The 72,089-nt window shown below is 37.4% G+C and overlaps 1 long non-coding RNA gene across 2 annotated transcripts; it reads left to right on the top strand.

The window, feature by feature from the left end:
- The first annotated feature begins 32,952 nt into the window (after nt 1-32,952).
- On the top strand, nt 32,953-41,686 carry LOC306663630. 2 transcript variants are annotated; one of them, XR_013764493.1, is made up of 4 exons: nt 32,953-33,090; nt 33,133-39,641; nt 40,705-40,801; nt 40,898-41,686. It is a non-coding gene; the product is annotated as an uncharacterized lncRNA (long non-coding RNA). The 2 variants fall into 2 exon arrangements; XR_013764494.1 differs by having other exon boundaries at nt 32,953-39,641.
- Nucleotides 41,687-72,089: the final 30,403 nt, after the last annotated feature.

Below are 72,089 nucleotides of genomic sequence, written 5' to 3'. Positions count from 1 at the left end.
TGTGATGTGTAGGCATTGGGCCCTGTGGTTATGAAAACACAATTCTTAATTCTCAAAGATGGTATAGTCCATGGTGAGGAAGAAGAGTACAAGGGTAATAGTAAAATAGAGAGGAAACACGGTGGTTAAAAATAAAGGACAAGGAGATCAACTCTGCCTGGGAGAATTAGGCAAGGTTTCAAAGAGAAGGATACTTTATTGCTTGAAGGACAAGTAGCAATTTTCCAGATGGGTGAGTGTGTGGGGAGGGCACTTGGGCAGAATGAATAGCATGCACGAAGGCACTGAGGCATGAGTCAGAAGACTGTTTAGAAAACTATAAGCAGTTCAGGCTGGGCGAGAAGCAGGAAGGATGTGGGAGAGTGGGAAGAGAGAAGGTGGACAGACAGGTAGAGTCCACCCACAGAGGACCTGCTCTGACCAGCCCTCCTGAGGAGTCTGACTCCCTTCCTGTAGTGCAGGGGTCATGACTCTTTCAAGATCTATGGAGCTATGAACACCTTTTTTTTAAAAAAAGGAAAAAGAAATGCCCTAAATACCATGTGTGGTGTCGACATTCTGAAGTTCAGAAATTTCTTGGACCTCAAGTTTAAAAATTCTGCTATAGGCAAAGTGACTACTTTTAGTTTTCAGAAATAGCTGGAAGTATATTCAACAAGAAGGGAAGTGATATGATCTAACTCATTAGAACAATAACTAAACAAACCCTGATGCAAATGTATTAGACGCAAGTAGGACCAGTGGGAGAAGGTGACGATCATTCAAGTAAGGAGATAAAGAAATTGCCTAGAAATCTTTGAGAAAGATAAGAGCGGTCCGAGGTATCAAATTCTTCACTGCACTACCATGTCGAACAATATAATGCTGACCAAAAGAAAATAAAGGTAGAGAAATCAATTAAAAAATTTGAAAATCTAAACACAGAATTGTGTATTATTTTTCCAAGGTAATATTTGTAAAGCAAAGGATAGATTATTCAGCAAAACACGGTTCGGGCCAGTGGAAAACTATCTAGAAAAAAAAATGTGAAGTTAAATTCTTGCACTCTTATACACCAAAATAAATTCCAGATGGGTTAAGTTTTAAATGTGAAATAAAGAAATGAGAAAAAAGCACTGGAAGAAAATGTAGGAAAAATATGTGTCATCTTGGGATAGTGAGGGAGGTTCCTTCCAAATTAACACCAAAAGCAGAAACCTTAAAAGGGAAACATGAAAGACGGAACCACCGCCAGGGACTAAGGGAAGGAGAAAAATGGTGACCTGCTCCTCAGGAGGTATCAAGTTTCAATTACACAGACTCCTTAAGTCCTGGGGAATCTGCTGTGCGGCATGGTGTCCACAGTTAATAAAACCATATTTTAGACTAAAATCATTGTGAAAAGGGTATCTCTCATGTTAAATATTCTTAGTACAACTCATTAAAAAAAAAAAAACAACTAAGACTCAACTACATGCACAAACACTTCTCAAGAACAAAATATACCAAAGGAGAAAAGTCAAAAGGTAACTAAGAAACTGGAGAAAATATTGACATTATACACAACCCATAGACACACAGATTACTATCTATACTATCCAAAAAATGTCAATAAAAGTAAATGGAAAATAAGCATTCCAAAAGAAAAAGAAAAACAAACAAGGAACATTAATAGACAATTTGCAAAGGGAAAAAATAATGTCCAACCTCCCTAGTAATTTAAGAAATGCAAACAAAATCATAGTGAGATACCATTCTCCCATATCAGATTGGCAAAGTTCTTTTAAAAAAATAATACTAAAGATATGAGAAAATATGCCCTCTCATGCACCAGTGGTAGCAGAATAAATTGAAGGCAAACAAAAAAATTTTCTAGAGAACAATTTCACAAAAAACATCAAAACTTAATAAATAAGTATACTCTTTAACTAAAAGCTCTGCTTCTAAAAGTGAAATTGAATCCCTATCTCTCACCCTGAACAAAACTCAACTCCAAGTGGACCAAGGACAGACATTAGGGCCGGTGTAGCTCAGTGGTAGAGCGCTTACCTAGCACAAGTGTGGCACTGGTTTCGATCCTCAGCACCACATAAAAATAAATGAATAAAATAAAGTCACTGTGTCCACCTACAAGTAAAAATAATTTCTTTTTAAAAGAGGACCTAGACATTAGACCAGAGACCCTGTACCTACTAGAAGAAAAAGTAGGCCCAAATCTCCCTCGTGTCAGCTCAGGAACCAAATTCCTCAACAAGACTCCTAAAGCACAAGAAGTAAAATCAAAAATCAATAAATGGAATGATATCAAACTAAAAAACTTCTTCACAGCAAAGGAAACAATCAAGAACATAAAGAGAGAACCTACAGAATGGGAGAAAATCTTTGCCACCTGCACCTCAAATACAGCATTAATCTCCAGGATATACAAAGAACTCAAAAAACTTAACACCAAAAAACAAATAACCCAATCAACAATTGGCAAAGTAACTGAACAAACACTTCACAGAAGAAGAATTATAACCAGTCAACAAATATATGAAAAATGTTCAACATCTCTAGTAATTAAATAAATACAAATTAAAACTACAACAAAATTCCATCTCACTCCAGTCAGAATGGCAATTATCAAGAAAATAAGCAACAATAAATGTTGGCAAGGATGTAGGATATATTACTAGTGGGACAGCAAATTGGTGTAACCACTGTGAAAAGCAGTATGGAGTTTCCTCAGAAAACTTGGAATAGAACCACCATTTAACCCAGTTATCCTGCCCCTCAGTTTATACCCAAAGGACTTATAATCAGCATATTACAGTGATGCAGCCACATCAATGTTTATAGCTGCTCAATTCATAATAACCAAGCTATAGTACCAAACAGGTGCCATTCAACAGAATAATGGATAAAGAAAATGTGGTATAAATGCACAATGGAATATTACTCAGCCATAAAGAAGAATGAAAGTATGGCATTTGCTAGTAAATGGATAGAACTGGAGACTATCATGCAAGTGAAAAAAAACATCCCAAAAAAGCAAAGGCCAATGTTCTTTCTGATATGCAGACAGTAACACACAGTAAAGGGGGTGGGGAAGAAAGAATAGAAGTTCACTGGATTAGACCAAGAGAAATGAAGGGAAGGGAGGGGGGGACAGAAATAGGAAAGACAGTAGAATAAATCAGAAATAACCTTTCTATGTTCTATGTTCATATATGAATACACGCCCAGTGTAATCCCACATCACATACAACCAGAGAATGGAAAGTTTTGCTCCATGTGTGTATATTATGTCAAAATACCTTCTACTTTCATGTATAACTAAAAAGAACAAATTTTTAAAAAATAAAATAAAAGCTCTGCTTCTAGAAATGTATCTTAAGGAAACCATATTTATTTACCCACCAGGGAATACAAGTAATTGTAAATGAAAGTTGTCTAAGCATAAAATATCTAACTATAAAACAAAATTTTAACTGATGTGATCCTACAACATGTACAATGAGAAAAATAGGAAATTATACTCCATTTATGTATGATTTATCAAAATGCATTCTACTGTCATGAATAACTAGTTAGAATTTAAAAATTTAAAAATTTTGTAGAAGAGTATCTAATGGCATGTATTTCATTAAAAGGGGAGAAATAGGCTTTAAAAGGATATTATTGTATACTAACCTAGCACAAGCCCACTACCAACCCACACTATCATACCTAGACAAGAGAATATAGATTGGTTGGGATGTTAATTTAAATATAATTCAGTTGCACTGATATAGTCAATGATAGCTATATCTTGCTCTATTAGTAGTATGCATAATAATTACAGAAATAACAATAGAAAAAATACATGACAATAAGCGAGCAAAGGCTGACCCATGGTGGTGTTTTAATAAAAAAATTCTGGTGGAGAACCAGATTCCTATAACCCTCTCACTGGTCTGTTAGCAGCCCCTGGAATGAATGTCTCCTCAGAGCAGTCTCTTAACCTAGTCCTGCCCCAACCCCAACCCACCAATTTTAGGCCCAGAAATCAGAGAGAAGAACACAGGAAAATTACATGCGGTAAGATGTGGAAATGATGAGTGAACAAAAAAGAGGTTTGGGGCTGCAGTCACACTCTCCTCAAGGCCTCCCCAAGTTCTCTATGAGAGATAAGGATTCAAACAAGCAGGAAAGCGCTGCCCCAGATCAACAGGCCGTCAGCTCTGTGGTGGTGGCCCTGGTGTAACCCAGCACAGGAGCACGTGGACACCCCTCTGTGGCCTCCAGCTCTCTAACGCCTGCTGGTTCCTATGGAGCAGGGCAACTGACACATTCTGATCCATTTCCAATGTTTCATTTCAAAAGTCCAATTTATAAATATCATACAAGTTTAGCAATCAATAAAACCACATCACATGATTCAAAACACCTTCTCAATTGACTTATGTTCTATTCTGAGATATAGCTACACAGGGTTACAACCTGTAACACTTACACATCGTCTGCAATGGAAAAAGCATATTTCTATTTAGTTCCCATTTGAAGGCTTATCTTTGTGGTTGCTAATTTCTTTGCTTCTGATTCTTTCCTCTCAAAACTACAGGCATGAGATTCATTAGAAGACTTACTCCATGCCAAAAGCAACGATTATGAAGCAGAACAAAGAAGTATCTCTTTGCTTATGTTTGGAATTTTAATTATAATTATTAACACATATGAATTGTACAAAATAATGAGTTTCTTTGTGACATTTTCATACATGCCTATATCGTACTTTGAGGAGTAGCTTTTGAAACAGAAAAAAAGAAAACAAACACCCACACAAATGAATATGTTTAACAAGGGAAGTTATCTCAAAGGTCACAGATTGGCAGAGGAAATATGCTATTTACCAATGGTGGGGAAGGAAAAATCCCAAAGACACATAAAACTCACTCTAAATATTTGCCACTTTGTTTTATTTAAGACCGGTGTGCATTAGCAGAGGTGAGTTGAGTACACACTCAGGGCCTGACAAGGACACCAAGCCACAGGGGACAGTTTCCTTAGTCTAAGGCAAAAAGTCACTCTCACTGGTGCCGACTTGGTTTCAGCAGAATTACTGTTACTAACTACCTGGGTGGGTAACCACAAAGATATCTATTTTACTATCCACAGTTCTTTGGGGACATATATTTTTAACTTATTTTAGTATATTCTAGCTCAATTATTTTGCTTGGTTTCCATCATGATCTTGCTTATTAACATTTGTTTGTAGGCTCACTCATAAAACTTAGTTGAATCTATTTTGTTGACATTTACAGTCATTCCAAATAGGCAAAGATAATGAATGATATTTTGTTAAGAGAAAATGCAACTATTAGTCAATTCTGAAAGTTTGCATTAATGAAAAGGCATCATCCTCACAAATTAAATTACATGTGACTTTTCCTTTATATTTGGAAATTCCAAGAGTGATTATTTAAAAGAAAAACCATCCATTTACCAGAATAACCCAGAACAAAACTGTGGTGTTATGAGACCTGACAGCATTTCTTGGAACAGAATGTTATTAGTTCATAAATTTAAGGCAGGCACACAGACGCCTGTTCCACATAACATAGAGCATTTTGCTACAGAAAAACCTTCAATCCTATTTTGACCATAAACACTTCTTGATAATCACACCACTGGGAGATTTAGGCTATGTGAAAGGTTTTCCTGTCTCTCACACAAGCATGCAGTCAAAGATGCACACTTTCATTCTGAAGATGCTCATTTGGTTTCCTCCACCCTCTTTCCACAGATTCACACCTCACTCCTGAAATTCCTTTTCTGACTTACCTTGAGCAGAAATTTCTGGAACGGGAGAGTTGCTTTTGTGGAGCCAGTCTCAGAATGCAGCCAAGGGAAATGAAATCTCAGTTCCTGCCAACAATACAAATCTCCGACATTCGATAGCAGGAAAAAAAGGAGATCCCATCTAATCTCAGTGCTTTCATAGCAGATATTTTAATGAAAACAATTCAAGCCCTTGACGCAACAGAAGGTGGCCTTTGCATAATGTTTAGTTTCTAAATATCTGCAAAAGTAGCTGATATTTATTTATGATCCAACTATATAAAGCCTGAAATGGAAAAGCTTCAATAATTCCAAAGAGCCTACATAAAACTGTCTGAATAATTATTAGCAAACAAGTTAGCAGAAAACACTTTTAATTCCCACTTAAGAGCATCCCAGTTATTGCTCCTTCCCCACCACCCACATGCTGCATCATAAAAACATGTTTTAAAATATTTTCACCCAGAAACCATTGATTTGTTTGTTAAAATCTCTCTGGAGCCCATTTTTAAAGATAACTGGAAAAGTCCTAGGCTTTGTAAAAAGTCCCAAATTCAAAAACCAGAGACTGAAGGAAAGATCTTATGAGCTGGCCAGTGAGCAGGATTCATTTGATGTTCTGAAAGAAACAAGTGTCTGATAAATGGAACCGAAAAGTAAGAAACAATTACTTTCACTAATCATAATAAATGATGCTAAAATAGGATCTTGTTCAACTGGAATATAAACAATCAGAAGTTCACATACCATAATTTTATTGAGTCACCATTTATGAGAAAGAGACAAATGAAACATAAACAAACTGACTCAAAGACTTATTTTTTTAAAGTGACTAGGATAGAATCAATGGCAATTTGATCCAATATTAAGGTAATAGACATTAAAAGGATTCTAAAGTTGTGGTGAATGTTCACATGATAATGTTATTATTAATTGCATTGTATTATTTTCTAATTCTTTGTAAAGTATTTTGTCCCTATTTTCTATAAGATCTAACCCTCAGTTAATCATAATATAATTAATTAACCCATCCTGAACTTGTTTTGTACAAATTGAATCTACAAGAAAATAAAGAATGAGGGTCATTTATTTTACATGGCAGAGGGAGGAACAGGAAAGCTGAGTGAGCCATTAAAGGTAACTTTAAGGTGCAGCATTTCTTTGTAGAACAACTAAATGAGAACACAAGTTTAGGGACTGAAAGATCTGTATCTGTAATGTGTATCAAAATAAATCTTAGGGGGAAAATAAATAAATCTTGGAAAATCAACTTGATTTTACCAAACATAATTTAGGAGTACTATTACTCTTCCTACATTCCCCACAATGTAAAATTGTCAGTACAAAATTCGTTGACCTTGTCCAATTGAGCTGCATAGAGATAACTGGTCATATACATGGTGATCCCTCTCTCCATAGAAAATAGATTTTACCATTGGTTTGATGTCAATATACAAACACCATCTTTATATAAGATTTTTAAAATAAGATACCCACCAACTAATCAACCTGCAGTTTCATGTGAGATTGCCAAATCATTATAATTTCTTTCTCCTACTTATAAATAAGGAAGTGAAAGCAGAAATCATAAAAAGAAGTTGCCCAACAAATGAAACTTAGAATTTTAAAAGTATGGAAGACAGTGCTCTGCATTCAGTAAGCACTTAACACATATTCCTGGGGTAAACAAAACAATACTCCACAGTGCAGCAGATCACCAGGATCCAAAGACCCTGTGCTGAGAAAAAACACATGGCTAGATAAGTTCTAGCCTAGATGTTTGAAGACAATGAAAATTACATGAGTAACATATTTCTGTACTTCCTTTGACCATCTCCTTTCTTCCCTGTCTCTTGTTGTTCTCTCTGCTACCTCTAAGACTACATGAGTTTGCTCCAAGTAAATTCACAGCAAGGAATGTATTCAGGATAGGGGAGACCCAATTTCCCAGCTCTGCCAATCACTAGAGGCCTTTGGGAAGTCATAATAAATATCTTTATTTTCCCATCCACAGAAGATATCAAAGGCTAAATTTGGTCAACAGTCTGTTGATGTTAAGGATTTTAGTACCACCCATTCCTACCAGAGGAAAACTTTCAGAAAAATGGAGTTGAGTCTCAGAAGTCCAAGAAAGAATTCCCTTTCCTCCCTAATTCCACTGGACCTTCTTCTGGGACTGGTGGGCTCTCTACAGAGTCAAAAAGGGAAAACTGGACCAAATGTGACATAGCTCTATATTGTTTTGTAGCATGACTGATAACCACATCTTTACTGGCCAGGAGGCTGGATGATGTTTTGTTAGACTTGTTGAAAAATTAGTGGTATGTAAAAGTGAAATAAGATTGATATTATTATTCTCAAGCATTTAATGACAATAATAAGAAATTTTCTAACTGGTCTCAAAAGCTCAGTAAAAATGAGTAAATACTTTTTCTCAGTGAGCCAAAAGTAGGTTCAATTTCATGCAAAAGTTTAATTAACAGCAAAACAGACATATTTCTTATTCCTTCTCTTAGGAAGGATTAATAAGCAGTCAAGTGAGAAATAAAAAGAAAAGCCTCAGGACATGGGTATTCTATTATGAAGAATACTCAGCTGATGAAAACTGGTAAATATTTGAGGAAACACTAAAAGATTGCTTGTTGAAAAAAACCAAGGGAAAAATCCAGAATTCTCTTCAATTAATCTAAGTGTCATTTCATTTCCTATTTATTTTCAATATAATCAATCACACTGAATTACGTTTACAACTGCGCTGAAAAAAATTAGACCACAGATTCATGTTTTCACCGCATTCTTGCTCAAATAACTAATATAATCTATAGGACATTGTGAGCACCATCTCTCTACATCACTGCACATGTGTGATCTGGCCAGCTGGTTATCTAGCAACAAGTTGTGTGACGACATACTCTCAGAGAGCAATGTATGTCTTATCTTCATTCACTGAGTCCAAAATATTTCACCAAACAAATGAAAGTTATATAGATCCTGCCCTTGAGGGGTATAATCTTAGTATGAAGAAATACTTGCAAGCCAAATTTCTATAACATAAAGTAAAATGTAATGCTTGCCATAAATGAGGTGAAAAGAAAATCAATTATCAGTGGCATTTCAGAGTCAACAGCTATATGAAAGAAAGACAATTTTTCAGCATTTAAAAACCACTTCTGATAATATTCCAGATTATTAAACAGATCTGAGAAAACAAAGTATCATAGCTGGAGGAGGGGGAAAAAAAAAACACTAAAAAAACTATTTCAGAGTACCATCTTGATATTTTCCTAAGAAAGCAGAAAAACATAAAGTGAGGTCAAATTTGTCCAATCAAACTTTGTCCATTCCCTGAGAAAGTTTCCATTATAACAACAACCTCAAGATTAAAATGGAAGTAAAGGAATTTCACATCATTATACATATGCATTGAGCAAATTACCCTTAGGATTAAAAGTCACATTTTATTTTTTTCAATTAACACTGTAAACAAGCACAGTCAGATGCCTCTTACCTTTGCTGTTTAATTATTCATCTGATTACAGTTCAGATAAGCCTTTTATGATCCAATTTTGAGGACATGATGCATCAATTTAAAACCTCATATATAGCTTCTTTGCTGAAGTAGAAAGTTGACTGAATTCTCCTAGACTAGGAAGAGACTGGCATGTTTGCTTGTGCATATCAGAGTATTTAATTGTAAAACTGGGAATTATTCCACAGATGTGAATGGATATCTAATTTATGTCACAAAGGAGAGATTATACTCCTAGGAGCCGTTATTTACTTACTCATTTTCCTAACTAGATTTCCACACACAGGAGAATTTCAAGTCAGGAAAGCATTGCCAAAAATGCTTCACCAGAGACAACCAAAAAGAGATCATAAATGTCTTGTTAGCTGTAAATAATGATAAAAGGAAGATCTTTGGGGATATAATTATAGCTGGTCTAGCCTGAAGAGTTTTAAATGTATATTAGCCCAAGTAAATGATAGTATACTCATCTTAATTTATGCATTAAAATAGGTTTGCTGTACATATCATCATGAATTTCAAAATTTTAAAAATTAAGGAAAAGGATCAACTTCTTTATTTTTTTGCTAAACCATTTTTCAATTGAAAAGCTCATAGCACCTCCCTCTCTGCCTATGTTGACGTGTAGCCCTCTACTCTCTAACTTAAATACACTCCTCTGCAGTACTTATCTGAACTCGTCTATTTCTAAGCAGCCATTTCTAAGCTATCTTTTTGTGATCTTTGGAGGAAATGACTACTTATCAGAACATCTAACTTCACTTATATTCATATCCCCCTTTTAATCTTTCCTTGGCATGATAGGAGTTGATCCATGATGACTTATTATTTTCACCTGCACATACTCAGGATATTTTGATGAAAGAGAGGGTTGACCTGGAAATGAGAAATATGGAGCAGGTCATCTGTGTCGTTGGGCAATTTATATACTTTTCTAAGTCTGTCTTCTCAGACAAAAATAAGGAGGGCCCTTCTAAATGATGGAATTCCAAGGTTCTGATAACCCTGAAACCATATGAATCTCTAGGTCTTTGACTTGAGACCTCATACTTGGCTGTCATTGCTATCTTAATAGATATTTGGCCCTTCCCTTTGTGGATATAAACACAGTCAAAGACAAGAGGACACAGACATGGGGAGAGAAGGAGAGGGACAGGGTATGGAGATATGGGAGAGGAAAAGAGAATGACGAAGAGAGAAATCCCAGAGGCATAGAAGAGTGGGGTAAGAGCAGGGGCCCAGGGTTGTAGCTCAGAGATGGAGTGCTTGCCTAGCATGTGTGAGGCACTGGCTTTGATTCTCAGCACCATAAAAATATAAATAAATGAAATAAAGATATCGTGTTCATCTACAACAAAAAAATTTTTTTAATTAAAAAAAAAAGAGTGGAGAGCAGAATAAAGAATCAAGGGAAAGAGAAAACAACACTACAATTTAGGAAAAGACCAATGACCACTCCTTTGGTTGATGCCCTTGCAGAATTGCTTCCCCCTACCCCTTTGCCCAGCATTCTAAATTCTAAAGGAAAGCTACACCTAAATGATTAAGATGTTAGCTACTAATTAATCTTTCTTTAGATTCACGGAACCCAAAATATCTGATGACCTTCAGATATCATCAGAATATGTAACACCCTTTATTCTTTAATCCTATATATCAACTGACACAAAGCATGTAAATTGCTGATGTTGAATTTTCAGAAAAGTAATATATTTGTAACTGTCCCCAAGAGGTCCAGATTTATTTCAGTTTTCTGATCAGAGGGGAAAAATGAGCTATATGTCCTGAATGACAAGACCCTGCTAAGCCCACAGTCCTCCTGCCCATTGCCCCATGCACCTTCTTTCTCTCTCTATAAAACTCCTTTTGTGTACCTGGGTTCCCCAAGATGGAGCCTTGAGAACAAGAGCCCCTACTCCTTTTCAGGGCCAGCCCTTGAATAACCTGATTTCCTTCCAACCAACTCTCTTCTCCCAAGCTTTGACTTTTGAGTGGCAAGCAGCTGGACCTAGGTTTGATAACAAGTAAGAGAGTTGAAGATATCTAAATAACACTGTACAGCTCTAATTATAGAGTATGATTTTCAAATTTTATGTGTACTTTTTGCATAGCAATAAGTACAGGTATTTGCCTACAAGTATCTGTTTCTCTCCAAAAAAAAAAAAAAAAAAAGCACGATGTTTGAATTTTAATAACTTTAAATCTTATGTAAAGATTTGTGAAGGAACAAAGTTATTCATATTATAGGTTTCCTAAACACTAGATGATGAAATTTTAAACCATCATATGTTATGATTGGAAAAAATAGCACAGAGTCTAGGACATAGTAGGCAATATAACATGGAAAGAGCAAGGAAGGAAAGATACAGAACAGAAAAGACATATATATATCATCTTCTGAAACTCAAAGAGGTAAAAATAAAATAAAAAGAGGTAAAAAGGATAAAATATGCCCATCTGAAATCACTTGGACTCTGAATATGCAAGAACTAATTACAAGAAGAAGAAGAACTCAACTAGAATTCTCAATTTACTAGAATACATACACTACCTTAAAGATAAGTATTAAAAGAGATACACTTCAAGAAAATTTAAAAATTCAGAGTTCATGAAATAATAATAGCAACCACCAATGCCACCATTAGCAACTCCCTAAGAATGTCTTTGGAGAACAGCCTACCTAGTTCCCCTGCCATTCACCTCTACAGAATAATAACCACTCTTGCTACACGTGCAGACCAGAAAGCCATTCAAGGATCTCAGCTTAAAATCTATCTAGTACAAAGACAGCCTTTGTGAGCTATTAATGATCAAGCAGAAAGCATACATTTTATCTCAACTTCTCCTTCATCACTCAGTTTACAAAAAATCATGAAAACAGTTGACCCAAGGCAAGAAGTCATATTTAATGGTAACCTTCCCTCTCATCCCCGCTTCTTGTAACCCCCTCAACCTGACATATATGAATGGTTGGATTGCCATCTGTAGGAAGGTAAGATCCACTTTCTCAAGAACATGTTCTAGACCTCTATTTTTCCCTCTCTAACCACCATGGGGCAGAGGGTGGAATTTATCTAGCGGTGGTCAACTAACAATATAATACCTACCATTTGTTGATGGGCTAGTGCGTGTTATCAGATCATCTGCCCACATTAACACTGTAAACAGGACCTTGAGAATACATCATTCCTTGATTTGTAGGAAAGACTGCAATAGAAAGCATATGTTGGGGGCAAAAAAAAAATCAGGGGACTAAGTCCAATGGGGCACACAGCTTCTTGGAACACCTCTGGTATACCACATAGGCAGCTGCCTGCTTCTCTGAGAGGCTCTGCATATGGACAGAGTATAGGTGCTATGGTTTGGATCTTAAATGTCCCCCAAAGGCCAGTGTTCAAAGGGTTGGTCACCAGCCTGTGGTGCTATTGGAAGGTGGTGGGACTTTTAAGACATGGGGCCTAATGGAAGGAAATTAGGTCATTGGGGTCATGACTCTGAAGGGGACTTAGGGGCCCCAGTCTTTCTTCTTTTTCGATTTCCTGGATGCTATGAGGTGAGAAACCTCCTCTGCAGCACTCTCCCACCATGATGTAACGTGCCACCATAGAGCCAAAATAGCAGGACCAACAGACCATGGACTGAAAGCTCTAAAACTGTGAACCAAACTAAATCTTTCCTCCCCTTACAATGTTTATCTCAAGTTTTTGTCACAGTGATGGAAAGCTGATTAATGTAACAAGAAACACATGAGAGGTAGTTTGTCCTAAGAGGTTTGCAATGCAGGTGAAGAGACAGACAATACAAAATGGCAGGGAGGAAGTTTTTGTAATATTATAAAGTGACACAAGGTTGCAAATGGATGAGATATAAGGTCCTTCCCACCTAGTTTATACTACACTTTTAAAAGTCTTGTCTGCAATAAGCCTTCCTTGGAATTTTGATTGAATGACAGAAAATATGGCGTGAACACCACAAGAAAGAGCTTTAAAGAACTTATCCCTTCTTTGCTCCTGCGTTTTCCTAGTTTCCAGAACCTGAACCTTTAAAGAATGTTCAGAAGTGCATCAAGTTCCTTGATGGGTAGCTATTCTTCTCTGTATAAGAATGAATATTGATCCCACCTCTGTTTTTCCAGCTCATTTTTAACATTGCTCTGGCCCAGGACTTTAAAAGGTAGGCAATCCTTGAAGTCCTAAAAAGAATCAAAAAGAATCAAAATCTAGGCTCAGAGTCAAAAGCACACATTTAGTTCCACTTCTAATGCTTAGTTGCCATGAAAAAATAGCTTAACTTTTTGAGTCAATGTCATCTGTAAAATGGGATTTATTTCAGAAAATACAAAATTAAAATATGGGCAGTGCTCATGCCTGTAATCCCAGTGGCTTAGGAGGCTGAGGCAGGAGGATTGCAAACTTGAAGCCAGCGTCAGCAATTTAACAAGGCCCCAAGCAACCCAGTGAGAATCTGTCTCTAAATAAAAGATAGAAAAAGGCCAGGGATATGGCTCTGTGGTTAAGTACCCTTGGGTTCAATCCCTGGTACCAAAAAAAAAAAAAAAGAGAGAGAGAAAAGAAAGAGAAAAACATAATGCAATAGTGCTCTATAATTGTGGTTGATGTTAAGATTCATGACAGGTATTCTTTGCTCTGGAATATCTCAGAATAAAATCAGATCTATTTGTTTATTTAGTTAATAAATATTTTATTGAGCATCTAATTTGGGTCAGACTCTCCACTGAGCACTTAGGAGAACCACTGGGACTAAGTACCATTCAGTCACTACTAGATAGCTTTTCTCTTTTCAAATTACTCTCTTTTACTGTTTTTTTTTTTTTTTTTTTTTCCTTTTTGGAAAATATTTAAGAATGTGTGTCATGTTTGCTTGCTTAAATTGTATCTATTTGCAGTATTTTGGAATGAAGTCCATCTTTCCCTGGGCCTCATTATACATCAAGTCCCATGGTTGATGTTTTTTCGGGCACATAAGTCAGCACAGTCTTTAAGAAATTCTCTCTTGGACTTATGAAAGAGAATTAAAATATATCTGGACTTCATCAAGTCTGGTTTTCAGGCTGTTGTGGGAGGCTGGAGTTGGTAGGGATAAATTAAATTATTAAGAATGGAAGTTTCCAATAGTCAAAGGAGAGATGTGGTAATGAGCAGCACATAAAGAAAAAGAGTAAGCATTCATGTGACATACCAGGTCCCATCTGATACTTATTCTGCAATGCAAATGTTTTCCTCCTCATTCTGCAGCTGTTGAAAACCTAATATCTGAATAGGAATCCCTGCTCAGTTGAGTCTCCTGTTATAACCAATAAAGGCAGATCGGCTTCCCTAATGCTTGAATACAAAGAGCACCTTTCCACTGAACAATGAACTACCCCAAGCAGTATGACTTGGCACAAGTTTTGTTGGTTACAAGTGGACAGTAACCTGTGGTCATTTTAGGAATTCCTTAAAACTATTAATTCCAGGAAAATCACATATAAAACTACCTGTTAAAATGGAAAAGCCAAGATGTTAAGACTCCCAGGACTCACCATAGGAGTTTGTAAACAAGTTTTTGGTGAAATTGTTAGAAAATCATTAGTTATAGTATGCTAGAATAGTATGTATAGTAATACAGTTGTAGTATGTCATTAGTTAGAAAATAATTAGTTATTAGTATTCCTTAGTGGCTTCTCTTTTCCCTCATCTACAGGGAAAAGAAGAATGAGCACTCTTAAGATAAAACAGGAGGAAAATGTAGAAAATAACATGATTTCAACTCTCTTGTCAAATACCAATTTTTTTCCATATCAAAATTAGGGAAAAGAAAATAAACTGGACCTGTTAGGGGATATACAGTTTGGGGAAAATCTGGCCAATGCATGCATAGGCCAGGCTGCCATTTTGTAAGATCCCAATCATATGCTTTATGAAATTTAACTCCAGGGTTGTACAGTACACAGTCAGTAGTCTGTACATAGTGATCCTTATTCACAAGATACCTGCACGGAAAAGGAAAGTGGGTAAATAGCTTGTTGCCCTATAAACTAATTCAATTCTTTTTTTTTTCTAATTTTCCTTGACTTTATTAGTAAAAGCAGATCTATTGAAGCAAGGTGAAATATTTGATGCATGACAAATGAATTTGTATACCTCAAGGAGATGTTAGCATCTAAAATACCTCTAGAGTTAAGAAATAAGGCAACCAAACTTAAGTTGATTTTTTTGTGTTTTTTTTTTAATCTTGTAATCATTTATTAGCAATATAAAAAATCCTATTTTGAGTTTAGTATTGGTATACCATGTTTGTTCCATAAGATATTTGAGCTAACACAATTTTACATTTACATAATGTTTACATTATATGCCAGGCACTGTTCTAGTATAGGCAATTTACATCTATAAAGGCATTTAAACTTCATATTAACAGATGAGAAACTAAGACTTAAGAACATGTAGGTAGTAAGTGGCAGATTTTAATCCAGGTAATTTGTTTCTTTTCTTTTTTTTCAAGACTAAATTTTTAAATTTTTTTTATTTATTCTAATTTGTTGTACATACCAGTAGAATGCATTTATACAGTTTGATAGATCATACATAAATGGAGTGTAATCTCTCATTTTTCTGATTATATGTGTTGTCAGATCATATTAGTCATGCAGTCATATATGTACATGAGGTAATAATGTCTGTTTCACTCAGCTATCCTTCCTACCCCCATACCCCTTCCCCTCCTTCACTCTCCTCTACCTATATAAAATATCCCTATTCTTCCCTATTCCCCCAGCCCCACCTTATTGTGAATTAGCATCCACATATCAGAGAAGATATATGGCCTTTGGTTTTTTTGGGTTTGGCAAAAATTTGGAAGCAATCTATTTGCCCTTCAGTAGATGAATGGATAAAGAAAATGAGGTATATATATATATATATATATATAAGATGGAATATTACTAGCTTTAAATAAGAATGAAATCCTGGCACTTGTTGGTAAATGAATGAAATTAGACACTAGTTCAATTCTAAGGAGACAGGAAAAAACAAAAGAAAGTATTGCTAATTTTAATGATTATTCGAGAAGTTCCAAAAAGAGACAAAACAGAATCAGAGAATTGTAAAAGATTTGATTCTGTAATCAAAAGAAAGGAAAGTCTTTCCATTTGGCTGATCTTCAGATAACAAAGCCATAGTGGGAATGGCTGAGCAAAGGTTTCTCTATCTTCACACCCACATATCTGATGGAACGCATAAGCAAACAAAGAGAACATTCACCAATTCAATAATGTGTCCATTATTGAAACACACCTGTGAGTGGTACTTTACCTTTGGTTGACTTTGAAAACGTTAAGTTCACATATTGCTTTTTTTTTTCCCCCCAACTTAAAAAAGGGAGTTTTTACCTTAAAACATGGCAGTTAAGGACAAGACAGCTGGAGGGTAGACCAAGGGATTTCCATCAGACCAGAGGAAGTTTACCCTTGGACCTCAGTCAGCTGATGAAGCACAAGTGTGAAGTTTTCATAATGCAAACAATTTAGGATGGCATGGTGAGCCCGCTGTACTGGGATGCAGGAGGATATGTCTTAAAAGCAGGATCTCTGCAAATCAAGAATGAAAAGGGAGGGACTTCTCTTGGGTCAAGTAACCCTCATTTGGGGCTGGTGCTTGAGAGCCTCCATCTCTTGTCCTCCTGGAGCCTTGCCTCTCATGCAGCCAGCAATCTGTTGGGTTGTGGGACATAGCCGCAGCGACAACTTCCCTTTTAGGCCACTCTTGGGCATTCATGACTCTGGAACTCCCTACCCCAAATGGCCCAAAGTCAGCTTCCCAGGTCTATGAGAGGGCAGGTCACCTCACAGCCAGTGGGCACACCCCAGGCCTGCTGGGTGGCCATGGGCAGCTGTTGGCCTATGGGTGTGGATACAGACTGAATGAGCAAGATTGTCCACATATTCCCATGAGATTCCTCCAGTTGTATATTGGATCCAGGTCAAGAAGAGAAAGTATAAGACTGTGGGGTAGGAAGGTCTCTTTTCTTGGGCCCACAGCATTAGGGATGGGCCTGGATTAGGATAGATCAGATTGAAATGAGTATTGTTCAGTGACCCCAAACAACATCTTTCTCTCTCCTACATTCACAAGGACCAAATAACATACTATGAACCAGGACATAGTTGAGCATGAAAGGTACCTAACTAGATGGACACCAGCTCAACACATGAAGACAATACTGCTCTACGAATTGGGACATAAGGTCAATATCACTACACCAAACTGCAGATGGTTGTCCCTTATAATAATCCCCCAGCAGCAATGAGCCTACGCGCTATGCAAGCTACCCTCCTTTGGCAGTCAGCAGTTTCCTTCCCCATCAGAATCCCCCTCATTGGAGAGTGTTTATGCCTAGTGCACCCAAGAGGTAAATAAAGCCTCGTTCTTGTCATTTACAACAGATTCTGGGCATGTAACAGAAAGCATCACACATAGTTTGCTTCTGTGGTTTTCTGCAAAGACTATTCAATCTGCTAGATTTGTAGGTTGGCATCCTGAATAAAGGGAATGGAAAATGTGAACCATCAGAAAACCATCAGAAATTGTCGTAAATACACCAAAGAAGGTTGGATAAGAGGATTCCTGTAGGAAGTAGAAAATCAAAAACAAATAGTAAGCAGAACTTTAAAAGGCAACATAGTGGCCTTTTTCGGAGCCAAGCCTGCACTGAGTCTAAAAATGCAGGATTTAATCAGAAGCAACCAGTGCTTTCCAGAAGCTCATGCCCCCAAGGAGGGAGTTTCTGGGAAGGCCTAAGGCCACATCCTTGGCACCTGGTTAATATGTCTCCTGTGCTGCTTCTTGGCAAATTCCAGTAGCCTGATTTCATCTCACAGTTGTTGCATAACACATTCAGACACACACACACACACACACACACACACACACACACACACATACATACACACACACACAGTTTCTACAATGTTTACAATTTTAACATGCATTGATTTAAAAATTACTCAGCATCATAAATGTCCCCACTATCCATCATTATTTATATAAATAATTCTAAAACATGACCACACATCACAGTTATCCTGGGAGCTTCTCTAGCAGGCACATTCCCAAGAAGCACCCAACAGAGCCTGAATCAGGAGGTCTCCAGTGAGGCTGGGACATTTCTACCATTAGTAAACAATCCAGAAGACTTTGAATATAAAGCCTTCTAACCCCTGGAGAAGCTAGCTAGAGCAACACAGGACTGAGGGACCCTCTCTGACCAGGAGTCAGTCACACCCTCATGCTCTGTTTTCCTCAGTCTATTTCTACACTGGGGTCTTCCCAGAGCCTTCTGAAGATGCCCAGCCTAGTACCATGGCAACAAGGCACCACAACAAACAACTGTCCTTTTCTTTCATGGCCAAGTTCCAACTAACTGCCATTTCCGACATGTCCAGAAATGTTTATCCATTTTCTTTCATGAGAAATTATTTGAGCTTTATTAAGAAATAAAAGTACATACATGAAGCAAGTTTATGAAAACTTTAGAATGATCCATTTCTTTTCATTGATAACCTTAAGTTCCCAATGCAATGGCCAAACCATTACTTGGAGTGAAATTTTAATCCATTTCTCTCAACCTTTCCCCCTTCCTCCCCATGCCACACACTTGCATATTATGATCTCTGGGCTTTTTGTGAAACTAAGAATTCTCAGTGAACAGAGATCTCACCCTTCTAGAAGAAAACATCAATGTCTCCAGGAAACCGGGTAATTTTTCTATTTGTGAAAATGAACCAAATGTTTTCAAAGGGTTAGAAACACTGTTAGCTGCATCTTTGATTCATATGGAATAAAGATAGGAAGAAATTTTAGTAATCAATTAACCTGAATTTTGTGTTTCACAAATGGCATAGTATAATCAGAAATAAGTCTGAATTGCTAAGCAATTGCATAAGAGAATTAATGAAATAAGTAAAATTAGAGAAATGCAATCAGGTAGAAATCCCTCCTTGTTGGTGGAAGGACAGACCAGGGGAATTCAGTCATCACTCTGGATGTTATCTTGCTAGCCAACCTGCAGATAAGTCAGCTGTTGACAGAGCAGAGAGTGAAAAGAGCCCTACCCTCTAGCACAGCTCTGAGGTCCAGTGACACCCAACTCAGTAAGTCATCAGCTCACTGTTTGCTGCTTTGACTGGGAGCCGCCACTGCCTGTCTCCAGGGATGTTCCCACAGATCTTGGGAATGGAGCCTTTCGAGGAAAGCCCTCTGATCTTGACAGGCTGAAATCTCAACATCCTGTTATCTTAGGTCTTCCTTTCTGAGGGAACAATTCAATCCTAAACGTCATATACATATTTCCACTCCTCATACTGACATGGCTTTGGATGGATGGAGCTGTAAAAGTTAAAAATAAAAAGACTGGACCCAAATGTGGGAAATGCACCCACCTACTTCCTGACCTGCTGCTAAGCTGAAGAAACACCTTCTCAATATACTAGTTCTTTGCGAACAGTTATTTTGTTAACTTATGCCTCCATTCTCTTGCTTTATTGTTTATTTTTTCACTATGTTTAATATAATTTTCCTAAGGTAGTTCAAAAGTGAGGCTAAATGTTCACCTTTCATTCATGAGAAATAATGTATAATTCCATTTATATAAACATAAATTTGTTATGAAATAGCTGAAAATAAAGAACACGGTGACATTCGCCTTGGTCACATTCATTTGGGATGATCCAATATTTTTGTTCATGCTACTTAACTCTTTTCTATTATAAACATTTATCATTTGCATGCTTTTTAGGCTAAAAGGGGGGTAGAAATATTGAAGTTATTTACCAATTGAAGCTATCAACATCAGACGTTATAAATTATTTTGAAATTTTAGGAGCAAGTAGCTAACAATGGACTTTTGATCATATTTTCTCCTTTGTGGTTATTATCTGCAGTTCATGTGCTATGTCATTGCCAAAAGGCATCCACTAGGTTGAGTGGGAGCATTTTCAACTTTATTTTAAAACATAGAAATAAGACGGGCACAGCTGACAGCTCACTTCCTCTCCCAAAATAGCCACTCTCTCCACAAATGATCTGCTTATTGTTTAGGACAGACACCTTCATAGATAAAATAAATAAGAATTTCTCCCACCAATGAATAGAAACATGCATTGATTTAAAAATTACTGAGCATCACAAATGACATTTCAATTGTATCAGTCTTCTCGCTTCTACATTTGATGGAGACTTTACAGCAAGAGGCAGATATCAAATATGTCCCCTAAAAAGATTTAAATTGGTTCTATTAATCCGTCTCTGACTTTAAGACAATGTTTAAAAAATAAATGTCTGGCTTAACATTTTACAAATGCTTCCCTTTAAATATTCATTTTTTCTTCTGTTCACCACAAGAGAGAAATTTTGCACTGAGAATCTAAGTCAGGAGTAACTCAATGACACAGATCACCCAAGGCAGCCCCATCTCTCCATCTCCACCATTTGGTGGACTACTTGATCACACATTAGAGCCTATCGTCACCTAGAATGGCCTCATTTTCAGGATCTGACACTTTGAAATCCCTTCTTTACCTACCACCTCAATTTATTCAACTTTCTATTCTGTCCCCTCTGTTTAATCTCTCCTGTCCCTTTACTGTCCACGCCCACTGATTTTGCGCTTTCCTTTTATTCTCCTGTGTGGTTTAAACTGGGATAGACACCCCATCCCCACTTCACTCAGGACACGTCTTCAACATGGAAAAACACAACATATTGTAGGTGTCTATAAATAGCCTAATCCTTTAAGTTAAAACAAATATAGATTCATAATGGAATTGTAAATATCTTAAAGATAAAATTTAAGCCTTTGGAATTTTCATACTTCTAACATGCTGCTTTGAGCCAGGACCCCAAGCCTCAGGGCTGAGCTTTCCGCTTCTCTGTCACTCTGGGTATTTCACAGGAAACATTCAGGCAGTGTTAACCTAGCCTAGATGGCTTCCTCTTACTGTCACAGCCTCAAGTCAAGCACTTCTAACCAAAGTCTCCATGGCCTCTGAGGTTTCTTAGTACTCTTGACCTTCCACTAAAGCCCTTAATTGGACCGACTCAATTCACTTCTTTGTCAATTCCACGGTGTCACTAGAAAGTCCCATAATGCAATCTTGTGGAACTGCCATGCAACCGGTTCTAAGCGCAGGCCATGGCGAGACCATCCCCTTTTTGTCTTGATACCCACCCTCACTTCCTCGCTTCTTTCACATTCTCAAATCTACTGCTGACTTTCTCAGCAAATTGTTGCACTGAACACTCCACAAAGAGGGAGGTATTTTAAGAGAAGTACTTCAACTTTCCCTCGGGCACATTAAATGACTGAGTCATGACACACTGTCTCTCTCTTCCCTCCAGTCTTATACAGTGTCCCTGTTCTTCTCTGAGCCCACCCACTGTGGCCAAACTCCACATCCCGTCCCTACCAGCCTGCTCTCTCCAGCCTCCCTGCTCCTTCCTGCATCTCCAGACTCCCCTATCAACAAAACACATGTTCACGACAATTGCTTCTGTCAAATAAAGATCCTTTCTTCATCCTGCCTCTTCTAAAGTTCTCCTTCTTTCATTGCTAAACATCTTAAGAGAATAGTTGAGATTTCCGGAAGACATTCCTTTTCTTCCTATTCTCTTCCTATTCTCTTGAGCTCCCACAAATGGGCTTCAGCCTCACCAAGCCAATGAAACCTTTCTCGCAGAGGTCCTGAAGGAACCCACTCATCAATATCAGAATGGGGTTGGGAATCCTACCTCAGTGTAAACAGAATAGGAGAGAAAAGGAAAGAAAGAGCAGAATCAGTGGGAGTAAACAATGAAGGGAAAGAACCTGCTCTGAATTTGTCCTCCTTTAATTTCCTAAAACGGGCCAGTCCTCCTTAAGTTCTCACATCTCTTTCTTTCCATATCTTCACACCCTCCTGTGCCCTCTCCCCGCTCTCTTGCTGCTCTTCCTCAGTCTGATTTACTGCAGACCCAGCTCCCCTTCGTGTGCCCACCCCACCACCAGCATTTTCCAACGTTGGTCTTCCACAGTTTCTCTCTCAGGGACAGCAGACACCCTGTGTTTTGAACAATCATGTCTGCATGAGAGATTTTTGATTCCAGAATCTCTGGCCTCTATCCCAACACTAAGTCGCTAGCTCATCTCATCCTGACATAGAGAGCCTGAGGAACAGGCAGTCACATGACATACCAAGAGTCTCAATTGGTAATAATAATAATAATAATAATAATAATAATAATAATACTAGGACTTAGCTCATGGAGTTGGTGGCACTGATTCAGCGACATAAAAATAAGAAAATCGGTTTATGTTGATTCAAAAAATACCTATAATACTATATATCAGGCAGGTTTATAATAGAGCACTTTGCCAACAACAACTCATTTAATCCTCAGAAGGATCCTGTGAGGCAAACAGTATTACTACCCTCTTTTCACAGATGAGAAAAGTAAGGCAGACGTCACTTCTCCAGGTCACGGAGCTAATAAATGGCAAAGCCTAATTCAATTCAAGGTAGTCTAGCACCAGTTGTATTCTTCACCATTATACTAAAGTGCATCTAATTACACTCCTTTCTGCCTTTGAAAGCATTTTAAAAATCCAATTACTGTTTTTAAATGAAAAATCCAGAATGTAAGAGCACCCTGCACTTGAACTCTCTCCCAAGATACATGTTGGTTAACATCAATGCTATAAACTACAAACTCATTATCAGCTATATTTCCTCTTGCACCCTCAGAACTATGATTGTTCAATTCAGTCCTATTGCATTGATCTCTGAAAAGGTTGTCTTATTTCCATTGTCACTACTTCAATTTTAGCCTGTTTAACAATTCAGCCTGTGTTCACAATTGCTAAGTCTACTAAGGAACACTCCACAGTTCTTTGACATTTCTTGTAACTTTTGTCTAAACTAAAATCATTTCAAAATAATAAAAAAGAAAAAAAAAGAAAGAAAGAAAAAGCTAGTCACTCTCCTTGCTGCTTTTGGTACATGCAAACTTGAATGTGACCTCTCCTGCTATTCCACTCTCCCAGAGCTTTTACCAAGTCTCAAAATGCAGACCTAACAAAGTCCATACTGTACAGGTGGCATGCACTATAATCCGTAAGCTCCTTGCCTACACCTTCTAATCCAATTTATTCTCATCATGCAGACCCACACTGCACAGGTGGCATGCAAGGTAATTCACAAGCGCCTCTTCCACCCTTGCCTTCCAATGTTATGGTACCCTTTCCCAGGCAACATACATGGTGCTTTCCTCGCTTCTGCTCAGTTTGCTATGCCTTGACCTCACTACAACATTTTCTTACTTCTACACCTTCAAAGAGGCTATTTCTATTACCTATACCAGAACTCCTTTCTTCCTAAACATGAACATCAAAATCACAACCTATCACAATCCAGGCCTAATTTGAGTCCTGTTTCTTCCCAATGCTGTCCTAGGTCTACCCACTTCTACCCTGTTTTAGTCAGCTTTCTCATCACTGTGACTAAAGGAAGACCGGACCAACACAGCTATAGGGGAGGAAAAGTTTATTTGGGGGCTCACAGTTTCAGAGGTCTCAATCCACAGACAGCAGACTCCATTCCTCAGGGTTCATGGCACAGAAGGGTGTAGCAGAGGGAAGCAACTCACATATTGACCAGGGAGCAGAGACAGAGAGACTCCACTTGCCAGGTACAAATATACACCCTCAAACACACCTCCAATTCCCACCTCCTCCAGCCACGCTCTACCTGCCTTCATTTGCCACTCAGTTAATCCCTATCAGGGGATTAGTTCACTGATTGGGTGAAGACTCTCACAACCCAATCATTTCTCCTCTGAACATTCTTGCGTTGTCTCAAACGTGAGCTTTTGGGGGACACCTCACATCCAAACCTTAACATACACTGACAAAGAAAGCGATGATTGCTGTATTTAACTCACTGAGTCTTTTGAGCTGCTACAATGAAATACCTTAGACTGGGCAGTTGATTAATAACAAGTTTTATTGTTCACAGTTCTGGAGACTGGAAGTCTGTGCAAGATCAAGGCACTACTAGATTCAGTGTCTCGTAAGGGCTTATTCCTCATAGATGGGCCTTCTATGAATCCTCACGTGGAGGAAGGACAATAAGGGCTAACAGGCTCCCTCAAGCCTCTTTTATTAGAATGTTAATCCCAATCATAAGGGAAGATCCCTCCCAATCTTGTCACCTCCCAAGGCTCATGTTAACACCACTGGGACTAAGTTTAAACATGAATTTGCCAGGTAGAGGACACAGACCTTCAGATCATATTTATTTCCATTCAGGCTTCTATTGGAAATTTTTTTATGTGTCTTCTACCCACCAGATTAAACGTTTGTAGAGGTTGGTAGTATTATCCTTAAATTCTTGTCTCCTCTTACATAAATTTTGCAGGAATTATATATTTTATAATGCAAACAATGCGTACCACCAGCACTGATCAGAGATCCAGGACAGCAGACAGCAAGGGCTGGAAGAGAAGATGGCAGCACTTTCTGTGAGTCAGACGATGTGGAGTTACGTAGGCACGTTCCGCCCTCCCCACAAGGCCTACCTCTGCAAGGAAAGGCAGAGCGGGGAACATTCTCTCCAGGTTCCCTTTCCCTAGAGCAATGCTTCCTTAGGAAGCTCCTGCCTCTTTCAGGGGGGCGCTTGTCTCAGTCAGTTCAGTCTGCCTCACCCTGCCTGCCTCCCTGGGCACTGTGTGCTCTGCGAGCCTGTGAAGCTTCCCTCATGGCATGTTAGAGCCTCACCCAGAAGACTAATGGTTTTGCTTGAATGACATTGTTTCCAACAGTTTGTCTTTCAATTTGTTTGGGGAGGGCGGGGTACTAGGGATTGAACTCAGAATCACTGAGCTATACCTCCAGTCTCTAATTCATTTAAAGGGAAAAAATTAAACCTTTCAGAGAAACTTACCAAAAAGGGTGTTTTTTTTGTTTTGTTTTGTTTTGTTTTGTTTTGTTTTGTTTAACTCCTTAAAAAGTTCTAGGTAAAAAGCAAACCATCAGGGCTCAAAAGAAATGGAAATTCTATTCCATTTGCTTTCGGGTCCTCTTTCCTCTAAAGCCCCTCTCCCTAAGTATTATGTCCCTCTTGCTCTAGTGCACATGGAATTGTGTCAGATCAAGGCTCCAATTCTTCTTTGATCTCCCCCTAATACTTATGGAGACTGAGGCCTGAGGGAGGTTTTGTCACTTGTCTAAGATTGAATTGCCCTCAAGTGGCTCCAAGTTTGTTAGTGGGTTTTTTTGTTCTACAACTGGTGCTTAAGATTCAACACTGAGATTTATGAGTTGCACACATAATTGTAGCCAGAATAGAGGCTAAGAATCTTAAGGAAGAACAAGAAGAAATGTACGAGGCCAAAGTCTAGACACTGGGAAAGCCTGCATTTAGAGACAGCAAGTCACTCTAGGGTCCCCAAATATGGATTTTCTGTAAATCTCCAGGTGACTACTTTCCAAAACTTATTCTATTGTGAGGAAAATGAACATTCACCATTCTTGAGTAGTACCTAAATAAAAGATCCATTATTTTTCCATTCATACATTCAGCAAGTACTAATTAATGTCCATCATATACCAGAAACTATTTTAGTTCTGAGGACACATTATTGTGTATTATTGTACAAAACAGACTAAGTCCCTATTGTAGAGGATTTACCAGAACTATACATCACTTTTGTTATCTTGCAATATGTGAAACTCAGAGGCTTCTTAGAGCAAGGATTTTTTTCTCTAGGAACCTTACTTTTTTCCATCTTTTAAGAGAAAATACCCAACTTTACTACCCACATCTCACAGGGCTACAGTAATTGAGTGAAATATCACCCACAAAGTTACCTAATGTAGAACTTCAACTCAGTGAGTAACCAATAATTGGTAACATCTAATGATCAGTCAATGCTACCCTAAAATCACCTAAGTATTAACACTGTCCTTCAGAACCACACCTGAAGAATAACCCATCAGCAGGTCTTGAATCTAGTCATTCAGACACAACCTTCACAATTTTTGATATTTCCACATTCAACTCTGCCCTATAATCATGGTTTATTGATTATAGGTAACAAAGGTAATGACTGTAATGCCACAGGTTTTGTTTCCTAATACACATCAAAATCATAACTATTAAAAGTTAAAAATCCATTCGCATGACATAGCACCTAAAATTAACTCAGATGTCACCAGAAGTATGCTGGGTCTGCTTTGGGAAACACTGCTCCATATGCTCAGCTTTGCAGAGCTGATCGCAATGTCTAAATTTGGTTTATTTAAATGAAACACATGTTGGATTGCTCCAGGGTCTGCCCTCCTCTCACAGCCTCCTCTGCTACTCTGCCACACAGCCCCTCTCCAACACCACCATCACCGTCTCCCAACTCCCATGCTTGCCTCCCTGCAGCCTCTTCACAGGGAAGCCAGAAATCAGGCCACGTCTCTGCCCTGCCCCAAATGCACCAACAGATTGCCACTGCACTTAGAATAAGTGCAAAGACTTTACCTTGGTCTACAACAGCCCTGTGTGCTTTGGCCCCTGTCTGTCTTCCCCACCTCATTCCCTACCTTTCTTCCCATTGGAAGTCGCAGCCGTGTTGAATGCCACTCAGGCAGCCCTGGCATCTGCTCAGCCCTCTGCTGGCAGCACACTGCCCAGATGGTCACAGCCCACTCCCTCACTTCAGAGGCCTTCCCTGCACACCCAATCGGAAAGCATCTCTGCTGTCACTCCATTTCTGCTCACCTGTTTTTATTTTCTCCATAACACTTATCACTCCCCAAAATTGAAATGACCACATTCATGTATTTGTCTCACGTAAATAGTGTGGAAGTCACTCAACAAACACTTGTCAATGGAAGGCGTGAATGAATGGGCAAAGGACAATGAGTATTCTTTAAATTGTGCTTCTTTGAGGTTTCTCCAGAACCTATAGAGTGCACAGTAAGAAAGGCAAACCTGGAGTTTTGGACAGAGAAAAGCAAAAAATCAAGAACATCTGAAAACAAAACTAAAAATTCAGATTTTCCCCTAAATGCTGCTGAAATATTGGCCCCCAAAATATGGAAAGTGATTGGAGACTGAATGAAATTCAGGGATGGTCATGAATAGAGGTGAAAAAGAACCAACTTCATTATTCGAGAACTTGTAGCATTTAATTCAGTTTAAAAAGTGGGCAGTAGGGCTGCATGCAGGTAAGCATTAAGATTTTCATTTAATGACAACTTACTCCTTCGCCAAGCTTTTAAACCAAGTACACAAAATATAGAGTCCAATTTTTTTCCCCAGTCTGCAGAAGTTCTAAAAAACAATATAACGGCCAAAAGGGAGAATACTGCTATGGGGAAGAGAGTGAGATGACTTTTAGTAGATTGAGTATATTAATGATCCCAATTTATGATTTTCTTATATACTCACCATTTTTTCATAACTTTGTAGTCCTCCACTGTGACTCTGAGCTTCACCATGACCTGCTTTGGCCAGTGGGGTGTTAGCAAATGTGACACACAGAAACTTGAAAAACACATGTGTACCGCCACCTAGCATTTTACATGATTGGACCTGCCCATTCGTGGACCCTGGACATCATCATGAGAACATGCCTAGACTGGCCTGCAGGAAGGATATGAGAAATGTCTGAATAAGTGTTGAGTTTCCCAATCAAAGCCACTCTAGACTTCTAGCTAAAATAATCATAGCCCATCTTAGATAAGGAGAACACCCCAGCTGACTGGCAGACTAGCAAAAATAATCAATGGTTGTCATTTTAAGATACTATGTTTTGGAAATTTTGTTACACAGTAATCGCTAACTGATACAACTTGGATAATTACCTTCCAAATAACTAAAAGATTTTCTTTAAAAAGAGGTTGAAGTATCTCCCTAAATTCAAATTAAAGATCATAATTTTAAAATATTATTTTCTAACAGGCAAAAGAATTAAAATGACAAGTTACCTATGCCAAAGAAGCCTAAATATTCTAGTTAGAATTTCAAAAATCATCTGGAAACAATAAGAGTATGAGGAAATATCAATGTAATTGCAATTCCAAGCCAAATTATTAGCATCTGCTTAAATTATAAAAGTGGTATAAACTTTCCCAAGTAGAAATGTCTTACATAGAATAAACCATTGGTTTTCTTTGGGACCTCCCTCCACCCACCCCCCCACCCCCCAAAAAATGGAACCATATATGTTTTATTTATCCTTCAGTAACTCCACTCCAGCTTCATTACAGGGGACTTCTCATTTCTACAGCACTATGGTCTTTTTGTTGTTGTTGTCATTAAAGGAAACTATTCCTTCTTTTATCCTTAAACATTTAATAACTTTCCTCTATCTACATATTAAATTCACTTTAAAAAAAACTGTATCTAAAATAAACCAGTAATAATCTGCTTCTGTCCCATCTTTTGGGCCAGCACAAGTCCTAACTTTCTTTCCTGCCACTCTTCCACCCCAAGGTTATCTTTCTTTCCTTATTCTCTGCTTATTTCCCAGGAACTCTGCACCAAAGCATATGTCCCACAGGAGAGAAGTGATGAGGGAAGCTGACAACCGAGGAGTTCATATGCTGCTCAAAGAGGCTTCTCCCCAGCCTCCTCACGCTCCTGGTCTTGGACCAGCATAGTCGACAATTTTAGTTCATGCAGAATCCATTTTATGTTCTGTTCTATAAACACAGACAGTTTTGTATGTGAACAAAGTGGCTACGTCGAGAACATCACCAAAGAGGCAAGTAATGACAGACCCTTACAGAGTCTTCTCAGATGGGAAGTTGTCATGTGCTCCCCCCATGTGTAGTTAAGAAGAGCCTGAATTCTTACCTTCCTTTTATAGGCAAGGAGTGACAAAGCAACTTTCCTGAGGTTTCTTTTTTGTGAAGTGATTGATTCAGAATTCAAACCCAAGTTCAGCGTCCTTTTCTGGACACTGTTCCTGAATAACACATTGTTGATGGGGAGCTTTAATGGAAAAGATAAGGAACAGAAATATATATGAGAGGGAAAAGAACAAAGATAAGTAAGAAAAAAGTCAACAGAGGCATTTACATTTACTTTGAAAACTGAGTGGGAAAAAAATCAGGCTACCAACTGGTAACATTTCTAGAACAACATTCTACAGAGCACAACAGAAAGCTACATAATTTTACATCATGTTATGTACTGATAACAATAGAGTAACAAATACCAAAAGTGAAGATTCCCACACAACTTTGCTTGACAATCACATTTTCACCTCCTCCTAGTGTTCTAAATTTGCTATTGTGGGCTGATTGTTCTTTATCCGACATGGGCTACTGCTATAGCAAAGTCTTGTTTATTCAAAATATATTTACGATGCAATGTTAAAGATGCAATGTTAAAGATAATTTAATAGGTAGGTTAACTGAGACTAATAATATAGCAACATCCATTTATTTCAGAGTCAGTCCAGTTTTAAAGCTCTAGGACAGGGCTTGGCAAACTTTTCCTGTAAAGGACCACAGACTAAATACTTTCATCCTCCTAGGCCACAGGGACTCTGCATCAGCTGCTCAACTCTACCCTCAGAGTGTGAAAGTAGCCGCAGACAAAATGTAAAACATTGAGAGTGGCATGTTCCAATAAACTTTATTTAAAAATAACAGATTTGGCCCACAGCAGTTTTCCAACCCCTGCTCTAAAACAGAACCCTCATCCAGAAAAAAAAAAAGCATTCATGTTCTCATTTGCTCTTAGGGAAAAACAGACACCCTTACTGAAGGCCTACTCTCTCATTTTATACTCAGATTTTAGAAACAAGGTTGTTTTCTTGCTTACAGAGTAGATCAACATTAAAGCAAGGTTTTTAGCATAGGCCAGTATAGTGAAGGCCAAAATCCTTGATAACAGCCAGAGGGCTGAAATTGCAGAGTAATCCTGGTCAATTGGTGTAAGTGCAAAACACCCTGCTGGAACCCCTAAATATCATTGCAATCATCTCAGTATCACCTAGTCAATGCCACCAACTCAAAGTTCATTAACAATGACTGACTCACCTAAGATTCCACTTAACCTCTTTAAGGCAAAAGAAGCATAGACATGTAGGATCCATTTGAAAAGATTCACAAAAATTTGCTACACCCAGCAGTTTAGAAACTGACTGGACAAAGTGCCATTGAAAACACATTCTGTGGAATCTCAGTTCCCCAGATACTAACAATAGGACAAGAAGCATTTATAAAGCACTCATAAATCATTCTGAGTGTTTTGTGTATATTGATTTACTTAATCTCCACAACAACCCAACTAGGTAGCGACTATTATTATTCCATCTTTCTGATAAGGAAACAGAGGTACATGGAGATCAAATAATTTGCCAAGAGCAGCAGAGCTACTCAGTGGTAGAACTGGGATCTAAATCCAGGCAGTCTGCCTCCTGAGACGATGTTCTTAATAACCACACTTTGCCAAGGCATTCCCTATATCCATACATGGACTCCCTAGTTTAAAGACTAGGAAGATGATAACACATATTTAAACTCTTTTCTAAACATAACATGATCTTCAGAATTTAAAGATAAAGGAATGTCAGTGTTTTTCAGTGTCTCAGGATAAAGAGTGTGTCTACTATTTTTGTTCAGTTTCACCAAAATAATTTTTTTTCTTTGCTTGAATGTTAGACTGAGATTTCATTCTTTTTCAATGTTACATTCAAAAATGTTTTTGGAATGAGCCAGGAAAATAAACAAGTATATGGAGTTATGGGAAAATTCTTTTCAGACACTCCTAGTTCAATCAGATAAATGTGAGGATGTGAAATGAATTAGTCCTTCTATTTTTCAGGTCAGGATATGAAGATTGAAATGGACTTTTATTTGTTGTCTTTATTTCTTAAACAGCTTGGTTGTAAATTTGGCTTATATGGAAGCAATTTGGTTGTTAAAATAGCTGAGGTTATGATTGGCTTAACACCCAACAAAAATATTTAACCTAATATATCCACGGTAAAGGACTAAAATCAGTTTTTGATGTTTTATTAAAGGAAAATTTAAAGTTTATAGAGGGATTTTTTAAATAGCAATAATCTGAAAAAATATTTTTGCTCATTGAGTAGGTGTCTGTGTTCTTTTATATTTGTGAAATGAATGTTTTAGTTAATCCCTGGAAGTTCAGAGTGCAGAAAAAATTAGCTTCTGGACAATAGAAAGGCTACAAACCAAGCTTATGTTTATTCCACCATTGGCTCAACTCCATGTAAAAAAATGTTGTGTGCCAGGCTAGGTGTCCATCAACAGATGGATGAATAAATCAAATGGGGTGTATAGACATGATGGAGTTTATTCAGCCAAAAAGAACAAAATTATGTCATTAGCAGAAAAATGGATGGAACTTGAGATCACTGTATTAAGTAAAAGAAGCCAAACTCAAAGTCAAGGGTCAAAAATTTTCTCTCAATGTAGAAGTTAGAGAGAAATGGTGGAGGGGTGGCAGAGGGTGGGGATCTCATGAAAATAGAAAGGGAGACCAGTAGAGTAGAGGAAGGGAACCAGGGGGAGGAAGGAGGAATTGGAAAGAAGACACACTGGGGAATGAGATTGACCAAATTATACTGTTACATTGCATGCATGTACAAATACATAGCAACAAACTCCACTATTATGTGTCATTATAATGTACTTTTTTAAGGGAGAAAAAGAGAAAAAAAGTTCTTCCAAAGCTGTGCACTCACTTTATAGCAATTTTCTCCAATAAGAATCCATACATTTAGAAAATACTCAAGGAACTGCAGAGTGACTCGATTTCAGTCATTTCATTATTGTTTCCAATTTTTTATTTACTTCACCCTTCTCTAAAACCACAAAGCTAGATATTGAAAAAAAATCCCACAGAGAAGAGGATGGGCAAACTGGAAAGAGAAAAATATCCCAGGACCACTTCTTCACCACGGGACATAAATATTAAATCATAACAATCTCTGTAATCAGAATATTCAGTTATATTTTAATAGCCTTGGAAATTTTTTAACATATAGATTAAGAAGCTAAAAGTTAAATCATATTTCTGATTATTTCTAATGCTTATACATAGTAAATATTATACTTTTAAAAATTTAACTTATTGGTTATAAGGAACAATAGACATACTAAAAAAGAAGGTGGGGAATGAAATGAACAAAAAAAGGTATGGCAAAAATTGGTTAGTTCACCACTGTATGGACTGAATGTTTACATTTCCCCAAAATTCATTTACTGAAATATAATTCCTAATGTAATGGGTGTTTTAAGATGGGGACTTTGAGAAGCAGTTAGGTCATCAAAATAGAGCCCCAGCAAGTGAGATTAGTGCCTTTACAAGAAGCCAGATAGCTAGCTCACTTTTTTCCACCATGTGAATATATAACCCAGAAGGTGACCCAGAAGGCGCCTCTTACCAGAACCCAACCCCTGGCACCCTGATCTCAGACTTCAGCTTCCAGAACTATGAAAAATAAATTTCTGGGGGCTGAGGATGTAGCTCAGTGGTAGAGTGGTCAGCTAGCTTGCTTAGGTCCCTAGGTTTGATTTCTAGAATCACAAAAAAGTAATAATAATAATAAAATTTCTATTGTGTTTAAGCTACCAAGTCTTTGGTCCTGTATGGCAGCCCAGATTAAGACAACCACCCAACCAAATTGCTTTTCTTCCCAGGCACAATTAGGACAATAGCCCTAACATCCCTTCCACTAGGTAGAGCTTGGTAATCAAGCTCTGGCCAATGAAAAGCAAGCAGTCCTCTATGTGTTTTAGCTCTGGTCAATGAAAAGCAAGCAGTCCTCTATGTGTTTTCTCCTTTGCCAAAACACCAGTACCTGGAAGCTGGTAGCAACAAGACAAGGAGAGTGTACCACAAGAATACCACTTGAATAAATGAGAGGAATCTGCCCATCAAGAACACCCGTAGTAGGCATTAGTTGAGGAAAAAACTCCCAGGTTAAGCCCCTAAGATTTTATAGGCTATGGCCACTAATATTACTAAAACTAATATATAGAAACTAATCCAGATATCTAAATTACGGAAAATAGTTTTTCTGGAATGGTAAAATCATATTCCTTTCTTGTCTAGGTTAGATTTTAGATCATCATTGTATGTCTTAGATCTTATTCACGTATCTTCTATTAAATAGCATGTTCATAGATAATAGTCCTAGCTGAAAACACATATGAGCTTATCGATCATGTTTAAGCAATCTTAAGTACAATATATTTGTAGTATATAAGAAATATCCTAAAATGAGGACAGAGGTCTAGTCTTAGATACAGTGGTCTCCCTTATTCATGGGGGATATGTTCCAAGACCCTCAAAACTAAATATAGTACCAAACCCTAATCATACTGTGTGTTTTCCAATACATATAAACAAAAATTTAATGTCTTTTTTATCTTACTAAGCACTTATCACACTTTGTGGTCATATCTTTTGCAGTTTGAGATGTGACAACAAACCAAGAACAAATCTCTTTTTCTTTCTTGACAATTTCATGGATAGATTTATTCTTCCTGCACATCTCAGCAACTTCCACATGCTATCTTTTTTTCTTTGAGAACATTTACCTTTTCTTTTAGAGGAAATGCTTCAATAGTTTCTTTTTGTCACATTGCCAACATCACTACTCTCCTGAATTGGAACCATTATTAAGTAAAACTAGGGTTACTGAAATAAAGCACTGCAATACTATGACAGTCAATCTGATAATAAAGAAGGCGACTCAGTGACTGATGGGCAGAGAGAGTATACAGTGTGGATACACTGGACAAAGAAATGGTTCACATCTGGAGAAGGTTGAAGCAAGACAGCAAGAGATTTTATCATATTGCTCAGAGCATGTGCACTTTAAGACTTATGAATTTTATTTCTGGAATCTTCCAGAAGCCAAAACCATAGAAATTGAAACTACAGATAAGCAAGAGGCTACTGTACTTCAGATTCCTTTCTCAGTTCTACAAAAATAAAATAACAAACCTAATAATATCTTGAGGCTACCATTTCTTTGTCTATAAAGTATGGTGACTGGAATAAATAAGGTGAGAGAATTTCCAGTTCTTCAAACACTATAATTTTGTAAGAGAATTTATGGATTTCTACCCCATATTTTTGTGTATATAATACAAGTCAGTCATTCCTTCATTATCATTAGTATCATAATAGATAAAATATCATATACTATAATATATAATAATATACTTATTAAAGTACATTAAATACTTTGAGGGGAAGAACAATAATCACAAAGTTAACCCTTCCTCTTCCAGAATTATCCTGAAAATTCTGTTAGGCTGTAAACCCCTTAAAAAATCTTATCCTATTCATCTTTGTGTATTTAGCTCCTAACTCCTGGTTTTCACTGAATGAATAAAGTGCTATTAGGAAGTTAACAAAGCACTCCTTTACTATAATTTTTCATGACTGATGAGGTGCTCTTATAGAATCTCCAAAAGCACCAGAAAACCAGGACAATGGTCCCAGATCCAGTTTTTAAACAGTAATGCAGATGAAATAACTCTGTTTCGAGAAAAAATTCCCTCATGAATTTCTGAGTGGGCTGTGAGAGATAAAGGGGGGAGAAGGTCCCTTCCATGTTTGTTGTGTTCTTCCTTTATTATTTTATCTGCTTTTAAAAAGTGAAATGGGTAACTACTTCAGCTGAATCAATACTCCTGACAGGAGATCATCATACTCAGGACAACTGTGAGCCAAAATGTGGGACACAGCTGTGACCAACTGCAAAAAATCAGGATGATTTTCCAAAGAAGAGCCAGCTAGAATTTAGGAATTCAAAACTGCTGACTAAACTTTCTAAATGGTTCAGAAAGTCATTTTGACCATTCATTTTATTCCTAAGATGAAAAGACTCAGGAATAAGAATTGCCTTAAAACCTACATGATTATTCTATTAATGAAATTAAATAGAGTCAAGACAGGAAAAAAAAATCCAAAAATATCTGTCATTCTAAGTTTTCTAACTCACTTTTTCCTATGAGGAAATGTTTTCCTGCAAAACTTGACAATAAAGGTTAAGCATAGGCTGCAAAGGAATGGTTATCTAACTGCTGGCTTAAGGTTTTATCTACATGGAAGGAAAATTATGGCACAAACCTAGCCACCAAAAATCCCACCCTGCCTGAGGAAAGCAGACATAGCTTAGAAAGTTAATCAAACCATTAAAAAAGAAAAAAAATTGATAAATTGTGCTTTTTTATTAATATACTGATAATAGTTGTAATAAGTGACATTTCCAAGGCACTTGGGAATTAACTAAATGTGTTTGCACAAACAATACCACATTTACTTATCACAGTAAAGCCACTGGTATTTTTAACACTCAAGCAATGAACAGATAAGGACTGAAGTTCCAAAGGCCTTCAGAACATTTCAAGATCAAACAATGAAGACTTACTTTGCTTTAAAAGTACGCCTCATGCCAGGTGCCTGTAATCTCAGCAGCTCAGGAGGCTGAGGCAGGAGGATCACAAGTTCAAAGTCATTCTCAGCAACTTTGCGAGACCTTAAACAACTCAGTGAGACTGTCTCTAAATAAAATACAAAAAGGGTTGGGGATGTGTCTCAATGATTAAGTGCCCCTGGGTTCAAGCCCCAGTAGCAAAAATAAATTTTTTTTAAAAAGTGTACTCATCATTACTGGGAATATGCTATTAGAAGTAAAGGATGCTAGCCCTGGTGCAATGAACAGCTATCATAATATTGTTTATGGTGGTACAGCACACTACAAATTCTAGATTCCACTGTCCTCTCCTGAGCACTTCCTCCTTGTTGTGCTAATATTCACCAATCCCGCCAAATGCTAGAACACCTATCATTATTTTCATTTTACGTAGAGAGAGGTTTAGAAATATTTCATGACCTAAGCATGATTCATCCCACTGACACCCAGACTAGTTCACCAAGATGATCTGCTTCTTGAAATCAGAAACCAAAGGAACGCGCAGTTCCTTTGGTGATCAATATAATGGGAAATAATATTACGGTTGACATTAGATAATTATGATGGAATAACTGATTGCCATGAAGCTCCTTCTCCACCAGTGAATAATGTCTTGCTTCACTAAAGGAGGGAATAACACAAATCTAAAACTTAAGTGTTTGTGATATGCTTTATTTCTTGGGGAAAGGGTGGGTGTTTATTTCATTTGTTTTGCTCTGCTTTCTTTAAAACATGCTCAAGGTTGGAAAGCATCTCTTTTGAAAATGCCAACTAGAAATAATTCAATTCTCAGCAAGATTAAGCAATCATATCAATCCTATATATAACACAGGGGGAAAAAAATGTCTTAGGGAAGTGCAAAGTTTTTCCAAAAACAATTTTTTAAATGGAAAATATAATTCAATCAAGAAACAGTATTTTTTTTAACTTGGATTCATGTTGTTGCATTAGTAGGTAGTGCTAATAGTTTCCAAATGCCAATGTGTATTCATGAACATTTAGCAAACCCCTCATGACGTAATACATTCCTTCTTGGATACATCTTTTGTCAGATCCATCTGTCTATGGAGATATGCATAATTTTACAGAAGTTTATCTGGAAAAAAAACTTCCAAAGTCAGAGAAAAATAGAAATAGAGAAAATAAAGATCAACTATTGCTGTTTGGGAGATATTTTCCTTTTCCCATAGCATGTTGCCCACAGCCAACTCTCACTGGACACCTGGGGTCTCTGGGCTCCTTTTCACAAAAAAAGACATGTGACCCCAGTATCTCCAGGAAAAACCTCTAGGTTGAAGGACCTAGAGGAAGCACCAATGCAAGATGCAAAGGCCCTAGTGTCTGACCCACCAAACTCTCCCTGATCCCTCACCCCAGGTTTTAGCACCCTCTGAATTGTACAGGCAACTGGTTCATGTTTGATAATTAAACATAAGCCATTTGTATTTGATTCATATCAGCAAGAGCCCAAGCAGGTAATATAAAGAATGAAGGCAGAAAAAGACAAGATGGAATGTAAAAACTACCTTAAGAGTTTCACCTACCTAGGAAAAGAAAGGGAAACTGAGTTGTAAGCCAGGAAGCCCATGCCATTAAGACACTTTCTACCCCACCACTTCTTACTCTTGGATGGCCTTAACCACCAGGACAGATGAGATCACATTCCTTTATGAATGGGGTACCTTCTTGCACTAACATAATCAGTTGGAAATGGATAACTGGATAACTAAGAAATGAGTCAGGCCATTACCATTAGCATCTATGGCCACAGAAACTCATAAACAAACTTGGCATTCTGTATCAATAAAGGAACACATTATGCCATTTCTTCATTATGCAAATACCTCTCTAAATGAATATATTAGACTTACATTTCTTTAAAACTATCTGTTTCTACACATACTTGATTGATACAGAAAAGGACTCTATGTCAATTACTTCTTTCTTTTTTATGAACTTTGTTCCATGGTGTGACCCAAAAGGTGGAAATATTTCAGAAAGCGAAAATATTCTTAACAATAAAACTTTGCACTCCCAGCGTGATCTACAAATAAAATTTTGCAAAAAACATAACTTATATTCTTTCTGGCCAACTAAATCATGTCAGTTGTTTAAATAGGTGCAACCAAAAATAAGTCTATAAATGAAGCTATAAATGTTATTTTAAAAGTAATTGGCAAGTAATTACTATAGGCTATTAGAAGTTTATATTTTACACAACAGTCAAATGATTCATGCTTGAACTTGTATAGAACACAAATATATAACATATATTGAATGTGTAAGTCCTAAAGAGGAAAATCAGATTGAAAAGCAATCTGGAAAACAACCCCAAAATACTTTTTAAATGGCCCTAATTGAAAATTATTCATGAGAATGAAAACTTATTTTAATCACTAACTTCATGCAAAAGCCTGATTCTTTTATGATAGGCTAGGAGAAAATCAATAATAATTTAAAGGCAAATCTAAAACTGCCTACATTTACCAGTTTTTCCTCGGTATTAACTCTATCCGGTAATGTATATGCTATCGACAATAATAAAACACACGATGCTTTGTAGTTTCTCATTTCAAGCTGTCCAGCATTTTCCCAAAACTGTTAGCAAGAGAAGTGGCCCCCAACAACTACACAAAACCTAACAACGGCTGCCTGGAACCATTGGATCTGCTCCACCAACGAATTCCAGCACACATATTGCTTCTGTTTCAGCTGTATCTTTGTGTATTTAATAGTCTCCTCATAAGGCTTTGAAAACAAGCTCGTGGTTTCCATTCAGCTCTACCACATAAACTGAATCCACCAAAGAGCATTTTTGTACATATAAAATTCCCTAGTTATTCATAGTGTATGTCTTTAATTAGCTTCAGATTACAGAGAAGAAAAGTACTGCTGCTGTCATTTCACATTTCTCCTTCTGTGTCGAACTGCTGTGTACCTGTGTCCCGAAAGAATTTATCATCGTCTGCTGCTCGCTCTCTGTTTTGGACCGTGGGGGTGGAAACCCTTGAAACTCGCCCTGACTCCAGTGCTCTGGGTGCTTTACCACCGGCATCCTGTTTTAAACCAGCTCTCCTTGAACCTTTTTCTCCTGACAGACCCCATGCAAACACACTGGGCTAACAAATGCATCAGCCAGCCTCCTTCAAAATGCAGCCTGACTGTGATTCGTGGCAAAAAGCTGTAATAACCCTGCCACGTCCTGGAAGCTTTAAGATTCACTGCGTTGAACTTGACACATACACCACAGCACCTTGAAAACGAATCATCTGCTAGTTCGGTATTTTCTTCTTACAATCACCCCTCCCGGGCATGTAATTATTTACTGAGTTAAAAAAAAAAGTCAGGATTACTCACACAGGTCTTGAAGATGCAATGTCAGCTATTTAGGACAGAAACATCCAAGGCCGTGCTAGAACTCATTACAACTACATAGCATTAAAGCAGGAACTGGCAGGCCTCTGGGCTACAGCAACTATAGTGCTCGTGCTTCCCGACTGCTGGGCTATAATCTATGCAACTGAGCCCAGATCCAGCCAATCAGTTCACATCCTCATAACAATCTAACTGGCTCTGGAAAGCTGAAAGGGCTGCACTGGAGCAACGTAGATGAGATATTCCACACAATGATCTGCTTATCTAGAATCACTTTGCCTGGAAAGGCCAGAGAAAAATTACTTTGTCTAAGGAAAGAAGGACAGGTAATCCCGGCAAAACTGCCACCAGACCTGGAGCAAGATCCTCTGGCTTGGCAGTCCCAGTGCTGCTGGCGTTAAAGGATCCAAGGCACCCCAGAAACCAAAGGGCAACCACCACGGCAGCAATACACCAAGGTAACTTTCATTTCCCTTTTATTTTTAGTTGAAGTAATACTGAGGAAAGTGATCGGCATTAAGGCACTTAGGCAACTCAACAGGCCTTCGCTTTATTTTACCTTCCCTATTCTCAGCTTTGTAGAATGATTTCTTATTACGTATGAGTAGAGAGAGGCTTAATGTCCCTGAAATAAACGTGAAACTAAAATGATCATTTGTCAAGGCAAATAGAAATTTTCTAGAACGGTTTTACAGCTACTTTTCCAGATGGGCAGCCCTTTTATTCACTCACAGAAACCAGAGTAAATAGAGCTGGCAGGGAGGAGGGAGAAAGGGGTTCAGGAGCACAATTGCAAGCTTTCCATATCTGAGAGCAAATAACTACACTCAGAGAGGATATTGGCAAGTTACTGCCTCTCTCCTCTGGCCCTTGGCACTGAGTACAGCAGGAAGGTTGGGGCAGAGTATCTTCAGAACCACAAGAGAGTTGACAGTGCCCCCGTGGTCCAGGCTGTACTTATTATCTCGTTTTACTTTTCTCTCTTTAATTTGTTTTACATATTTTCTCTACAATATCTTGCTTATTTCCCATTACATTTTAACTGCTAGTTATACCAGTTGTTTGTTACACCATTCTTCTAAATTAGTAGTTATTAAATGAGCCATGGGAACATTTTTAGATCAAAATTACTATAGAAGGAACTGGATAAAGGAAAGCAAAAACATAACCCCAGAACAGGATTGGCATACACATAACCCAACCCCACACCTGGATACTTAACATTCTTTACCTGCTGACAGTTCCTTCCAAGCCTGCAGCAAATTGTTACTTTAACAAATTTTATAGCAAGTATAAGCACTAGCAACAACACAAAAAATCTTTGCAGTAAACTTTTAAATAACTAAATCAATCATTATGCTTCAAAGTGACAATAGAAGTTACACAATAGTCAATTTGTGTTGTTGGATTTATAAGCTCCCAAAGGTAAAATCTGAGAGGAAAAACTTTGCTTTGTTTAGTGGTAAAATATAAACAACAGTAAACGGAAGAGACGTTTATGCACTTTCTGGTTTTCTGTAGATAATTGACTGAATTCAACTTGAGGTTTGACACCAGGAGAAAAATAACAATTGCAGAGAACAGAAAAAAAATAATCCTTTGGAAGTTTCCTCCCAGGGTTTGTTGTTTGAATTGTCTAATTCATCCAAGAAAAGAATATTTCTGCTCTATTTAAATAGTTTTTTGTTTAATTTAACCTGTGTTTACTTGACAGTGTTGCTGCCTATGGTGACCACGTGAGAATGGAAAACTGCTGAGAAAGTCGGGCTATTAGCATTGTCCGTCCCTTTTACTCAAAGAAATATTGATTATTTAGTCTAAAATAGAAAAGAAGTCCTTAAGATAATACTGGCATTGAATTCTCAATATCAAACTCCCTGCTTTTCATCCCCTCAATAAAATTCCTTAAAATCCCCCTCTCAAGTTCAAATCTCCATTTGCCAAGAATGCTCTAAACTGAGGCACGTAAGTCATGTCACATATATTCTCATCCAGAAAAAAACTCATCACCTAAAACTTCAAAGAAAATTGTCTGGTTTGCCCACGACAATGGCCAACAACTATAGGGCGAGTCTTGGAACTGAGTTTCCACAACTTTTCAACATTCACTGTGTCAACATAACTGTGTTGCCAACTGACCCCTGGCTCCTTGGCCCTTAAAAAACACCAAAAGTTTGTTAACTCAACTTTAAACTGTTCATCTATTAGTAATGTTCGCCCCAAAACACATTCATGAGAGCTTTCTAAAAAACCAGCACTGCCTTCCCCTCTTAGAATCATAATGATCACAAAAATCTGAGATATGTGCTTGTAACTTGGCATTTTCCTGGGGATTTAAATATCAAGTTCCTGGCACTATATCATGGGGGCAGGAGGCTGGGACTTACACAGAAACAACAAAAAAGGTGATGTCTTGGTATGACCCAGCTTGAGCCTATTGTACTCTTTATATTTGTTTTCTATACTCTATCAAAATACAATTCTATGCCCAAAGCAATGCAATAGATAGATAGATAGAGATTTTATATATATATATATATGAAATCTATCTACATCTATAATATTCTTTTGCCTAAAATTGCTAATGCAACATGTCAGAGTCTGCTGTAGCAGGCATCCTTCTCAATTTATCAGGACTTATATTAGCAGGTTCTGGCTAGAGAGACTCTTTCCTGTCATCACCATCCATTAATATTTGTTGGCTATGGCATCAGGGACTGTCTAAGAAGTTCATGGTATCCAAGAGTCACCCAAACAGCTGAGTTCAGTTCTTACTCCTATTTCCTTGTTCTCAATCTCACAGATAAGGATTAAGATGATCGGATAACAGAAAAGTAACTCAGGAATGAGAGCCCTTTTCTGAACGAAGAACTGTCAGCAAATCTCAAGTATCAGAGAGCAGCTATGGTTGACTGGGAAGTGTCTCCAACGTGGATCAAGAATGAATTCTGGGTCCATAAGCTAATTTGCCTGGCCCTCAGTTTATGGAGCCAAAGTCACCCATGAGAAAATTATAGGAAACATTTGGACCCACCGTGTCAGCACATCAAACCCAATTAAGACTGCAGGGCATTAATTCCACCCCAGGTGACATGGATACAGGGCCCCCATATTTTCACAGTGCTAAGTCCTCTGCCTGAAGAAACCAGATCTGTGGATGTTCTTTTGTAGGGAGAACAACTCTAATGCTCAGGGCCAGTACCTCAGGATGTAAACTGAGAGAAAAATACTTGCTTAGAAAATGTCAATGGGAAGACCTGCCTCATCTTAACAAAAAATATTCTCATTTAAGTTAAAAAGCATGGGTACTAGAGTTGTGAGTCTGGGGTCACTCTAGGTACTAAGCTTATATTCTTGGTTCAGATAACAAAACACTTTATCTAGGCACATAGACCTGAAAATGAAATTGCTTTTTGCACATGGGGGGAATTTTTAGTTACTGTTTGTTTGTTCTGTGGTGCTGGGGATCAAACCCAGGGCCCTGAGCACACTAGGCAGGCACTCTACCACTGAGCCACAAGCCAGTCCTGTGTATTAATTCATTCTCTTCCTGAAAACATGAACGAACATACAGAGTCATACTAATAATGCATGTGACAAGACTCTAAAATATATTACACTTAAATAACAAACTATCAAATTTTAGGCTCATATATCAAAACACTTCTTTTAAATAATGAGACAAAATCACAATTTTTATGTGCTCTTGTTCTTTGTCTAAGTTTCTCTAAAGTTTTGTGACACGGCATACAAAAAAAATTGGTAATTATGTACATTTAGTAAGAGAAAACTTTGGGGGAGTACATTACTAATGTGTGATGCTAAAACAAAAAAGGTAAAGCAGTATAACACAGAGGTTGAGGGCATTAAATCTGGAGCCACACTATGTGGGTTCAAATCCCAGCTCTGACCCTTACCTGTAGGATCTTGGGCAAGCTACTTAACAGCACTTTGCCTCAGTCTCCTCAAATGAAAAATGGTGCCATGCACAGTTACTACTTCCTAGGACTAGTGTGACGATTATGGGCAAACAACATGCCTACAACTGAGCCTATTACATGGTAGTGTTCAATAAAACTATCATTTTGTTATTAATTTTATTGCAATAAATGTACATAATATTCAAAACAATGGTAAATCATTAAACAGTAGATGTGGTGAAACACACCAATTCGCATCACAGGTAATATGTATAAGATTTTTGTCCTGAGGCTTCTAAGGTAATGGCACAATGAGGTGGACAGGTCACTGTTAATTGTCAGTTTTCTGTCTGGTTATCACTTGACACTTTTCACCTTGCCCTTCATACTAATGTCACGCCAAGGACACTTACCTAGGACTGACATAGAGGGGTAATTGCAGTAGACATGATTCATATGATAGTTGGTACAAAGTTCAGGCTAGTTAAAGATTCCTGCATAAAGGGAGAAAAGTAATGGAAGCCATTAATCTTCATTCCTGGTATCCTAACCAAAGAGATTCCAACGGAGAGGAAAAAAGAGAGAGAGTTACCTATCTTGAACAACTGTGCTGATTATCCAAAATACACGAACCATGTCTGGAAAATATTAATTGAGATTTAGATAAACTCACTGAGAAGGAGAAAAGGAAAAAAAAATAATAATGTGCTTGGTGAAGGAATGGGTATCCTAGAGAAGGACTTCTACGTTCGTTCACTCACTCACTCATGAGGAGACCCAGCCCTTATCTCCCTCAGCTTCCACACAAACACACACCACCCACATCTACGTGCTTCCAGTTTCTGAGAGAGCTCATACTTTCACCCCATATGCATGCCCTTCCCTAGCACCCACCATTGAGACCAAGGACAATGATGTCCACTGTGGGCCCTTCCTACCACCCCACCTTGTCTCCAGGGAAGGTGGTTACTCCCTGCCGAGTAAATTAATGAATTGGTACCACCTGCCACATAAGCTAGCACTAAAAGACAAACATTGGAAAAATTGGGGGACATTTCAGTTTAGCAAAAAAAAAAAAAAAAAAAAAAAGCCTTTAAAATGAAATGTGGGACCAGGTCAGCATTACAATGGAATCAAATGTTAAGACTTAATAGACCCAAGCAAACTTTTCTAGAGGCAACAAATCAGCTCTCATCTTTCTCAGAAAAGTGATAAAGAAATGCAGTGAATCCCACTATGGTTGCCAGAAATAATCACATATTTGAAAGCTTTGCATGGGGCCTGGCTAAGAGCTGAAGGAGCTAAGCCAAGTCATTTTGATTCTAATTATCTTGCTCCTGGCAGAAGGAGGCCTTGAGGGTTAAGGGTATCTAGGACTCAGCAGTGGGTACTTATCTCTGCCTTCTCCCTCTGAGGGTTCAGTTACAGAATCAGACATGGAGCTCCCCTCCCAGAACCCACTTGTGCCACTGAGGTGTCACCCCCTTCAGCATCGCTGATGTCTAGGCCTGTGACCCAGGGGACCATTACTCAGCACTGGGCATTCACTGAAAAGGAGGAGGATGGGAAGTGCTGGAGAATTTTAAGAAATAAAATAACTACTCTGGTTCAGATGAGTGTCCCCTAGAGATTCATGTGCAAAGGCTTTGTCCCAGGGGGCAGTATTGGGAGGAGCTGACCTTTAAGAGATGAGGCTAAGTGTGAGGTCCTTAGGTCACTAGAGGCATGCCCTAAAGGGGATTGTGGGTTTCCCTGATCCCATTCTCTCTCTGCTTCCCAACTCATGATATGTTTCAGTTTTACTCCATCATGTACTCCCCACCATGATGTGCAACCACATCATAGTTGGTCAAAGGCCCAAACCACTGGGGCTACCCAATCTTGAACTAGAACCTGTAGAACTCTGAACTGGCATAAACCTTTCTTTACTTCCTAAATAGCCTGTGTCAGGGATTTTATTATAGTGACATGAAGCCAACTAATATAGGAACCCTCAGAATTGAGACAGGTCCAGTTATCTTTAGCCCTTCCTTTACTTCTGCACCCACCCCTGCCCCAAACTCTCAGTCTTCTTGTGTTCCCCAGTTCCCTCCTTCAAAGTAACCCACAAAGGAACCTATCCTCTTCTCTCATCAAATGAATCTTTTTCTAAACCATCCTCAGAGCAATAGATAAAACCAGACTGTGAAAATATGATTAAATGTTTCTGCTACCTTCCAACTGGTATTTCGTTTTATAGGACTTTCCAGAAATAAAGCTGAGAAGCAAGAAAAAAAAAAATACTAGTGAATATTTCAGGCCCCATGGAGCATGACAATGAAGACATGCAGAAGGCAGGCAGGGCTTTCTGAGTCTGGGAATCACACCACCACATCAGCCACCTCCCCCTCTCAGGTGTAAGCCTTCCTTATATGCACAGTTCTGGGTCAAGGAGAATGTCATGGGTTCACTTCTCCATGCAGGGCTACACACATGGTCATACAAGCTGTATAACCACCTACAGGCCCCACCTCTGTGGTCCCTCTCTATATCCAGAGTGCAGGCCACCATCAAGAAAGGAAAGATTTCTCATTTATTTGACCCACCCACAACAGAATTAAATACCACAGACTGTCCTGTAAATTTGACTCTGGAAGCACATTTAAATGACCAGCAACTAAAAGAGTATGTGGTTTTATGTTTCAGAGTCCACAGGACTTTATTTACTTACTTACTTACTTACTGTGAGAAATCAGAGAAGTAGAGCAATATAAACGAACAGTGGCCCTTGAATGTGTTAAAATGGTAGATCCCTGACTCCCTTACAGGATGCTGTTTCCATGGTTCTAGAACAGAGACTAGGACTCTGCAGTTTCATTACCCATGCTTATAATGCCAGTCATCTGTGCCCAGTCCTGTAGAAACATTGAGACTGGGAATCCAAACCTCTTAGCACAAAGCCTAGAGCATGACAAGTTCTCAACACTGAGTGACTATAGATACTCAGACTCAGAATCAGTCCCGACTTCATATACTCAACTTAGACTTGACCTATTGCTAAGTGAAAATTACACCTGGGTGTGGCAGAATGATAGCAAGCCTGGAGTTGTTTGAGTGCGGTAAAGAGAAATGAGAGTGGGGGTACAGGACAAAGAGCCTAATTTGTGTTCTAATGATCCTTTAACCATTAATGTAACCTCTTAAACCCCAATTATCCCTTATTCCACAGTGTCAAGAGTTCTGAAAAGATTACACAACAATGTGTGAAATAATTATCCATGGACCAGAAATTTCCAAAGTAAAAACATTCAAAATATTGCCTTTTATTTTTTTCAGCCTCAAACACAGAAAGCAAAATAAAGTTATTTGTTTGTTTTGTACAACAAAGTAGGCCCCAAGTGGAAGAGTTGAAAAGTGGCTGACTCTGCCAACTTTAGCACAGTATCAGAGAACTGAATCCCCACCCAGAGAGGCTGTTGTTCTGGCCCTGAGTGAGTCCTGGCCATTTCACTTTGCTGATGATGTGGGCCCTCTGCAGGTGGCTGGTGCTGAGAGTGTCTACTTGTCACTTAGAATCACACCTCTCCATAAATGGGATGGCCTTCAGGAAGTCTTCTGTTTGGTTTGCATGCTCATGAGCATAGGACAAAGCTCTGTTGTTTAAGAGCATAAATAACAAAAGCGTTGTTCTTCCAAACCAAGAGGAAAACTGTACATCTATCCAAAATCACTCAGTCTTAAAACTCCTAAGGATGACAAGAATGAGGTATTATTTTAGGCCGCCCATCAGCACCAGTCATTCAATCTCCTCTCTTGGCTTCAGGAAACAATGACTCAATATGGCCATTTTCTGACAGACTGCAGCCTTAGGAAAATACTGCTCCACATATTTGGAACTAGGGCTCTTCCTGCATTAAAATAATGGAAGCTATTCAAAGCCCATCTCTCTTTGGATCTTGGGCATATGAACACAGCTGTTTGTACTCAAATAATGAAAGGAAAATGAAAAACTCTGAATGAAAAAAAAAAAAAATCAAAGAACCATTTTACTCCATCCCAGGTGCTTGACATGGGTTTTATTGCAATTCTCACAATGACCTGTAAGATGCTGGTATTGTTATATCCCCATTTTTACCAAGAGTAAGAAAGTTTAAATAAGATTTCCTAAGGAAGCAGAACAGATAAGTGGCACAGAAGTCAAAATCAGAAACAAAGTAAAAGCATAAAGTCTTTCCTGTTAAGATTTAAATGAATAACCTCTCATGTATCTACTACTATAACTTTACATAAATGTGACAGTTCTGTCTAGCAACCTGTTTCATATCACTAAATAATTTTCCACATCAATATCTGAAGCACTGCACTATTTTTTTTTATTGACTACACAGGATTTCAGAATTTATGGCAGATATTTGCCATAATTCACCATGCCAGTCCCCTATTGATAAACATTGATGTTATTTCTAGTTTTCTTCTTAAACACACTTTTGCAAACATACTACATAAATGTGTCTTTCCTTTTGTACAGTCTCCTTCTAGGATAAATCCCAGACAGAGAATTGTTGAGCAAAGAGCTATCCATTTTCTATTTCAATACTTCTCAACCACCTGCCCTCCTGAAAGTTTGTAGCAGGTAGCTGCATGAGGACTACCAGTTTCTCAAATTCACCAGCATATCAGGTTGCACCAACCATTTTATATTTCTGAAAAAAATCATAGAGGGAAGTAAAAGCATTGCTATTCTTATCTAGTTAGGCATTCTTTTTTTATGTGTTGGTCACCTGAATTATTCCACAAATTAATTATCCCTACTTTCTATCTTTCTATTAGAATCTGACTTTTAAATTTTTTGTGAGTGCTTTCTCCCACCACTTGCTGTTTTCTTGTTGTCTGGGCTCTGCTGAGCCTATGTGCTAGTGTATTGGAGACTTTGATCTAGAGCCAAGAAAACTTCGGCAACATATTACCAGGGTGATTAGTCAAGTGCCATAAAATATGTCCGAAGAAGAAAAACTGGTTAAGTCTAAAGAACAGAAAACCATAAACTTCTCCTTGGTTGTCTGCTTCAGAAATAGGTCATCCCCTGACTTTATCAGCTGTTATCTTACAAGAAACAATGATCCATTCAGACTTAATCTTGTTCTTCTACACAGAAGGGTCAAGAAGAGTTTGGAGGAACATCCCAAGAACAGGGGGATTGGAGCACCCACACCCACCCACCCACACACACACACACACAAACACACACACACATTTCTATGCCCCAGGAAGAGGTAGACCCCAAAGAATCATAGATGGTTTGTTCTGAGGCCTGGCTTAGAGATGCCCTCACACAGAGGAAAATGAGGAACTCATCTAAAATCAGCTGGACCAACAGCAATTTCTGACTCCCCCATCAGAGCTCACGCCACTAGAGGACACTAGCCAGAGACAAAGCAGAACCCAAGTTGAATCCCTAGAGCTTAAGACATTAATTCTGCTTCCCAAAGTCCCAAGTTTATGTTAAAAGGCATTATGATAAGAATACCCTCACCCCAGACCCAGGAATTGACACCAAAAGGGCTGAGCCATATAACGGGCCAGCACCTTAGCTCCTAAAGCTGGGCCTGATCTGGCTGCTGTAGGTAAAGGGACTCAGGGACAATGTTATTCTGCCCTCTTGTTCCCCTACTCAGGAAAGAACACGACCAAATGCAAACAGCAAAGCAGGGCTGGTGTCCAGCTTTTCTCCTTACAAATAGCACTTGCATAATTAGCTTAGTTTTTTCCACCCTGTCTGCTCAGACTCAGCCAAATCCAGGCTCTGAGCTGAAGAAAATTGAGCCCGAGCATGTAATAGTCCTAGCCCCACAGGTGGGTTCCTGTCTTAGCCAGCAGAGACCCAGATGTAACCAAATCCCTGAAAGGAGAAACAGAAAGGGCTTACTCTATCCCATCTCACCTGCAGGAGCAATGCAGCCTCACATTCATTCCACTGGGATGACCAAAGACAAGCAGCCAGTCAGCTATCCAGTGCATTATCTCCTACTCTGTAATATGCTTGTCCCATCATGAAACGTTTCCAAACCCAAACAAAGGCCACATTTCACCCAACACAGACACTTGGTGATGCTGGAAAGGCAGCCTCTCCATTGCTTCTCAACTTGTAAGCATTTTTTAAATATCTACATTGGCCAAGAGAATAAACAGTTCACAGTGAGATTTGAAGAACAACAGGGAAAGCTATTTAAAATGGTCTAAAATTCAATAGGGGGATTGCTTTGTGCCCAAAGTTACACATGATCATGCCACTGAATCCTCGCTACTTCCTATGTGGGCCTTTTTACCCAAATAGGTACATAAAGAAGCAGATGGAATTACAGGGAAGAGCACATTTCTGGGCTCAAATGACTTTTCTCCACATCTTTGTGGACTTCCATTGTGATATTACCAGTTCTTCTAGAAGACCAAAGAAAAAGTATGTCTTGAATGCTAACCTGTTATAAAGGTCAGTTCCTGGCTTCTTGACAGACTGATTCCCCTCAGCTTCCTCCTTGCAAGGTATGGGGGTAGTGGGAGGGGGGAGTTATCTATCTTATGCTGGTGCTTCTCTTTGGGAATAGGATGCCTCCCATAAGAGGAAATTCTTTCCAAAACTAGGTGCTTATTTTAGGAGAGCTGTGTGGATTCCCAGCCATCTTCACACAGGAAATTTTATACCTATGAATCAAAGATAGACTCTTCAAGTAAATTTCAGAAACCCTATTGTTCATTGGAGACTCAAAAAATAAACAGCAAAGACCCAGACAGAGGAAGTTGAACTGTTGGTCTGAGCATTTGTGAATACATGAATTTTCAGCAGATATGCTAAACCCTAGAGTATATTTCTCTAATCTCCTTTGGGAGATTTCCCTAACAGCATTCATTGTTCCAGGGGTCTTTATCTGCTGATTCTGAAGGTTAGAATACATCGGATTGGTTTTTGTTACTCAAAATATTCATTCACTTTTGATTAGTAAATTTGCTACTTTACTTTTTTCTCCAAAAATGGTCTAAAAGAAATTGATCCAAAGAATAGAAAAGATTTCTACTTGGAAATACTGAACACAAGTATTCATAATCCACCTATACAATACTAATTTAGGAAAAATATCTAATTCCATAGTTAATCCAAAATGAAATTTGACTCATCACTAAGTACTTATAAGGAACTCATTAATTACATGATAGTGATAATGTAACATGCATTTAGAAAAATTTGCTATTTTGAAACATTTTCTCAAATGCCGCGGCAGTGGCACTGCGAACATGAACTTATGAAGACTTATATCCTAGTTTTGTCAGCTTTGTTAACTCTGTGACTTTAGGCAGCTTACTTAAGTAATCTGAGCCTCAGCTCTCTCAACTGTGAAATATGAATGATAATCCTTCCTTACAGAATGGATGAGAGATTTAAAAATAACATATGCCAAAGGCACAGCAAGTACCTAACATACAGCAGACATTTAGAAATGGAAATGATCACTATTATTATAAGGCAGGACTGATATCATTATCCCTTGAAAGTTGAGGCAGCTGAGGTTGAAAGAGATTAACTGATTCACCCAGTCACTACAACCACCAGAATGGCAGAGCTAGGACTAGAACACGGGTCTCCAAACTTCCCAGAGAAAGAGCTCTCTGCATGCTTCAAAACTCTAACTATGAAAAGTAGGATTATTGCAAATCAAGAGTACTGATCTATGAATCTTGAAAATAATTGATCCAATAAAATCAATATGTGTAAATCTAATGCATTTCTATTCATAAGTGATGAATCCTCTGAAAGAGAAATTAGGAAAACCACTTCTTTCATAGTAGCCTCAAAAAAAAATAAAATAAAACACTTGGGAATTAATCTAACAAAAGAGGTGAAAGACCTCTACAATGAAAACTACAGAATATTAAAGAAAGAAATTGAAGAAAACCTTCGAAGATGGAAAGATCTTCCATACTCTTGGATAGGCAGAATTAACATTGTCAAAATGGCCATTCTACCAAAGGCACTACACAGATTCAATGCAATTCCAATTAAAATCCCAATGACATTCCTCATAGAAATAGAAAAAGCAATCATGAACTTCATCTGGAAGAACAAAAGACCTTGAATAGCCAAACAATCTGGAGTAGAAAAAGTGAAACAGGAGGTATCATAATACCAGATATTAAACTATACTACAGAGCAATCGTAACAAAAACAGCATGGTATTGGCACCAAAATAGACAGGCAAACAATGGTACAGAACAGAAGACAGACAAAAACCATATAATACAGTCATGTCATACTAGACAAAGGAGCCAAAAACATACAATGGAGAAAAGATAGCCTGTTCAACATGTGGTGCTTGGCAAAACTGGAAATCCATATGCAGTAAAATGAAATTAAGCCTCTATCTCTCACCCTGCACAAAACTCAACTCAAAATGGATCAAGGACATAGGAATTAGACCATAGACTCTGCACCTAATAGAAGAAAAAGTAGGCCTGAATTTTCATCATGTTGGCTTAGCATCAGACTTCCTCAACGAGACTCCCAAAGCACAAGAAATCAAAGCAAGAATCAATAAATGGGATGGATTCAAACTAAAAAGCTTTTTCTCAGCAAAGGATACAATCAAGAATGTGAAGAGAGAGTCTACAAAGAGGGAGAAAATCTTTTCCACACACACTTCTGATAGAGCACTTATCTCCAAAATTTATAAAGAATTTACCAAAATTTACACCAAAAATAGAAAGAACTCAATCAATAAATGGGCCAAGGAACTGGACAGACGCTTTACAGAAGAAGACATACAGGCAATTAATAAATATATTAAAAAGTGTTCAACATCTCTAGTAATTAGAGAAATGCAAATTAAAACAGCTCTAAGATTTCATCTTACTCCAATTAGAATGGCTATTATCAAGAACACAAACAATAATAGATGTTGGCGTGGATGTGGGGAAAAAGGCACACTTTTACATTGCTGGTTGAATTGCAAATGGGTGCAGCCACTCTGGAAAGCAGTGTGGAGAATCCTCAGAAAACTTGGAATGGACCCACCTTTTGACCCAGCTATCCCACTCCTTGGTTTATACCCAAAGGAGTTAAAATCAGCATACTACAGTAACACAGCCACATCAATGTTTATAGCAGCTCAACTGCTATAAACAATAATAATAATAATAATAATAATAATAATAACAATAATCTAGCTGTTTATAGCAGCTAGATTGTGGAACCAACCTAGATGCCCTTCAATTGATGAATGGATAAAGAAACTGGCATATATGCACAATGGAATACTATTCAGCCATAAAGAATAATAATATCATGGCGTTTGCAAATAAATGGATGGAATTAGAGAATATCATGCTAAATGAAATAAGCCAATCCCAAAAAACCAAAAGCCGAATGTTTTCCCTGATACGTGGAGAATGATATATAATGGGGGTGGAGGATGGGGAGGGAGAGAAGAATGGGGGAACTTTAGATTATGTAAAAGGAAATGAGAGGGAGGGGGATTTGAAAAATGGTGTAATGAGACAGACATTATTACCCTATATACATGTATGATTACACTAATGGTATGAATCTACATCATGTACAACCATAGAAATGAAATGATGTACCCCATTTGTGTACAATGAATCAAAATGCAGTCTGTAAAAAATTAAAAGATAAATTTAAAAAATTTAAAAATGACAAAAAAAAGATAGTACAGCAGGAAAAAAACATAGTTGATCCATGCAGTCAGCAGCAAAAGGCAGTCAGTTAAAGCTCTGCCTCCACAATATTGTTCTCAACAGGAACACAATTTAACTCAAGCAAATGTTTCTTGTTTGGAGACAACCAAAACCTTCTAAGGATTTGATGAGTTTTATATTAACCATCATTCATATCTTTTTTCTCTGATATGCTTTCTCAAAAATGTATTAATGCTGACATTGCTGAATGGGTCATTTTCCCATCAATCAAAGGGAAATCATTTCTGAACAAAATAGATCAAAAGTAAGAGACATTTGCCACCTCCAGAATGCTCCTGGAGCTTACCAGTTCAAGTATCATTTCCAGTATTCATTCTACCCATCCTAAGCAGGAATGGAGTCATTTGGGGATTTTTGGTAGCCTCTGATACATGACAGGCAGAACTTTTTTTTATCAATTTCTCAGTTCTAGATTTAAAATCAATCCTATATGTTCCCCAAACCTCTTTATAATAAGTTATTACATGCAGCATTAATGACAATAATTTTAGACCTACCTCCTCCAATTAGGATGTTTTCAAAACTCTACACTAAAACCAACTTCTGTGATGCTTTCTTTAGACAGTAGCTGGAATGTTTGTGAAATCACTGAAATACTACTAAAATTGAATATCATTTATCTTATTGATCATGTGGCTATAATATTAACCCTAATAAATGAAAATGGAAGACAGAAAGAATGAGAGAATTCAGAACACTCTCTCCCCTACTTACCTGGTAGAAAACAAATCAAAACATGTCATGATTTATAGACAGCTACAAGAACATCAACGTTGTAAATATTAATTTGATACCATGCTCAATGTGCTAGTTAGCCAATAACTATTCCAAGTTGTAAGTTCTCATTCCACTTCTTCATTCTTGACTATTATTTTTTTGTCTTTCTGTGAAACTTTTGTTTTCTATACCTAGATTTCTTTGCATTTATTTCTATTCCTTCCTTTATCCCCTGTTCTTTGTTACGTGAAAGTATTCTCAACACAATGAAGTCTATAGAAATGTAAGATTGCTGTATCATGCTTCTTGTTATCTTTCTTACTCATGTCAAGACAATTGAAAGGTCTTTATATTCTCACTATCGTAATTATAACTTGTTCCTCTTGGTTTTGTTTCACCTGGACTTCCACAGGTTTTTCAGAATATAACATATAAATATTAACAACAGAAGAGCAGAGTTGAAGATCTTTCCATTAACTTTTTAAATCTGGAAGCCAGAAACATTCTTTAAACACCATCTGCAAGGATAATAATTGCTCTGAAACTACAATGGAAATTCCAAAGTCATGAAAGATATGCTTCTTGACCTGAATAAGCCTCATGCCTACTCAGAGTGACAGACAAGTCATACAATGAGCAGCTAAAGGGGACATTGGTAAGATATACAGATAACTAGAGTTCATACAGAGGTACAATTCGAGTCAGCCAGGTTGAGCTCGTCATGTAAAGTTTTCCAAAATCAAATTTTAAAAAGGAGAAGAGTGATGAGAAGTCAAAGGGAATAAGGGCATTCTATCTGACCTGTCTCTGTTAGTAAATCATTTTCTGTAATCCTCTGCAGTCCCCTAGGGACTATAAGTTCTCTAATACCTTTTTTTTTTTTTTTTATTTCTGTTTTGAATATATTATCAAAAGCTCCCTTGGAATTTAAGAAAGCTCTAATATGTCTATTTTATGCATTTTTTTTTTTTACTTCTGTGATCTGCATATTGCTTTTGTATAATCACAGCCTGCTTCTCTAGTTCTTTCAGATTTTTTTTAGGTCCTTTTAGGTATATATTTTTAGAATGACATGTGAAAGGCAACTTTTTTTTTCCTTTGAAAAGCAGCAGTTCTGCTACATCTGCTCTTTGAGGCAGCCCTTGAGACGTTATTTCATCCCTTCCTGATGCTCCATATTGTCCTTCGGGCAGTTTCATTCTCTCTGCAAAAAAGATCAGGTTACAAAACAGCTTCCTCTACACTGATGTGGGGAAACCAAAGCCAAATGATCTAAATATAGTCAGAATCTGTTGGACATTTGATCAATAAGCACCAAACTGGGAATGGAATTGTTTCCACCATCTTTTCCAATAGTCTGCATCTTTTTTTTTTTTTTTTTAATTTATTTGACATTAAAGTTGATGACTTTTCCTTGAAAATTAAAATTCACATTGGTAAGAAAAAAAGGAAAAGGAGTCTTTTAAACAACAGGCCAGATTCCTGATACCAGAAGAGTTTCTATTTGTTGTTTGTTTTCTTAATGACACATACAGTTTGACAACCAGACGGCAAATACAAGACTCCTATAAACTGGCTGTCCCCACACGAAAGCATCAAATGCTTTACCCATCTGCTTATGGGACACATACATTTTGTTCCAAAATAAGGGCATAATGCCAAATTCAAATATGCAGCTGGAACTAATCTGTATTATATTTGCATAAAGGTGTATTGGCTCATTCATGAAAATCAGAATTTCTTGTGAGGAGGTTGTTGATAAATTGAAGAGAAAAAAGAGAGGAAAAGCACTGCAAGGTGGCATAGAAAGGGGAGATTAAGGTGGTTACTTCAAAAACTTGAGGGGCAAATAATATTTCACAAATATTTTCGCACTCTTTTCAAAGACCAATCACAGCAAGGGCCCCGGAAGAGAGCATCAGCATCTGTCAGCCCTCTGTCAATCAGGGCTCTCTTTAGGCACCACCTACAATTTGCCTGCTTGTTTACAACCAAGTTAGTTTAATAGAGCTCAGAGTTCATCCATGTGACTTCAAATTTTAAGAAAATAACCTTGGGATGAAGCTTGTGTTTCACAAATTATCTTTTCTCCACCCAGCTCTGTCTTCTGGATGGAGAATGAAGAGCTCCCGGTGGCAGAAAGCACATCCGTGTACATTTTTCTCCGTTGTGAGACGCTGAGTAAAGACGCTGTGCTTTGTAATACAGCCACGGGTGTTTGCACATTGCAAACCAGTGTCATATTCGTCTTGTGCTTTTCATCATACATTTGATTTAACAGACAAATTTTCAAGGCTCAGCGCTAATGGATGTACCCTGGAGCCAACTTCGAAGCCAGACCCGAGACTTATGGAAATAAATAAGCACAGTGCTTCAATTACAAATTCCTACTTTGAATTCCAATGTGCACTTAAAAATGTTCACCCTACAAATCCTGCTCTTGATTTTTGACCCAGGAAGCCTCTTGATTGCATCCTTAACACTTTTCTCAAGGTGCCATTTTAACTCAGTCTGCATTCACACATACAGTATATAAATTGAGTTCTACCACGTCCTATAATATATGTCTCTTTTTGCTAATTGGCAGGCTTTTGGAGAGATAAAAAAGTCACCCTGACTATCTCTGTCCAAGCTGGGTAGCAGCTGGAGAGCCCACAGAGCCAATCCAATTTGCATCATCTTATCAAAGCTTTCAAAGTACGAATGCCAGTCTGCTGGTACCAGAGTGGATTAGAGCAGTTCCCCCCTGTGCATACAGCCTGAGACCCACATGGCAAGTTCTCAAAGGGGGTTAAACAGAGGCAGGAAAACAAGTAGTTAGCAGTAGTAAGCGCCAGCTTCTGCAGAACATACAGGAAGTGACAGAGCTCCTGACCCAAAGGAACCAGGACATGTATCCACACACACACATGCATGTGTATACACATGCATACACACAAACATGAAGTCACACGGGCACATATGTGCATGTATACTCATGTACACAATGATACAGTGGGAAAATAGTTGTGACATCCTAAAGGGAATGAAAATTTCAAAATTAATAAAAATGTACTATCAAGACTCCAAGGTTTGGAAGAGATTGTTCTTCAAGTGATTCCTCTATCCACCTTACAAAATAAAGAACCAGGCCAAAAATAATAATAATAATAAAATAAAATAAAATAAAAAACATGGGAACAGGAGTGAATCCCTGAAAATACAGACCATAACATCAGCAGAGAAGACACTAATGCTGCCAAAGATTAGTAGAGAGAATTCAGATTTAATAGAAAAAAAAAAGAGGGAAAAAAACAGAAAACAGAAGTAACTCTCTTCTTCCTTAGCCCCTATCTTATTGTGAATTAGCATACACATATCAGAGAAAACATTTGCTCTTTGGTTTGAGGGATTGGCTTATTTCACTTAGCATGATATTCTCCAGCTCCATCCATTTACTGGCAAATGCCATAATTTCATTCTTTTTTATGAATGAGTAATGTTCCATGTGGAATACACACCCACACGCACACACACACCACATTTTCTTTATACATTCATCTGTTGAGGGGCATTTAGGTTGATACCATAGTTTAGCTATTGTGAGTTGAACTGCTATAAACATCAGTGTGGCTGCATCACTGTAACACGCTGTGAAGAGAGTGGAGGGTGGACGGGGGTAGGAAGGATATTAGAATGAATCAGACCTCACTACCATACATACGTATATAACTATATAACTATATGACTAAATGGTGGGATTCTACATCATGTACAACCAGAAGAATGAGAAATTATACTCCATCTATGTATGATGTATCAAAGTGCATTCTACTGTCATGTATAACTAATTAGAACAAATTTAAAAATCAATTAAATAAAAAAAAGAAGAAAGAAAAAAGCACAAAAAGGAGAAGGAAAGGGGGCCAAAGTTGCAGAGAGAGCTAAGTGCAAAGGTTTATGCTGAAATCATACTGCAGGAATAAAAGAGGCTTGTAAGTGAATTAATGTGAAATAACTTTTGGTCCAAATGAGTGATGGAACATTTTAAAATGTAGAAACCAAAAAATAAGGATGAGACATTCTTTAGGTGAATCATAATTCAAATGGGACAAAATATAGTTTAATATTTGGGGGATTTATAAAAAATATATAATCATTTTGACAATTTTGAAAAATATAACAACAACAAAAGGAATAAAGAAGGAAGAGAAACATCATTAACAAAAGAGAATCTCTGTTAATCTACATTTTTCTGATCATATCTATGCAAATTGTGATTACACTATCTGTAACTTTTGCAAAATCACATCTTATAATTTCCATGACATTAAATGATATCTTAAAACTATAATTTTTAGATAGTTTGATTCCTAATTTTTATATCATGAACAAAAGTGCTGTGAATATCTTCATACATAATTTTCAATTACTTTTTTTCTAATTACTTAGTAATTACATCCTTAGAATATACTCTCTTTTATCTTTGAGAAGACAATAAAGGGTAAAAGTCGGTCCTCTGAATGCATATAAAGCTTTTCTTTATAGATACACTCTGACATTATCACAGAAGCGTGGAACACAACCTGCTCCAATTCAGACCCCCGCACTTCCCCCAAGCTCCCCACCCCACTACCCCAACACCACCCATCCATCATCTATCCACTTGAAGGATTCAAAAGTACACAATGATTTTTTTTTAATTCTGTACCCATTTTTTGCCACTTACAGTACATGAAGTTTTGTTTCACCACACCCTAGGCACCATGAGCATTTAGGGGAAAAAAAAGCCCTGCTTGATTAGTGAGGGGGTCAAAAAAAAAAAAAAAAAAAAAGGCACCTTTAACCTAAATCCAGTTTGTTGTTTAATACACAAAGTCAACATCTGAATATGCACAGAAGTTCTTACACATTTTTAGAACCATGAACAGCTTTGAGAATAATGTGAAGCCTACGAACTTCTTTCTGTAAAAACGTTCATATACAGTGAGATAAATTCCATCAGGAGCTCCATCATGGAACAACCTCAAACTGACTTCCAATCATCTGACCTAGGTGAGATGTCTGAGCCAGTTATAATCTGGAATGGCAATAATTAGTTCAAACACATAGAAACACGCATGGCTTGGTGGGAAAGGATTCAGCTTGAGCCATAAGGCTTGGTTTCCAGTTTTAGCTCTACATTTAAACATGCTTGGGTCCTTGTCACAGGCTGAGCCTCTAGGTTCCCTTCCATCTGCAAATCCCTGGAATTCCAAGATAATGCCACCCTTCCATGGTATGTTGTAGACATGTTCTATGGAAAGTAGATGGTTATTTTCTATTCCTTGGTTCCTTGTGCTCAGGAGTAGACAGAACCTTCTTCAACTCTATTTAATATTTGCTCCAGAACACAAATTAATACCAATACCATTGATTGTATACATGTCTTATCTTCCATGACAAATTCATGCTCCTCAGGGACATGAAGTGTGTCTAACTCAACTGTGCCTGATTTATTCAAAATATTCACCAGTAAGTATCTACTACAATGAACTGAAAGAATTCTAAACAAAACAGAAATTTCTTTAGAATTTTGTTCCAAACAAAGGAGAATGGTGTCTTCAATATCAAATAAAAGGATTTCAGTTTTGCTTGGATTGACTATAATTCTTCAAAGTGTCTAAACATGTATGTGCACTCACCATCTTTTCAGTCTAAATAAAATGTTTACTCAGTTGATTTTTCTTATTCACAATAGTTATTAGGTTCTATGAAACTGCTGAAAATACTGAATTAGCCAATACTGGGCATTACTCCGAGGAGAAAACAAGGTGAGCTTCTGGCACAATACTGACATCAACCGATCCTTAAATAACCCGGTTTGCATGTGTTTCTGTGTACACACACCTTATTTAATGTATATTGTTAGTTCATTAACACTGAGCACACAGTGTCAACAGCTCTACAATTTAGTCCTGAAAGAAGTGTATCTAGCATGCATGTCTTCTACAAGGCACATTCCTTGTGCTTAGGAACACCAGTCAGCACTTGAGTACTATGCTTGGATGCCATTTCACACAGTGAAATCACCAGCAAAAAGTGCAAAAACTCAAAAACACAGCACGAACCATACCACGAAAAAAAAAGATACTTGCTTACAGTCAGAGCTGAAACAAGAAGGCGGAGCGTAATTACCTCTTTCAGCCTCAGCTGAAAATATACATGTTTTGCTGCTTGCTCTGCACTTGACCACAAATGATTGCAAAAGCCTGAAAGTACTGCTTAGGAGATTACAGGTAAATGTTTGTGAGTAGACCAATTCCCACACATGCAACCTGTTAATAAGGATTGACAGTCCATTGATTTTTCTCTCCATTCAACTAGCATTACATCATTTTTAGTCCCTGATTTCCCCTCAAAATACTAAGGCTCCTGGAAATTCTCCCTCCTCCTCCTGATAAATAAGCTACTTCTTGGGCTCTCTAGCTCTTTTTCTCTGCTCCTTCCCTCGGCCCACCTCTGACGTCCCCTTTCCTCTTGGCTGCACTTCTGGTCTTGTTTTGCCCACGCCTGTTGCCTTTATCCCTTTCCAGGCCTGCCTGACCTTTCCCTATGCTCTCCCTTCCACTCCCTGTCCTGCTCCACCTCCTCACCACTCCCACTCATGTTTTTGTTTTTTTTTAATACTCTCAGTCTCTTAAAAGGTCACATTTTTGTAGGCACTTCTGTTAAAATAGGGTTAGTTTTATTAATATTTGTAATGAATACTTAACCCCATGAACTTCCTCAGCACAGGACAGGACCCTTGAGTGTGGAGGACAATGGAAAGGAACGAACAGGGCCAGGGCTGGGCTGGGAGATGGGGTGTTGGAGGGGCCAGCATAGGGCTGCAGACTACCCATGGGTGGGGAAGGAAAAGGAGGACAGCTGGTTTCAACAAAGAGATCCCTCCATGAGTCAATTCTGAAAAAAGGCAAGGAGAAGACAGGCCTTGGGTTAGTTCAGGACAAAGTGTAGGGATGCTCCAGGCAGTACAGGGCTCTGCAGGAACCCCAGAAATCAAGAGAGGCGAGTAGGAGAACCCTAAGCAGTAGAAAGGAAGAACAGTGAGACAACCTCTGAGGTACAATGATCCTAGTAGCCAGGAGAGAACATGGACTGGAACTCTACTTTCTGCCAAACTGTAGGGGAGAGGCAGTTCCTGCAAAAGTTCTTAAGGCCTTGGTTTCCATTTCAATACCTGCCTCCCTGTCTCAGAATGCTTCCACCCCACTCCTCCCCTGTAGCCTAACCTGAACATGTCTTCTAGGTCTGCGAAGATTATACCTAAGACGGTATTTACCTTTTATCTTAAAGAATAAGCACAATTTTGAGAGGAATTAGACAACTAGAAAGATATTTCTAGCTAAAGAATAGCTTAAAAAGACCTGGTTTTAGTGAAGACTTGCAATTCATCCTCATGGCTGGAGCACATGGAAAAGAAGCAGGGGTGCAGGATCAGGGAGGACCCGAAATCTCCACGAGCTTAAACTGCTCTTAGCAAACAGTGGGCTGTCTAGGAACATGTGAGAAAAAGGTTGTGGCATGATTTTGATTTAGAAAAATAATTTTAAGCAAAAGTATAATCAATGAATTGGAGAGACAAGAAATGGGAAGGAAGGGTCTACAATAGCCCAGGCAAATGATGCTGAGGCTGCAATACAGCCCTGACAGCAGTGCTAAATGAAATTTGGGAAATGCAAACCAAAACTACACTTAGATTTCGTCTCACACCAGTCAGAATGGCAGTTATCAAGAATACAAACAAAAATCAATGCTGGAGTGGATGTGGGAAAAAAGGGGCACTTTTACGCCATTGGTGAAACTGTAAATTAGTACAACCGCTATGGAAATCAGTGTAGAGGTTCCTCCAAAGACTAGATATGGAACCACGATACGACTCAGCTCCTTGATATTTATCCTAAAGAATTAAAGTCTTCATACTATAGTGATACATGCCTACACATTTTATAGCAGCAAGATTCACCATAGTCAAATTAGCATAGGTGTCCACCAATGGAACGATAAAGAAAATGTCCCCAGCACCCAAAAAAAAACAGAAAATGTGATATATATACACAATGAAGTTTTTATACAACCATGAAGAAAAATGAAATTATGTCATTTGCAGGAAAATGGATGGAACTTGAATCCATTATGTTAGACAAAAGCCAAACTCAGAAGGTCCTGGGTCATATATTTTCTCTCATATGCGGAAGCTAGAGGAAAAGAAAGGTGGGGGAGTGGGAACGTCAGGAGAACCAAAGGGGCATCAATAGAGTAGAAAAAAGGGACCAGGGAGAGGGAGAACGGGAAGGAAAGGGGAAATACTGGGGAATGATATAGCAAAATTATATTGTTATATTGCATCATATACGAATATACAACAACAAATCCTACCATTAGGTACAACTATAGTGCACCAATAAAAATGTGGAAAAATGCTTGCTAAATTAAGAATACAGAATTTATCATAGACTTTTGACTCAAATGTCCACAAACGTACCTACCCTTGTAGATACAAAAAAATGAAATGGTAGGCTATTTTCAATTATTTATTCATAAGGAATTATTCTCCCACTAATGTGTCCCTTTTCAATATGATAAATTGTTCTATGAACATATTTGGCAGCCAATACTGTACTATAGAAATTATAAAAATTAATAATATTAATAATAATTATTATTATCATATATGGACATGATACTCTTTTTCCTTTTCATTTATTCTTAAAACAGCATAAGGTAAGGTAGAATAATGGATCCCATTTTATAGATAAGGAAACAGAGGCTCAAAGTGTTGAAATTATTTTTCCAAGGATACATACTAGACAGGAACAGAACTACTATCTGAGCTCAGATTGGTTTTAATCTGAAACTTGTGTTCTTAATTATATTACATTATACTGTAGTATATTTTAGTATGGGAAAGTATATTTTAAAACTAAAAGCATTTAGTTCACATTTTAAATACCATATTAATGCTAAAAGAACATCATACAGCAGCTAACATATTCTTTGGTGAAATATAAGTCTTCAGTTAAATTCATTAATTATAGAACCAACTATAGGAAGGTGTCATCTTTAGTTATTTTTCTGACAATTGACACTCAAAAATGAAAGTGTTCCAGGAAACACAGATGCGATTATTTGGGTGTGGTTTGAGATTATCCCCCAGAGGGTCAGGTATTGAAATATAATTCCCATTCAGAAGTATCAAGAGGGTGAAAACTAAATTTAACTGTGCTGTTTAGAGGTGAACCTTTGTTCCGTTATCAGGACTAGATAAAGTCATAGGGTGGAGCCCCCTCGACGGAATACTGGTGTCTTTATAAGAAGAGAGACCAGAAGATACACACACACACTTCCTGACTCTCACCATGTGAGGCACCGCCCTGCCTCAGGACCCTGCCAGCCAGAAAGCCATCATCAGCCGCAGCCCCTTCACCTTGAGCCTCCAGAACCATAAGCCAAAATAAACTGCTTCTCATTAAAACTCCCAATCTGTGGCTGTGTTATGGGCAGCAGAAAACAGATACAAATAATAGCTAACCAAGAACCATATAAGAATAAAAGTGTAAATTTTCAAAATGGTTTTGATTAACTTCTGTATTTCAGTAGTGTCTGTCGTGATATTTCCGTTTTCATCACAAATTTTAGTAATTTGAGTTTTCTCTCTTTCTCTTCATTAGCATGGCTAAGGGTTATCAATTTTACTTATTTTTTAAAAGAACGAACTTTTTGTTTTGTCAATTTTTTGAACTGTTTCTTTTGTTCCGGTTTCATTGATTTTAGCTCTGATTTTAATTATTTCCTCTCTTCTACTGTTTTTGGTGTTGGTTTGTTCTATTTCTAGGGCTTTGAGATGTAATGTTAGGTCATTCATTACTCGAGTTTCTATTCTTTTAATGAATGAGCTCAATGCAATGAACTTTCCTCTTAGCACTGACTCTATGCATAGAGTCCCAGAGACTTTGACATGTTGTATTGGTGTTCTTATTTACCTCTAAGTATTTTTGTTTATTTCATCTCTGATTTCTTCTGCTATTTATCATCATTCAGTACCATATTATTTAGTCTCCAGGTGTTAAAATAGCTTTTACTTTTTATTTTATCATTGATTCCTAATTTCATTCTATTATAATCTGATAGAATGTAGGGTACTATCTCTATTTTGTCATACTTTTAAGAGTTGCTTTGTTGCAAAAGATATGGTCTATTTTAGAGGATTTGTGTGCTGCTGAAGAGAAAGTGTATTTGTTCATTGATGGATGAAAGATACTATATATGTCTATTAAGTTTAAATTATGGATTCTATTATTTAGTTCTATAGTTTGTTTAATTTTTGTTTGGAGGATCTATCCAGTAGTAAGAGAGGGGTGCTAAAGTCACCCATTATTGTGGTGTGGTCTATTTGGTTCTTGAAATTGAGAAGGGTTTGTTTGATGTACATAGATGCTCCAGTGTTTGGGGCATAAACATTTATGATTATTACATCTCATTGTTGTATAATCCCCTAAAGCAGTATGAAATGTCCTTCTTTGTCCCTTCTGATTAAATTTGGCTTGAAGTCCACTTCATATACTCCAATAAAATCAAAAATCTCAAACACATTGACAAAGTTCTAGTAACATATGATCTACCCAAACTGAATCAGGAGGACATACATGATTTAAACAGATCAATTTCAAGCAATGAAATAGAAGACTTATCAAAATCCTACCAATGAAGAAAGTCCCAGGACCAGATGGGTTTTCAGCTGAGATATACAAGACCTTCAAAGAAGAATTAACATCAATACTCCTCAAAGTATTCCATGAAATTGAAAAGGAGGGAATCCTTCCTACTCATCAATGAGGCTAATATCACCCTGATACTAAAATCAGACAAAGACACATCAAGGAAAGAAAACTTCAGAGCAATATCCCTGATGAATATAGATGCAAAAAATCTCAATAAGATTAATGCAAATTGCACATAAAAACATATTAAAAAGACAGTGTACCACAATCACATGGGGTTCATCCCAGGGAAGCAGGGTTGGTTCAACATGTGGGAATCAATAAACGTCACAGCAAAACTTAAAGATAAAAATCATATGATTATCTCAACAAGCAGAAAAAGCATTTGATAACATACAGCACCCTTCATGCTTAAAATGCTAGAAAAAACAGGGAAAGTAGGAACATACCTCAACATTGTAAAGGCTATCCATGCTAAGCCCAAGGCCAACATCATTCTAAAGGGAGAAAAATTGAAAGCATTCCCTCTAAGAAATGGAACAAGACAAGGATGTCCTCTTTTACCACTTCTATTCAACATTCTTCTTCAAACTCTAGCCAGAGAACGTAGAAGAAAGAAATTAAAGGGATACAAATAGGAAATGAAGAAATCAAACTGTCACTATTTACCAACAAAATATTCTATATTTAGAAGATCCAAAAAAAATTCACCAGAAAACTCCTAGAACTAATAAATGAATTCAGCAAATTAGCAGGATATAAAATCAACATGCATAAATCTAATGCATTTCTATTCATAAGTGATGAGTCCTCTAAAAGAGAAATTAGAAAAACTACCTCTTTTACAATAGCCTCAAAAAAAAAAAAAATAAAATACTTGAGATTCAATCTAACAAAAGAAGTGAAAGACCTCTACAATGAAAGCTACAGAACACTAAAGAAAGAAATTAAAGAAAACCTTAGAAGACAGAAATATCTCCCATGCTCTTGGATAGGCAGAATTAACATTGTTAAAATGATCATACTATCAAAAGCATTAAATAGATTCAATGTAATCTCTATTAAAATCCCAATAATGTTCTTCATAGAAATAGACAAAGCAATCCTCAGCGAGAAAAGTAAAGCTGGAGGCATATAATACCAGACCTTAAATTACACTATAGAGCTATAGAAACAAAACACCACAACATTGGCACCAAAACAGACATGAAGACCAATGGTACAGAAAAGAGGATACAGAGACAAACTCACATAAATACAGTTATCTCATATTAGACAAATGAGCCAAAAACATACACTGGAGAAGAAATAGTCTCTTCAACAAATGGTGCAGGGAAAAATGGAAATCCATATGTAGCAAAATGAAATTAAACCCCTATCTCTCACCCTACACAAAACGCAATTCAAAGTGTATCAAGTTGTAGGCACTAAAACAGAGACCCTGTGCCTACTAGAGAAAAAGTAGGCCCAAATCTCCACCATGTTGGCTTTAGAATTGACTTCCTTAACAGGATACCTAAAGCACAAGAAGTAAAATCAAAAATCAATAAATGGGATGTAATCAAACTAAAAAGCTTCTTCTCAGCAAAGGAAACAATCAAGAACATGAACAGAGAGCCCACAGAATAGGAGAAAACCTTTACCACATAAACCTCTGAGCATTAATCTCTGTGATACATAAACAATTCAAAAAACACCAAAAAACAAATAACCCAATCAATAAATGGGCCAAGGAACTGATCAGGCACTTCACACAAGAAGAAATGCAATTATAATAAATCAACAAATATATGAAAAAAATGTTCGACATCTCTAGCAATTAGAGAAATGCAAACCAAAACTAAGATTTCATCTCACTCCAGTCAGAATGGCAATTATCAAGAATACAAGCAATAAAATGTTGTCAAGGATATGGAAGAAAAGGTACACACATCCATTGCTGGTAGGACAGCTAATTGGTGCAACCACTATTGAAATCAGTATGGAGAGTGCTCAAAAAACTTGCAATGGAACCACCATTTTACCCAACTATACCACTCCTCAGTTTATTCCCAAATGACTTAAAATCAGCATACTATAGTGATGCAGTCATATGAATGTTTATAGCACTTCAATTCACAGTAGTTAAACTATGGAACCAACGTAGGTGCCTTCGACAGATGAATGGATTAAAACAATGTGATACACACACACACACACACAAACATACACACACACACACACACACACGATGGAATCTTACTCAGTCTTAAAGAAGAATGAAATTATGGCATTTGCTAATAAATAGATGGAGTTGGAGAATATCAATGTCATGCTAAGCAAAATAAGCCAATCCCAAAGAAACAAAGTCCAAATGTTTTCTCTGATATGCAGATGCTAATTCTCAGTAAGGGAAAGAATAGAGTTACTTTGGATTAGACAGAGGAGAGTAAAGGGAGGGGAGGGGATATCGGAGTAGGAAGGATAATAGAATGAATCAGACATTGGTACCCTATGTACATATATAACTATACAACCAGTGGGATTCTCTATCATGTACAACTAGCAGAATAAGAAATTATACTCCATCTATGTATGATGTAACCAAGTGCATTCTACTGTCATGTATAATTAATTTAAATAAATAAATGGGCTAAGGATCTAAACAGACACTTCACAGAAGAAGAAATACAATCAACAAATTTATGAAAAATATTCACCATCTCCAGCAATTAGAGAGATGCAAATCAAAACTACACTGAGTGACCCAGGCCAACCCCATGCAGATCTCCAGTGATGGCCCATCTGAGAAGTCCACATCCCACTGTGGCTCCCCATCCATCAATGCATTGGGACACCCCTGCCACCATCATGGATTATCCTTGATACTGACACTGCCATCTTTTTTGGAGCAGCTCCCATTCTGAGACACCTGCTGGAGAATAGAAGCCCATTATAAAGTACCTTGCATGCAAAAGTGTACTTAAAACTGGGAAGTTTGAATAGTATATTACAGTTTTGTTGTAGTTTTCTTTTAATTTTTTATTTCACCCTATTTTCCTTTTATTTATCTGTTTCCTTGGAGTCTCTTTCTCCCTTTTCTCATGCTAACAACCAACTTCTTTTGAGCCTGCTTTCACTCTTCCTATGATCTAGTACCTCTATATGCTCCTTATCTCATTAACATTACATCCTACACCTCTCCTCGTCCTCTTTGTCCACCATTAGAAATTGTAGACCTATTGCAAACCAATTATTTATGCTGTAGATAATAATTGAACTCATCATCTCTGTTTATTACAACAATACTGTTAATGTCGTATTAGGGGATATTTGGTTTAAGGCTAATTATTGTTTGTATTGTGTGTGGCTAATATTGATTTCCTCCTAAAAGGTGAGGTATTGGAACCCTGCAGGAACAATATAAACCTACAGGGGGGAAAGTGTAGTACCTCAAATCCACACAAACAACATGAGAAAACAAGGGAAGATAATGCCCCAAACAAACCAAAATGCTATATTAATAGGATCCATCGATAGTATGGTAGAAGAAATGTCAGAAAAGGGCTTCAGAATGCACCTAATTTAAATGATCTGCAAAGTAAAGGATGATATAAGAGAGCAAATGCAGGCAATGAATGATCATTTCAATAAACAGTTAAAAGAGCAAATGCAGGAAGCAAAAGATCATTTCAATAAAGAAATAGAGATTCTGAAAAAAAAAAAAACAGAAATTCTTGAAATGAAGGAAACAATAAACCAAATTAAAAACTCAGTAGAAAGCATCACCAACAGACTAGATCACTTAAAAGACAGAACCTCAGACAATGAATACAAAATATTTAATCTTGAAAATAAACTTGACCACACAGAGAAGATGGTAAGAAATCATGACCCTCCAAGAATTATGATTTATCAGGATAGATGAAGGCACAAAAACACATACCAAAGGATGAACAATCTATTTGATAAAATAATATCAGAAAATTTCCCAAACCTGCAGAATGAAATGGAAAATGAAATACAAGATGCTTACAGAACATCAAATGTGCAAAATTACAATGGATTCACGCATTATAATGAAAATGCAAACATACAAAATAAAGATTAAATTTTAAAGGATAGATATTCCAAACAAAAACTGAACAAAGAAATCATAGAATTGAATAATGCAATCAATAATTCAGATTTAAGAGAAAAATATCAGATTACATATAAGGGGAAACTAATATGGATATCATAAAATTTCTCAGCACAGACCCTAAAGGCTAAAAGGGCCTGGAACAACATATTTCAAGCTCTGAAAGAACATGGATGCTAACCAAGAATCTTAACCCAGCAAAACTAACCTTTGGATTTGATAAATAAAAATAAAATCCTTCCATGATAAAAAAAAAAAAAGTTAAAAGATTTACAAATAGAAGCCCTGCACTACAGAACATTCTCAGCAAAATATTCCATGAGGAGGAAATGAAAAACAACAATGGAAATCAGCAAAGGGAGGAACTACACTAAAGGAAAAGCCAATCAAAAGAGATACTAAGTCAAGTTAAAAAACAAAAATAAGCCAAAATTATCAGAAATACAATTCATATCTCAATAATAACCCTTAATGTTAATGACGTAAACTCATTAATTGAAAGATGTAGACTGGCAGATTGGATTTTAAGAAAAGACCCAACAATATGTTCCCTTCAAGAGACACGTCTCATAGGAGAAGACATTGATAGACTGAAGGTGAAAGGATGGGAAAAAACATATCACGCATATGGAATCAGTAAAAAAGCAGGGGTTTCCATGCTCATATCAGATAAAGTGGACTTCAAGCCAAAGTTAGAAGGGATAAAGAAGGAGATTTCATACTGCTTAAGGGAAACATAAATCAACAAGACATAACAATTGTAAATATTTATACCCCAAACAATGGAGCATCTATGTACATCAAACAAACCCTTCTCAATTTCAGGAATCAAACAGACCGTAACACAATAATACTGGGTGACTTTAACACACCACTGTCACCACTTGATAGATCTTCTGAACAAAAACTGAAAAAAGAAACCATAGAACTGAATAATGCAATCAATAATTTACACTTAACTGACATACATAGAATATTCCATCTATCAACGAGTGAATACACTTTTTTCTCAGCAGTACATGGATCCTTCTCTAAAATATACCATATCTTATGCCACAAAGCAACTCTTAGTAAATACAAAAAAAATAGAGATACTATCTTGCATTCTATCAGATCATAATGGAATGAAATTAGAAATCAATGATAAAATAAAAAATAGAAACTACTCCAACACCTGAAGACTAAATTAATGCACGACTGAATGATGCATAGATAGCAGAAGACATCAGGGAGGATATAAAAAAAATTCTTAGATGTAAACAAGAACACTGATACAACATATCAAAATCTCTAGGACACTATAAAAGTAGTACTAAGAGGAAAATTCATTGCAAGGAGTGCAATATTCAATAAAAGAATAAAAAGTCAACAAATAAATTACCTAACATTACATCTCAGAGCCCTGGAAAAAGAACAACACATGACACCAAAAGTAGTAAAAGACAGGAAATAATTAAAATCAGAGCTGAAATCAATGAAATAGAAACAAAAGAAACAATTCAAAAATTGACAAAACATAAAGTTGGTTCTCTGAGAAAAAAAAAATTGATAAACCCTTAGTCACACCAATGAAGAGAAGTAGAGAGAAAAGTCAAATTACTAAAACCTGCGATGAAAAAGAAAATATCAAGACAAACACTATTGAAATACAAAACATAATTAGAAGCTATAAACCTATACTCCCACAAAACAGAAAATCTCGAAGACATTGACAAAGTTCTAGTAACATATGATCCACCCAAAAGAATCAGGAGGACATACATGATTAAAACACATCAATTTCAAGCAATGAAATAGAAGAAGACATCAAAAGCCTACCAACTAACAAAAGTCTGGGACCAGACAGAATCTCAGCTAAGTTCTACAAGATCTTCAAAGAAGAACTAATATAATACTCTTCAAAGTATTCAGTGAAATTGAAAAAGAGGGGACCCTTCCAAACTCATTCTATGAAGCAAGTATCACCCTGATACCAAAAGCAGACAAAGACACATCAAGAAAAGAAGACATCAGACCAATATCCCCAATGAACATAGATGCAAAAATTCTTAACAAAATTCTGGCAAATCACATGCAAAAACATACTAAAAGATAGTTCATCATGATCAAGTGGGGCTCATCCTAAGGATGCAAGGTTTGTTCAACATCCAGAAATCAATAAATGTTATTCATCACGTCAATAGACTTAGAGTTAAGAATCATATGCTTGGGCTGGGGATATAGCTCAGTTGGTAGAGTGTTTGCCTTGCAAGCACAAGGCCCTGGGTTCAAATCCCCAGCCCAGCAAAAAAAAAAATAATAATAAAATAAAATAAAAGAATTATATGCTTATTTCAGTAGATGAAGAAAAAGCATTTGACAAAATACAGCACCCCTTCATGCTCAAAATGCTAGAAAAATCAGGAAAAGTAGGAACATACCTCAACATTATAAAGGCTATCCATGCTAAGCCCAAGGCCAACATCATTCTAAAGGGGGGAAAAAATAAGCATTCCCTCTAAGAAATGGAACAAGACAAGGATGCCCTCTTTTACCACTTCTATTCAAATTCTTCTTCAAACTCTAGCCAGAGAACGTAGAAGAAAGAAATTAAAGGGATACAAATAGAAAATAAAGAAATCAAACTGTCACTATTTACCAACAAAATATTCTATATTTAGAAGATCCAAAAAAAATTCACCAGAAAACTCCTAGAACTAATAAATGAATTCGGCAAAGTAGCAGGATATAAAATCAACATGCATAAATCTAATGCATTTCTATTCATAAGTGATGAATCCTCTAAAAAAGAAATTAGGAATACTACCTCTTTCACAATAACCTCGAAAATAAAATAAAAAACTTGAGATTCAATCTAACAAAAGAAGTGAAAGACCTCTACAATGAAAGCTACAGAACACTAAAGAAAGAAATTAAAGAAAACCTTAGAAGATGGAAATACTGCCTATGCTCTTGGATAGGCAGAATTAATATTGTCATGCTACCAAAAGCACTATACAGATTCAATTAAATTCCAATTAAAATCCCAATCACATACCTCATTGAAATAGAGAAAGCAACCAAGAAATTCATTTGGAAAAATAAGAGACCCAGAATAGCCAAAGCAATCCTTAGAAGGAATAGTAAAGCAGGAGGTATCACAATTCCAGACCTTAAACTATACTACAGAGCAACAGTAACAAAAATGGCATGGTATTGGCACCAAAATAGACAGGTAGATCAATGTTACAGAATAGAAGACACAGACACAAACCTATATCAATATAGGTATCTCTTGCTACACAAAAGTGCCAAGAACATACAATGGAGAAAAGATAACCTCTTCAACAAATGGTGCTGGGAAAACTGGAAATCCATATGCAGCAAAATAAAATTGAACCCCTATCTCTTGCCCTACACAAAACTCAACTCAAAATGAATCAAAGACCTAGGAATTAGACCAGAGACCCTGAATAAATAGAAGAAAAGGTAGGCTCAAATCATGATGTCAGCTTAGAAATTGACTTCCTCAACAAGATTCCCAAAGCACAAGAAATAAAAGCATGAACCAATAAATAGGATGGATTCAAACTAAAAAGATTATTCTCAGCAAAGGAAACAATCAAAAACATAAAGAGAGAGTCTACAGAGTGGGAGAAAATCTTTACCACGTGCACTTCAGAT

Source organism: Sciurus vulgaris (assembly GCF_902686455.1).
Source record: "Sciurus vulgaris genome assembly, chromosome: 6".
Classification (NCBI taxonomy): domain Eukaryota; kingdom Metazoa; phylum Chordata; class Mammalia; order Rodentia; family Sciuridae; genus Sciurus; species Sciurus vulgaris.
Note: the sequence above shows the minus strand (reverse complement) of the source record. Positions and strands in the feature narration are given on the sequence as shown.